This window comes from Panthera tigris, chromosome A1 (genome assembly GCF_018350195.1).
Source record: "Panthera tigris isolate Pti1 chromosome A1, P.tigris_Pti1_mat1.1, whole genome shotgun sequence".
Taxonomy (NCBI): Eukaryota; Metazoa; Chordata; class Mammalia; order Carnivora; family Felidae; genus Panthera; species Panthera tigris.
Window position 1 is genome coordinate 158,789,558 of NC_056660.1, and position 72,089 is coordinate 158,861,646.

The following is a 72,089-nucleotide window of genomic DNA, read 5'->3' on the forward strand; positions in this document are numbered from 1 at the left end:
TGGCATTTCCTATGGTTCTTCATAGGAAGAATATATACTCACCAGGTTAAGAAGTTGAATCTTAAGGAACTCCACAGAATTTTAATACTGGGTTGTGCATAAAGGAAGGAACCTTTTCTTGGGTCCATCAAATAGTAAGCCGATATATGGTTTTAAAGTGTTGCAGGAAGTCCTCTTTATTTCTCTTTATTGTCTTAATTACCTAATTAATTGCTTTCTTAGCAGTAAGCCCTAAGGCAAGCAATCACCTCTGACTCTTAGGAGAGCAGTAACTTGTAGCCTTAATTCCTCCTGAGCCCAAGTATCAAAAATAGCAGGTCAAAGACAATAAAGAATTGTTAAAAAAGATTAAATATTTCGATTAACAGACTATTAATAACATAAAAATAGTTTTAGTAGGGTGATATTAGAATTAAATCCTTAAGGTTTTAGTGGTTAAAATTTGTATAAATGACTAATATCATTGGCTGGGCTAAGTATGAACTCCACATAGTAATTTCAAATACTGCTGTCATACATTTTGGATATTTTTCTCCTCCAAATCAGTAAAATGACTGTTACCACCCTTGGTGAATGCTTCTAGTCAGGATGGAATAATGGTGAGGTTTGGTTCAGTCACACTTCTATTTCAGTCTTGCTCTAAAACCCAGGAGCCTACTTGTCAAGGATGGCCTCCCTGGCAGGAACAAGCCACTGTGCCATCTCTCCGGTGAAGGGGAAGCCATGCTCCTCAAATCAGACTTTTATAAAGTAGTTAAGGAAGAATTTAATATTGGGAAATTCAGACAACTTTAAGAGACAATTGAAGGTGAGGATCCATCTCTTAATCTCCATCTAATCATATCACAAAACTGTTTGCTGGCTTTACTTCTCTAATGCTGGTCTTGTCTAGAGTATTAAGACAAAAATGGTAAAAGAGTAGGGTGGTGGAAGTCATCCATCAATACAAGCTTTGCTTTCTATGAATCTAGGGTATAGGGCTGTGACATTCTGTTATATCTCTGGTTCCAGCAGCTGTGGAAGTGCAGGTGTATGTCTTCTTGATACTGAGAAGTAGATATGTTGTTAAATCAATTTCTTCTCTAGGGGTTTCTTCCATTGAAGCTTCCTGTGACACATGTAGGAGATTTATGGCAGGAAACAGTTTAGAATTGGGCCCGGTGTGAATACTTTTATTAGACCCAACATGCACTGAAGTAAAGTCCTACTGCTTCTGGGACAGTTTGCAAACACTCTTACTTATGAGTGTGTTTCTAATTCCCAAGAGCCCATCTCATTCCTGCACACAAAGCTGCCTGGGAAGAAGTCAGCTGGATTATGTAAGTAAACCGTGATTCTATTTTATTGTGCCTGCCCAGTGGATTAAGAGGTAGATTCATTATGTACTAAAGATGAAGGTATTTACCCCCTCCCTCAGTGCTCTGACATCTAAAGCACTAACACAGGTTTTTAAATAATATATGAGCAAGTACTGGACCTTTTCCTCTCCCAGGACTCTCCTCAAAATCAGATCCTTGATATTAGAGCATGTGGAATTCCCCATTGACTAAGTCCCTGGACAGCATACAGGAGTGAATACCACCAAAATCACTTTCCTCTGCAGCTGCAAAATAATGACCACAAAATAGTTTCTCAAAACAAAGAAAACATGGACTTACAAAAGAGCACTTGAAGGAAAAAAAAATTATCCTCACCATGTCTAAACTTTTAATTAAAGAAAAATATTTAGAAAATTAGTGATGTATAGATTTCCTATCCTCAAATGTCAATTCGTTCATTCTTCTGTGTTGATATTTTATCAGGACTCCATATAGCATGGCAACTTAACAGTATAAATACTTCTGCTGTTTACTTTTTTACCATGTGCCTGAAAAATGCTGAGTAATTGAGGTCAGAAAGTGTCAGTTCTTAATTCATTTACTAATTGTGATATTATTTGGGAGAACTTAGATTGTACCTAATTTTTTTTGTTGTTGTTAGATACTAGAGTTCTGGAAGGAGAAGTGGGAAGGGCATTGCTTATAAACACTGTTTTTGTTGTAGGAAATACCTTCCTAAATCTTCTTATTTCTTGCTAATAATTGGTAGATAGATAATAGGTAGGTAGGTAGGTAGGTAGGTAGATAGGATTATAACTATCTGGGACACCTTGGCATATGGAGAAAATGTAGGCAGCACCAAAGTTTTGGGTGAGACTTTATCTAGAATTAGTGGATGAAAATAACCATGTTTCTCATATAATTTTCTGAGCTATCAATTTAGAAATAATTTCTTTGGATTAAAACACAGGCTGCTTCAGTCAGAGGAGAATATAATTAGAAAATGTTTAATGCTAATAGAAGCAAGGTAATGAATTTGAAAACCTGTCTATTATCTTACAAAATCTGCATATAGCATGTGGTTATTTGCACATAAAACAAAGCTATATAATCAGTATGATGAAAGATCCACAATCACAGAAGCAGAAAAGGCTTAGTAAAATATTGTCCTACTGATGAGAATAGTAATTATGTGCCATAAAGAATTATGTAAAACCTACAAGGCCAGCTATGGAAATTCATGTTATCCCCAAAGTATAAGTCACATAATGATTATTGTAATGTTCTAGCCAAGAATTTTGGGAATAAAACACTTAACAAAGCATGGAAATCTTCTCAGAGCATATTCAAGGCAATTTTTCCATTCTGAACTTTGGAAGACTGAGAAATATAACTAGAAGAAAAGACAGAGATAAAAGCAGGGAGGTCTCTCAGGACAAATGATGAGTTTGTTTTTGTATAATGCAAAATAGAGGCAGGAAAAAAAATCTACTCTCAGAACATTAAGTATTTAATCTTAAAACAGGAGTCCTGTGATGTACCATACAAAGACAAAAAAGTTAAAACACATTCATTTACAATATCTATTGTACTATTAATTATAGTCAGTCATATTTTGTATTCAAGTTCCTTTATTGGTAATATTGTTTTAAATCATATCAAAGTAAAACATAGTTTAAATTGGTCCTGATGGGGCATCTGGATGGCTCAGTCAGTTAAGCATCTGACTTTGGCTCAGGTCATGGTCTCCTGGTTTGTGAGTTTGAGCCCAGCATCAGGCTCTGTACTGACAGCCCAGAGACTGGAGCCTGCTTCAGATTCTGTGGCTCCCTCCCTCTCTGTTCCTCCCCGACTCGTGCTCTCTCTCCCTCTCTCTTAAAAATAAGTAAACATTAAAAAAAATTGGGTTTGAAAAGATAAAAGTAAATATTTTGTCACTTTGTGATTCATTCTGTATAATTATAGTGGTATCACACTTTAAGAAGTACCATCTTAATATGTAAAAAACACATTTGACACATACTTTTGCTTCTTGTCTTTTTTTTTTTTTTGCATCAAGAAAACTTTGTTTTAGAATTGAGAGAATACCCTAATTTCAATATCTGTCTGTAAATCACTTAGTCATACTTTTTGTTCATATGTTTGTTTGTTGTTGTTTTTGTTTTGTTTTTTACTGCCATGTAACAGGAGAGATATTCAGGTTGTTGAAAAAAGTGTGAACTTATCACCTCTGGTAGAACTTCCTTACCAAGTCCTTACTTGAATCTAGTATACACTCAACCTTGTTCCTGAATTATTCCATAATTCTCAAAATTACATTAAGTAGATCCATGAAGGAAATTAAAAAAAAAATGCTGTCAGCTTATTGGTGAATTCATTCCTGAATTATTATCTTATTTTAATGATAGTTTTCCCCCAAATTCAATAATCACAGAGTATTTATAAAAAAAAAAAAAGCAGCTGCCAACTCAGTACCACCATTCAGTGAAAAATTGCCCTTACGAGAGCAGGTCTCTCAAAAGAGTGGCTCTGTGCTTATTTGAGAAACCCTAAATTATGTTGAAATTACTGCAGATGTATGTGAAAACCATAGGAATATCAGACAAGTTCATTGTAAATAGTGCTATTGTTTTCTTAGTTTTCTGAATTACATTTATTAATTCTTAACTCTAAAACAGCAACAGAGAGATGATTTGATTCTAAGTGTGACTTCAGCCCACATTTGAGCTTTGCTGTCTGTGATGTGATGTTTCTGTAACCAACATTTTGTTTCATAAGGGATCAGAACCAATTGTGCAGCATTCAATGCCATAATCATTGTTCACTTATAGTCCTTCCTTTGTTTTTTTTTTTTAATTTTTTTTTTAACGTTTATTTATTTTTGGGACAGAGAGAGACAGAGCACGAACGGGGGAGGGGCAGAGAGAGAGGGAGACACAGAATTGGAAGCAGGCTCCAGGCTCTGAGCCATCAGCCCAGAGCCTGACGCGGGGCTTGAACTCACAGACCGCGAGATCGTGACCCGAGCTGAAGTCGGACGCTTAACCGACTGAGCCACCCAGGCGCCCCAGTCCTTCCTTTGTTTTAAATAAAGAGGCTCACAGATTTGCACTGTGCAGTTAAATTTGAATAAACACATACCCAAAGATTTCATGATTTGATATTTAAATTGTTTGCCTTAGGTAATTAGAAACAGTGTCATCATATTCCTTGAAATATTTAAACACTATATATTTTTAAAATAATTTCCCTGAACATTGTTTGGATATGTCTTAATGGGAAAAAGTCAGATGTCAGATATGGTAGAAAGACACTTTTTACTGTGACTTTTAACTGTGAAGTCTGTATATGTGAAAAGGCTCAAATTAGAAAGAACAAAGTTGCTATAAGATGCACCTCATTTTAAATCTGGATACATGCTTTATTCTTTTTCTTTAAAGGAAGGCTCCATTTGCAGTCTATGTTTACTGTGAGAAACACTGATCAGTACATTTTACAGATTCCTTGATGGGGTACATCAGTTTTTCTCTGCCCCGTTTTTCAGAGCTATGTTAACTTGATCTAGATACATAAACCGAACACTGAAAGAGTTTGTACCATTGACTCATGGATTCAGGTTCTAGAAACAGTCACATACTCATTCAATAGCTATTTATTGAGTATCTGCAATGGACCAGACACATTCTAGGTACTGTAACACAACAGTAAACAAAATAGACAAAAACCGCTGCCTGCCTTCATGGAGTTTGCATTCCACTATTAGAGACAGATAATAAATAAAGAAAAAAATAAATATTTAGTACATTAGATGTAAAATTTTTAAGAAGGAAGAAAAGCATAAGAACAGAAAAGGAAAATATATGTTGTGCGTGTGTGTGTGTGTGTGTGTGTGTGATTTTACACACATTGGCAAAGGAAAACTGACTCCAAATAATTCAAGAAATGCATTGAGCTAATTTCAGTATATGCCCTGAGAGAAATAAACCATTTTATTGAAGAATCAAAATGGATGACTTTTCTTTCAATGAATCCTCATGAAACTGTTACAAGAAGCATTCTATTCAAGAAGTACATTAAACATAGTATAATGCAGAATATATTTTTTATTATAATATGTATTGATAAATATAGGTTAGTTTGATCTGTCTTCCCCATGATCTTTTACAAAACTGGAAGGTTCTGAGAAACAACAAGTAAGTTGTTTCACCTAAGTTGGAGGTCTAGAATTGCAAATGAATTAACAGTAAGGGATAAAAAATATTTTGGCTTCAAACTTAAGTCCACGTGTGTTAAGAGTGGATTATAAAACACACAAGAACAAGTGATCTTTCATACCGCTTGGCAAACTAAATGTAAGCATCTTAATATAGGAACTGTAAAATAATATTGCACATTTTTGTTGCTCCAACAAGTACCTTGCATTATTTTAAATAAAATTTTGACTGAAGAAAAATGATTACATCAATGCCTCAAAGCCTACTAAAGAAAGGGGGAATATATTTCACAGAGAGACACTGGAAGTACTTGTTCCTGCTTTTGAAGAGACATCTGTATGTCATGGTGAAGTCATCTAGGTTTTAGGAAGAGATAAGACAGCTTATAGTTCCTGTAAGATATATCATATTCCTCTACTATTTCCACAATAGAAGAATTTATAAATCTCTTTAATCCATGTTCAAACCACTTTACCCCATACAGTCTTTAAGACATCTGCTTACCTCTAGTAACAAATGAAGAGAAGGACCCCTTGTGAGCATAAATCAGGACTCTCATCATTGGGGATTATATGAGGAACTAAAAGAAAAGATTTTGACATGGGTACTGGATGCATTTATGGAGGAGTCCGAGATTGGAGCAACCAGCCCCTTGCCAACAGTCCCCTTCCTGAATGGTCCCTGTCCCGAGATCCTTTGGGATGAAAGTCCTCATGGGGTCAAAAACTGCTTTCTTGTATGCAGTACTTGGACATGTTTTCAGCACAAGCCACCATTCCCCTGACATGCTATCTTTCAGATTCTGGTCTTAGCTAAACCACCCCTGGCAAGGAGTGATCTGTATGTGAGATAAAATGAAGTCCTCTGAACAACTGGCTTCTAAAACCCCGGTCCTGCTGGGTGCAGTTGAGTTTTTTTAGCAAGACATTAAGTCTCTGATTTTGCAATTTTAAGAGCATCACTGTAAGTTGTTTACAGAATTACTTGCTGTTTTTCAAAGAGTCAAGGACCAAAAGTTGAATGCTTCAGAAGTGTTTTATCTTTCAGACATGATGATTCCTGCTCAGCGTACCCACTTCCCTCTCTAAAATCAAAGGAAATATTACCCGTGGGTGTAGTGTGCCTCTGCCAATTTCATTTTTCATTAGAGCCAATCAAAAAAATATTATGGCATCTTTTCTTTTGAGCAGAGTTCTCTCTTCTTGAACATGGGTCTACTTAGCCAATTATTGTGAACATACAGATCTTTACTGGATATGATTTAATATCAACAATGACAACCTATCCCTGAGAAGCTGACTCATGTAAAAGAAATTCTTTTAGATTTGTATTTTTAAGAAAGGTAGCAAAGACATCCTTCTATAGGGAAAAATCCCCTTTAAATGGCCTACACAGAAGTTGTGTTTTCTAATTGTGTGGGAGACATACCCAGCAGTGCCTGACACCTGTGTCAGTGGGGAGGGCCCATTAGTGTTGTAGTGGTGACCAGGGTCAATTGACCACGTGAGAAATACCAGGTGTACATGCCCCAGGCCAGTCTCACAGGCAGGCTCTGTTCTCCCAAATAAAGCTGAGAACAGAATGTCAGTGATGTACAACCTTGAGGGAGCTAGTTCTAACAGTGTTGTGTATCCAACTGTGTTGGAAATTACCCAGGGAAGCCTGTTTCAACAGGACTTCTAGCTGCAGTTGTAGGTCCAAAAGGTTCAAGGGAGTCTTTGAACTTGAGGATGCCTATCATTCCCAGGTTTTGAAAGCTTCTAAGAACTGCTACCTGCCAGTTGCCAGGAAACTGAGAAAGGAAGTTAATAAGCTAACTCACTTCAGGTATAATTTATTGCAGTTCATGTTTTTCCCTGTCTTTTTTGCACATTTGGAATGCAGTGTTACCTCAGAAAGATCTATTCCCCAGAATGTATTTTGAATCTCTTTTCTAATTCTTGCTTCACAGAGTTCCACAATCTCTGAAAACTATGTGCCTTTAGTTATTCTTGTTTTTAAAATTTGTTTGGGATCTAGCCATAATCCAGCTCATAGTAACACCTATGGAGTAATAGATATGTAGTCTAATAGGTTCACCTTACTGCCTACTGACTATTCTAGTGGTGTGCCTAGATGGTTGTCCAGTATGACAAGTGAAGAAATTGAGTACAAGAATCAGAAACTGGAATGTGAGGCTGCACTCCACAATTACTACTGTAGGAATTTTCTCAACCTCTCTAAGCTCCCATTTTACGTCTAAAAAATGGACATGATAAAGTATGCCCTATATCTCCAGAAGCTGGCATATGAATCGAAGAACAAGTTATTTAAAAGTACTTTGTTAGAGGCAACATATTACAAAAGTGAACATTTTTTGAAGGTATTGATAATTCTGGGGCTTTTTCAAATTTAGGAGTCTCCCATTAAAGATCTTATCTCTTGGGCCTCTTGTATCTACATGATTATATAATTTTCTTCTCTAGATGATTGTTATATACATAGGAAGGAAGGCACTTGACATAGGGAAATAGCAAAATGAGAATATTTGCCTCCCTAATTCTTGCTCCCCTGGGGAGTGCACTGCCCAGGTGACAGGCCAGATAAGAAACATATAGTAAAAATTGCAAAAAAAATTGTTTCATGATTTTGAGCCTCTATTCTGAAAAAAAAAGTTATTACACTATGAGAAACATGTTATCTTGAAGAAAAAATCCATTACTTAAAAGGATCCATTAAATAAAATAGAAATGGAATAACTTCTAGTGGGGGTAAGGCCCTAAGAGGTAGAGAGATGTTTTCAAAGCCTCTGATGTTCTACATTCCGTGAAACATACGCAAGTCATAGAAAACATGATTCTTGCCCTCAAGGGGTGTACAGTTCAGTGTACTGAATACCTTTGATCTAACTTAACCACAAATTGGCCAATGAAATGATTGCTAATAAAGCAAATGAATATTAGCTATGTTTTATGTTATTACTGCATATTACTTATGAGTTAATTATGGATGAAAAGGAAAAGTATATGACTGCTGAGTTGACCAATGTGGTTTTAAAATACTACTGATTTTCTGCTTTCATTTTTGTATCACCCTAAAGTTATCGTATACAGTTTTCTTCTTCATTTGAATGATCTAAATAATTTAATCATAATTGGAAATTATTTCTATTATATTTCTTGCCTTTTATTTGAGTCCCAAAATGTCAGTTTCTTTACTAAAATTATTTGAAGAATCTAAGATACTTCCTTTTCCCAGGTAGGCCTCCAACTTAAGAGTAATCTCTCCTAGCTCATAACTATTTCCTTTTTGCTATTCAAGGTTACTTTTTTTTCATTTTTGGCTATTTCTGCATTTTTTAGTCTTTCAAGAGTACTCAGTTGTAACTACAACTTACCGTGAAGATAATTTATTCTTTTTCTGTTTCAAAAACTGATAGACCCAAAGAAAGAACATTGTGAATTCTTAATTTAAAAAAAGCATCCAGAGGAATAAATATTATTTACAAAGTAAAATATTCCCTGAAAATAACACAAAAACTGAAGCTTGCAAAAAACAGATAGAATTTTTTTTCTAAAGTGAACATAAATCTAAATTCAATGCACTAATGGAGAAAAGGAAACTTTTTAAAAAGTAACTAAAGGTAAGGGGCACCTCGGTGGCTTAGTTGGCTAGGTGTCAGACTTCGACCTTATGGACTTTCCAGGACTTGACCTGTCTTTCCAGGATTTAGCACAAAAGGAGCAAGCAAAAAACACCAATCACCGAATTTCTCCCTGGAAGGATTCTAACTCCATGATCTTCCAGCTGCTCTCTGAATGTCCAGCTTCCAATCATCCTATATCAAGGTGCTGATTATAATCCTCCCCATTGGGACACTAACAGATCTTGGCACAGCCTCAACTACCGGGAGCCACTAAGAACAAAGAGTGGCTTTGATGAACATGGATCATCAAAAGGTTTGAGAAACAACCAAGACCTCGGCCTGGGCTGAGTGATAAAGTTAATCTCCTGTATGAGACCACTCTATCAAGACTAAGAAAGGTGACTTTTAATCTTAGGACCAGAAATCACACAGATTAAAAAAGGAGAAGGAGAAGGAGAAGGAGAAGGAGAAGGAGAAGGAGAAGGAGAAGGAGAAGGAGAAGGAGAAGGAGAAGGAGAAGGAGAAGGAGAAGGAGAAGGAGAAGGAGAAGGAGAAGGAGAGAAAGGAGAAGGAGAGAAAGAAGGAGAAGAAAGAGAAAGAGAGGAAGAAGAAGAAGAAGAAGAAGAAGAAGAAGAAGAAGAAGAAGAAGAAGAAGAAGGAGGAGGAGGAGGAGGAGGAGGAGGAGGAGGAGGAGGAGGGGGAGGAGAAGGAGAAGAAAAGAGAAAAAAAGAAAAAGAAGAATATCCAAAAAAAGAACAAAATAAAACTCCAGAAGCAGACCTTATTGAAAAGGACAGAAGTGATTTATCTCATAAAGAGTTTGAAATAATGGTCATAAAGATGCTCACTAAGGTCTGGAGAGCAACACATGAACAGAGTGAGAATTTCAACAAAGAGAAAATAAACAAAAATGCCAAAACAAATTACATGGCTGAAGAATACAATAACTGCACTGAACTAGTCAATAGAGGGGTTCAAAAACAGACCAGAGCAAGTGGAAAAAGGGATCAGTTAACTCAAATACAGGGAAATGGAATTCACCCAATCAGAGGAGCAAAAAGAAAAAAAAGAATGAAATAGAGGCAACAAAAGCAAAAATAAACAAGTTGGACTATATTAAAATAAAAATCTTCTGTACAGCAAGGAAAACCATCAACAAAATGAGGCAACCTTGTGGAATGCGAGAAAATATTTGCAAAACACATATCTTAAATACATAAAGAACCCACACAGTTTAATAGAAAAAAAAAGAAACAAGATGCCTGGGTGATGGAGTCCATTAAATGTCTGGCTCTTGAGTTTGGCTCACAGGTTCGAGGCCTGCATAGGGATTCCATTTGGAATTCTCTCTCCTTCTCTCTCTGCACCCCACCCAAAATAAATAAATAGACATTTAGAAAAAATCAATCTGATTAAAAATGGGCAGAAGAACTCAATAGACATTTTTCCAAAGAAGACATACAAGTGGTCAATAGATACATGAAGAGGTGCTCAACATCACTAATCATCAGGGAAATGCAAATCAAAACCACAATGAAATGTTACCTCACACCTCTTAGAATGGCTATCCTCAAAAAGACAAGAGATAACAAGTGTTGTCAATGATGTGGAGAAAAGGAAATACAAATTGGTGCAGCCACTGTGGAAAACCATATAGAGTTTCCTTAAAAAATGTTTAAAGTAAAAGTATCATATGATCAAGTAATCTCAGCTCTGGGCATATATCCCAAGAAAATGAAATCAGCATCTTGGACAGATAGCTGCACTGTTGTATTCATTGCAGTATTATTCACAATAGCCAACATATGGAAACAACCTGTGTCCATCTTGGATAAATGGATAAAAAAGATGGTGTGTGTGTGTGTGTGTGTGTGTGTGTGTGTGTGTGTGTGTGTGTGTGTGTGAAATCTAAAAATAAAAACATAAAAAAAGTCAAACTTATAGAAACAGAATAGGAAAGTGATTGCTAGGACAAGGACATTGGGAAATGAGAGTTTGAGAAAAGGGTATAAACTTTCAGCTATAAGATAAATTAATTCTGGGAATCTAATGAATATCATGGTGACTATAGTTGATAATGCTGTATTATATAATTGAAATCACTAAGAAAAGAGAAATTAAAGTTTCTCATATAATATATACACATACATAAATATTTGAAGTGATGAATATGCTAAGTAATTGGATGAGGGGAATCTTTTCACAATGTACATCAAATCATCACAATGTGCATGTTAAATATATTATGATTTTATCAGTTATACTTCAGTAAAGTTGAAACAAGTGAGATGCATAGCTCAGATAAATGAAACCAAAAGGATCAGATAAATTATAAACATATTCAAATGGGATTAGCAAAAAGTAAGAATTTTAATGACAGTCTAAAGAGTTCAGTGCATTTCAGAGTTAATTTAGTAGGTATGATGAAGACTCAAATTTGTTTAAAGATATATTAAATAAGGTACAAAACTTTTCATATATATATGAAGCTAGCATCTTCATGTGTACATTCATTTCAATATCTGAACATAGAGAAACAATATTAATGTGAATGGATAATTATGTAAAATTGCAGCATCTAACTAATGCAACATTTTGAAAATGAGTGTTTTGGAATTCCATGGTCTTAAAACCAAAAGACAATTTCTAGTCTTTCTTTCTTTCTTTCTTTCAAATCCAAGTTAGTTAACGTATAGCATAATCATGGTTTCAGGAGTAGAGTTTAGTGATGAATCACTTATATATAACATCCATTGGTCATCCCAACAAGGTCCCTCTTCAATGCCCATTATGCATTTATCCCATCCCTCTATCCAACATCCCTCCAGAGACATTTTGTTTTCTTAAAATTAGGTGCTTTTGGAAACTAATAATAGCTTCACATATAGACGTAGTCAAGGTATAAAGAATAGTATTTTTCAAACATCTCTACACATTGGAATCATATGTGGAATTTTTGAAAACACTAATGCCTAGAACACACATCTAGAAACTCAGATTTAATTTGTATGGAGATAAGGATTTTTTGAAATTCCCTCAGTGATAACAATGTACAATCACATTTGAGAACTAGTGATGCAGAAAGAATAGGAAAATCAGTTGATACTTGTTTACATGACTACAATAAGCTAGCTTAGTACAATCACTTTCTCAATGCACTCTCAATTTATTTTCCAGCTGGGACTGAAATTATTGGCCAGAGAGTGTTTATGCAACTAGTAACAGTCATTCCAATTAAACATTAGCAATGATTTTCTTTCTATAGGGTTACACAGTAGTGTCTGATATTCTGAACAGGTGCCTGCATTAATGTGAATTTGCAGTGACAAATATCAACAGAGCTGCTGATTAAATATGCCAATGCTACTTACTTACGATGGTTGCCAGGTCTGTCCTTCAGGACTGACTATCAGCCACCAAAAACAATTAATAATGAAAATCTGCTACTCAAATTTGCTACATTAAGATTTTCAAAACGATTTTAATATTCCTAATGATAACAATACTCTTTTCATCAAACAGAAAACATACTTAGGCAAACATTAACTTTAAACTAATGAATAGTAGTTGAGAATTTTATAAAATCTGCAAGATATGCCTCAGAGATCATATAATACACTATAACTCTTTCACTGATGAAGAGTCCCAAGAGATGACAAAATTTCCGTATTGGCACATACCCAAATGAGGAGAAAAAGTCTCACCTGATATGAACACCTCTCTATTCTTTCTGTAATAGAACACCTACTCTTGGAGATTTTCAAATACTACAAGTAAAAAGTCATTAGTTGCTGGAATTAAACATTTCTATAAACCTAAAGATCGTTTAACAGCCTTAATGAAAACATAAGTTAATTTCTTAGAGCTCTTAGTTTTCTCATAGCTGAACTTTAGATCAATCCAAGTTAACTACTAAAATTAAGTGACTAACATTTGAATTTCTCGAAAGCTTGCATCAAATTTCCCCAGATATAGTTCCATTAATTGAATGCGTTCCTTTAAAATTGTTGACTGGGCATATTAATTTCCATTTCTTAAGGAAGATATTTTTTAAGTATACCTCCACTTTGGATCAAGAGTTCCAATATTCCATCTATCTAATGGGAGGCGGGGGAGCCAGTCCAAGCCCCAATTTCCATTTATGGAACAGGGTTCATGAAGCATGGCTTTCATCCATGGAACAGCTTACACAGCACTATTGTAGGGCTGTTCTTTATTGTAGTTTGGAGTGTTCTCAAGGTCTCACCAATACTCAGGCCAGTGTGGTTAGCCTCTAAACTTCTATTTTAGTTACTAGTGTCTCCCTTTTGCCCCCATGTACCATTATTTTTGGCCTTAGTTAATGCTTCTTGACAAATATTACTATATTCACAGCTTCATATTGAAACAAAATTCTAGTCAATGCAGCTGCCTTTACAAGTCTTTATTTGACCTTTCCTGTGACTATCTTTCACTGGTAGAATTACGGAACAGCAAAGGACCTTATTTCTATGTGAACCTCCAAAATTTCAAAACCAGAATAGGGGATTCCTCTATACATTTTAATGTAGTAAATTGTATGGTCTCCCATAATCAGGCATTGCTATCTGTTGTGATATTTCTAAATATATGACTCCATATTTCTCTAGTATCCTGTCCTTGCTGTTCATTGATTTTTTTCAAGTATTTTAGAAAATAAGACCAATTATAAAAATGAAATTCCTATACAACATTGAAGACTCAAGGTTTTGTTTATTTTATTTTGTTTTCCGGAACAGTCAGCCTCTAAGTCTTTTTCTTATTTGCTGTTTTAGTTATTGGTGGCTTGTTTGACCCATTATGTCATTCTTGCCTCAATTTGATTTTCCTGGCACCCAAGACCTGAGTTTGAATTTCAGCACGCCATTTCCTAGCTGTGTGATTCTCAGAAATATATTTATTTAAACTCATAATTCCAGGGTTCCTATTAATACAAATGAAACTAATAATAGTACCAGTCCCAATGAATTATTGTTAGGGTTAAATGTAAAGCCCACAGCATGATGTCTGGTGCAAAGTAGAATTTTTAAATGTTCGTTATTTTTATTGTTTGTACATTTGGAGATAATTGTAACAGTGAAGAATGGGCCACTACAGAGGAAAAAAGGGGCCAAACTGAGGTCAAACTCCAATTTTGACTTCTATGACCAGTGAAAACCTTATGTCCTGTTCCAGGGGAAAGAAGGATTCTAAGATTTTTAGTTGTCTCCCGTCACTATAACAAGAAAAAAAAAATTAGTCATTGGAATCAAAAAGGTCAGTGCTACTCTGGGTTTAATGTCCATGGACTCCACACTACTGTGCTAGCTACATGTTGTTAAAGCAATGAGAAGTTAGCACAAAAAAGCAGCAAAGGGTAATATGGTCTCAGTAGCTCTCAGTTTGTGTTTTGTTTTGCTTTGCTTTGTTTTGGTTTGTTTTGTTTAGGAAACTCATGTATTTCATTCATAGTTTTCAGTTGTTTTTGCTAAAGAACATTTTCTAGCTGTCTGATGTTTTTAGGGTGTGTTCTCTTTTCTGTTCAAAATGTTTAATTGATATATACAGAGCCTGCTGTATTATAATAGTATAAAGACCAAAAACCAAAAAAATCTAGGTTATCCTTTTCTAGCAAAAAAAAAGAAAAAAAATCAAATAGTATACTGATGGCTTTGTTTCTTCCATATTATAACCTCAAGTATAATAGGAGACTTCCATATACTTTTCATATTTTTAAGGTTATATAATGTTTTACCAAAAATTTATATTATCTATGAAAGACAATGCGAAGTAAATCACAAGTCCACTGTACTACCCTTTGTTTTGCACATTTGTGTAACTATACAACGTGACACATTCCTTTTTAGAGGGTATTGAAATTGCAGGTATCTTCATCATGATTTCAATTCTAACACAAATATATCTACATCTTTTCTTTTAAAGGATAATTTAAATAGACAATACAAAAACTTGATATGTTTATAAGTTTTTTTATACTCTTCATAAATAAAAAAGCCTCAGGTAAGAAGACAAAGTGAAAACCAGAAAATTAATAAGCCTGAAAACTAAATAATTCCTCAGGTAAATGAGATATGATACACCAACATTAAGGATTTACCTAAAATAAGAATTAAAAGAACATCTGAGAAATAGTGCAGAAAATCAAACTAGAGAGGAGTTAGTTAGGCCCCAAAGTGAAAGTAATAATCCTCCTCCATAAATCAATAAAGGAGGAGATTATAGTAGTTCCGAGAAGAGGTCAGAAATCCGAGAAATCCAAGAAAGATAAAAATAAGGATTTCGGTGTGATTCAGTTTAGCACCTAAACTGAGAGAAAAAAAACTATAGTCTTTCCTGATGGACATTCAGGTATCAAAAAAATAAATCATTTATTTGCACTGCAGGCCAGAAAAGTTGAGAGGTAATATGCAAAATTGACAGTTTGACAGGCTTACGTAGGTGTGGGAAACTTGGACTAAGAATTCGAGACTTCTTAATTGATGAATTTATAATTAATGAAAATGGGAGGAAATTCACAATGATTGATGGCTTTACTGTCAGAGTTAGGCTGAAATAGTTGCCAATATCAACAGGAGGTCAAATAATGAAAACACTACATATTTCTTTAAAGTTTCCCAGGTTATGAGAATTTTCTGATACTCTATTTGAGACTCTAAAGGATTCTAAAGCAGGTGTGACAGGCATTATTATTTCACCTTTACAGAGAATGAATTAAACCTCAGAGAAGGATTTTCCTAAGCTAACAGTCATAATTAGAACTCTAACTCAAGTTTTTGTTATTGTTTTAACTAAAAGTCTTACACTCTTTCCAATGTGCTATACTCGAAAAGAAGTGGGGGGAAGGGTATATAAATATGCATGTTGTAAATAGACAATTTTTAGGAATGTTACATTTGTGATTCAGTTTATTCCTCATTAACACCCCAACATTAATCAATAATAAAAACTACCATCTATTATGAGCCTATTATTCTATTATGCATCATATACATCTATTATCCCGAAGTGTTTACAATAGCACTGCAAGGTAATATTGGTATTTCTGTTATTAAGTTCAGAAAAGTGATTCTCAAGAAAGATTAGGTGACTAGTCCATGATCATTAATCCATCAAAGTATCTTTCCAAAACACGCATTTATCATATCACCTGGCACCTCTGTTAAACTCTCCAATGAATCTCTAATGATATTAAGATAATGATTTCCTATGTACAATCTTGACCTTCTTCCTTCTCCAACTTCATATTAACACATGATCCTTCTTGCTATCATTCCTGCCCCCTCTCTTTGCACATAACTCCAGCTTCCTTCATCCAATTAATTCATTTCCTCAGAGAAGCCTTCTTGACTAAGCCAGTTGCTACTATCACTTTCTCTCATTGTTTCTCTTATATAATCTCTTTTATAGCACTTATAATAGTTATGATTTTATATTTATGTGTAAAATTATTGGAGTATTGTTTCTTTTCACCCCCAACTATGAATTGGATGAGGACTAGGACTCTTTTTTTCTTATCATTTTATCCCTAGTTCCCAGTAAAGTGCTGACCACAAAAGTCTTTTTAAAATAAAGATTATTTATTCTTTTTTTCAACATACATTTGTAGAATATTACAATTTGATGTACCATAATAAAATGATAGAATGTACCAGTATAAAACAAACGGTATTTTGGATGAATCTGCTCTTTGATGAAGTAACTGTCATTCTTGATGTATATCTTCTTAGTTATTCTACCTTGTCTTATGTAGGTGAGGAATTTTTCAACATATTGGTAGAAAAGAGTTTTTCTAAGTTTTCTTGTATGTCTTTAATTTCCTTCATCCTTCAAATATCAATAAAAATGAGCATTATTTACAAAGATGATGATGATGATCATTCATTGCTTTCACCCAACTCAAAGGAATTATTGAATTGTACATACTTCTATGATAGCTTGGTTTTGCTAAAATATTTCTGTTTTAAAATATCACTCTTAAACATGAATCTCTTTAGCTAGTAAATTTAGATTCTCCATTGCAGAACCCATGTCAAATTCACCTTTCTGACTGCCATAGTTCTATAAGAGTGACATCCACATAGTCAGGACTCAAGAAATTCAGATTAACAGAAAGCTAATGATTACAGAGTCATCGTGGTGAGAAGGATTGTCGTTATTTATTTCTATTTCCCAATAGAATTTCATATTTTGTGATGTGTGCATTCCAACCTCAATTCTCCAACACCAACTTGATGTCCAACAGTTAAATTCAACTCTGATACTTACAACCAGGGTTAGCATCAGACTCCACCGGTTTAAGAACTTAAGGAGCATCTGGGTGGCTCAATGGATTAAGCATCCAACTTCAGCTCAGATCATGATCTCACAGGTTCATGGGTTCAAACCCTGCATCAGGCTTTGTGCTCCCAGCTCAGACCCTGGAGCCTGCTTCAGATTCTGTGTCTCCCTCTCTCTCAGCCCTTTCCCTGCTCACACTCTGTCTCTGTCTGTCTCTCAAAACTGAATAAACTTTAACATAAAAAAAAAAAAGAACCTAATACCACAAGCCTGCCCTCACTTCAGATGACAGGGATCACCTCTACTTCTAACTGATGGCTATAAATTTGGGGTTTCCATGACTGCCCTTCAGGTCTGATAAGTTACTAAGTCAACAAACAGAACTCTGAAAATCCTCTATTTATGATTACAGTTTCTTACAAAGGATACTAGTCGGGAACAACCAAATGGAAGAGATGCTTAGGGCAGAGTTGTAGGGGTTAGAGCTTCCATACCCTCTCCAGGCATTCACTTTCCCAACACATCTATATATTCTCCATTCCAAAACTCCTGGAGCCTCATTGTTTCAGGAGTTTTATATGAACTTTCTGTACATGTAATGACTGAATAAATTATTGACCACGTGACTGAACTCGGTCTCCAATCCCTCTCTCCTCCCCAAAGGTCCATCATGAGTTGAGACTAAAAGTACCAAATTCTTAATCATGTGGTAGACTTGTTATGAGTTACAAAAGGCACTCCTATCAACCAGGAAATTCTGAGGTGTTTAGGACCTCTGTGACAAGAGCAGAGACAAAGACCAAAGGCATATGCCACATGCAGGAATTGGGAGAGAAAGTTGGTTAGAAGCCATAGTCCTGCTCCCACCCTTGCTGCTCATATCACATGTTGAGGAACTCTGGCAAAAATGAAATAGATTGTCCTCCAAATTTAAGAATGTGAGTTCAATAAAGTGATCTTTATTTCAAATTATTTTTAATAAACTGTAAAATGTCTTGAAAACAACATAAAAATATTCAAGTACTGATTTTAGGATCAAAAGTAGCATGTCAACAATTTTAAAATAATTCTCACTAATCATATATATTTTGGGAGATATAGAAAAGGTATAGCATTTATAAATGAGCTTTAATTCTGGAGAAATTCTCCTTCTTTCCTCAAAAAACACAACCATCAACTAAGGGCTACAGAAATACAAAGGTCAATTGTTCCATATCTCCATGTGGCAGGAACATTTTAAAATCCAGTTCAGACTTGACTGATTCTGGTACTTCCATTCTGCTATTTTCTATAGCAGAATTTCTAATTCTATATTTTTTGGAATTATTCTAAAATAATATTATATTATTATAATATTCTATAATATTCTATAATAATATTATTCCTATATTATTCCATAATAATATATTCTATATATATATATATTCTATATATATAGAATATATATTCATTATATATATTCTATAATAATATTATATAATAATCTATATTATTCTATAATATTCTAGAATATATTCTATAATATTCTATAATATATAATATTAATTATTCTATAATAATATTCTATTCTATAACAGAATATTATTCTATATATTCTATAATATTTTATAATAATAACATTCTATATTGATATTCTATATTAATAGAAAATATTCTATAATATTCTATAACCTATATTCTATATAATATATTATTCTATAATATTCTATAATATATTCTATAATAATATTCTATAATAATATTCTATAATATTCTATATTCTAGAAAATATTCTAGAATAATAACAAGAATAGGCGGGAGAGAAAATAGGATCCTCAAAATATATATGCACGACCATGGCTCTGTGTGAGGGTGGGAGGAGGACACATACTATTAAATGAAAGAGTAGTTAAGGTCCAACTGCATCAAAGTAGGAGAGGGAAACATATATGACATTGTTGTATGACAAGAAAGCTACCAATTAGCTACACAAAGATTTCAAGTCTTGCAAAGCATATATACAAAGCCATCATGTCGCACTTAAAATATTGAATAAACTAAACAATATATTTGAATTGACTGTTTTATTTGACACACACACATACACACAACACTGCTCTTTTCTGGATGAGCTTATATGTACTAAGATGAAAGTTATATATAGCTTTTCCTCATTTCTTTGAAAAAAATATGGTATTAGGTGACTTCAAAGCTCGGTTGCCATCTAATTAGATGAAGTGAGTCTTTTTTTTTTTAAATATAATTTATTGTCAAATTGGCTTACATACAACACCTAGTGCTCATCCCAACAAGTGCCCTCCTCAATGCCCATCATCCACTTTCCCCTCTCCCCCACCCACCATCAATCTTCACTTTACTCTCTGTATTTAAGAGTCTCTTATGGTTTGCTTCTCTCCCTCTCTGTTTGAAACTATTTTTTCCTACTTCCTTTCCCCCATGGTCTTCTGTTAAGTTTCTCAAGATCCACATATGAGTGAAAACATATGATACCTGTCTTTCTCTGACTGATTTATTTCACTTAGCATAATATTCTCCAGTTCCACCCACGTTGCTGCAAATGGCATGATTTTATTCTTTCTCATTGCCAAGTAGTATTCCATTGTATATATAAACCACATCTTCTTTATCCATTCATCAGTTGATGGACATTTAGGCTCTTTCCATAATTTGGCTATTGTTGAAAGTGCTGGTATAAATATTGGGGTACATGTGTCCCCATGCATCAGGACTCCCTTGGGTAAATTCCTAGTAGTACTATTGCTGGATCGTAGGGTAGTTCTTTTTTTTAATTTTTTGAGGAACCTCCACACTGTTTTCCAGAGTGGCTGTACCAGTTTACATTCCCAGCAACAGTGCAAGAGGGTTCCCGTTTCTCTACATCCTCACCAGCATCTATAGTTTCCTGATTTGTTCATTTTAGCCATTCTTACCACCGTGAGGAGGTATCTCAGTGTGTCTTTGATTTGTATTTCCCTGATGATGAGTGATGTTGAGCATCTTTTCATGTGTCTTTTGGCCATCTGGATGTCTTCTTTGGAAAAGTGTCTATTCATGTCTTCTGCCCATTTCTTCACTGAATTATTTTGCTTACTTTTAAAGTAAGTCTTATCTCTTTACTTTTTAAGATTCTGATGAAAGTTATGAACTTCTCTAGAAAAATGTTTCATGTAAGTATAATTTTAGGTGGTTCACACACAACCCAGAGGCCTGGGTAAAATCCTCAGACAGAAGGGAAAAGAATACAGATTCTCAAAAGTACTCATCCTTGGGCAGACCACTTTCTGAAAATATGATAGGGGCAGCATACTTACTCTCCTTTCGCACTAGAAAAACCAGTGTGAAATGTCTGTTTCCCTTTGAGCCATACAGAAATATCTAATTTATCAATAGGAGAGTTCACTTTATCACATTTTAGGTTATATTATGAGATTATATTTCCACTTCAAATCCTTAAAGCTTTTGGTTTAGTAATACCAAGAGAAAAAGGAATATAAAAAGGTATGTACATCAAGTTAACACCTTTATCCCTAATTTCATCAGGCTCTTAATTTCCATTACAAAGAAAAAACAGAAAATTCTATATGTATAAATAATTGTTTCCTTTATGATAAAACTCATGCCTTCCATTTAACCAGTAAGAAATATAAAAAGAGTCACTTTTAATGATCCTCATATATTCATCTATTTAGCACGTGGTGAATTCCCAATTTAAGGTAGATTCACACCGTAACTTTTAAGTAAATAAGGACTGGTGATATTTATCTTTAACAAACATCCCAGGTGATGGATTGATTAGTCACAAACCATACATTTCTTCAACGAATTAGAATGAATTATAATTAGAATTCTAATTGAATTAGAATGAAACCCTTGGTTCATCTATATTGGTTAAATACAGTATCTCCATTTACCTCAGGGGCTTACTGAAAAATGCAAATTGCAAATAGCTTCAGAGATCCCCTGAATAAGACTCTAAGGTATGAGGTCTGGAATCAGCATTTTTAGGACACTCCCAATGTTATTCTAATTCACACGAAAGTTTGAGACCTCCTTCACTGGAGATTCCTTCCAGCCCTATGATTTTATGATTCTGGTTTGTGACTAATCAGCCTAAATTTTAGTCGGTAGACCACACAACTCCCTGCCAAACTTCCTCCACCAAATATAGCAGAGTTGACAGATGCCCAACCAGCAGTGGTCTTTGTGTGTGCCCATCCTAAAAGCAGCTGGGTCTTGTGGCCTTAGCCCCAGCTGTCTGGAACTAGGCAGCAGGTGTTGAGATGGCCAGCTGTTCTCACAAGGCAAGCCTGGCAGCTTGGCTTGCCCAGGTCTTGAATTTTCCCTTGGGTGGCCTTCCTTTTGTGGGTGGTCTGGCTCAATTCTAATTCCAGTGAGTGTGCATTCCAAGGCTGAAATACCCGGGCCAGAGCCTACAGAGAGCACATGTGTGTTTTATGTTTATAAATATGTATTCACATATTGAATTGGATGATCACTTAACGTCCCTTTCAGCCTTAAATTCTATGTGTGTTTGTGTGTGTGTATTTATGTATAATTATCGTGCAAAATGTTCTCATACGTGATTTTTAATTGCAGATGAAGATGGGCATGGTCCAATGGTCTCTACTCTTTCTCAGCCTTCTTCAATTTTCAAAATTAAGTCTGTTTTAAGAATAACACTAAAAAAGTAAAGCTTAAATACCACCAAAATACTACCAGAGTAAAATAACTGTAACTAAGCAATCTCAGAGAAAAGGAAATTTTGAGACAATACACTGTCCATGTGCAAAAGACATAAAAATTCATGAAAATGTAAAGGGATAAAGAAAATGCATCTTTTTTTCAAGAGTGTAAGGTAATATTATGGCTTTAAATTACTATTCTCACATTTATTCCTTTTAAACATATGTTGCAAAATGATTTATATTACAACAATATAATAGTATATCAAATTTGTAAAATTACCACAAAATTGAGTTTAAACTTAAAAGTTATATTTTGAGTACATTGTATTTATATATTCTTTACATTTGAATTATTTTCATAGCTCTTATCTTCTTGTTATAGTAATAAACATGAGAAACTCCACAATTTGATACTGTCAGATAAACTTTTGCTGAGTAGATTTACCACCATTTCAATTGATGACTGTCTGATGACTTTATATAATGAATCAGAGATAATGGTTTCTGAGTAAAGTATACAATTTTTAATACTCTGAGTCAATACAGTTTTTTTTTTTGATACATTATCTTATTTTATTCAAATACCAGTCTGATCACATATTGTCCAAAAACACTCAAATAACAAACCAAATACAGACAGACAGACGTTAAAGATTGGTCTTCAAACATCATAGCCAATGATGCCACGCTTGCCTATGATCTCGCCGACATAAAACCACATCCACACCTCAGTGGCCACCAAACCATTCAGCAGAGCTTCCTTAACTATAAGCTGTTTGAAGCTACCAGTTTGAGCGCTCTTGACTATTTTTTTCAAGCTCTGAATAGCTGTAGGGATCTCAGCAGGGGTTGGAGGAACCAGCTCAACCTTGGCATAGTGCCAAAATGTGACCAATCGAGGCTTCGAGTAAGTCACAGCAGCGTTTACCAGCGCCGGGGCCTTCTCCGCGAGGTTACGGACAAACTGGGCCATGGTTAGAGGATGGAGAGTCCCGTCAATACAGTTTTAATCTGCTTCACCTACATGTTGAAGACATGATTGAATAGGTTGAAAAACTTTATCTTGTAAAGTACTTGGTTATTTTTCCTTTTAAACTTCTTATGCTAGATGGCATTTAAAAATATTATCACAAATCTTTCAAGAAACAATAACTTTGTTAAACAATAATTTCTAGGAGTACATGTAATATTGAAATACTTAATTATTCTTTTGGAGGAAAATATGAGATCTCTCCACTAGCCTATGTGAACAAAAGTATTTAGAACAATAGACTCCATGTTGCAGTAGAATGATCAAAGCTTTATCTGGAAGAGGAAAAACTGTACTTTACATTATTTACTGTCAAAAGGAAATGAGGTTTAACATATACATTTATATATGCATATAAATTATACAATTATTCAAACTGCTAGTGAATGTCATTATTTTAACCAAATACCTTCCTTCAAATGTCTATAAACCAGTTAGCATAGCTGAAAGAGGCATACACAGATGGCCTGTAAACAGAAGTTATAAAATGAAGAGGAAATTTGATGGTTGGTTATTTAATTTGATCAGTAAGACATGCAAAGTGATGGGAATAAATTGATGTGTAATCCTGAACTGCCCATGGTGTCTACACTGATCCACTTAAGCGGCAAGCCCATGAACTTCATTCCATTTTGTGGGAATTAGGACAGAACTCTTGCTAGGCAAAATGTGGCAAAAGCAGCAGTGATTTGCAGGGCCTCCTCTTGGATGTCCTAGTTCTTACCTTTTATTCTGTTTAGGGCAAGCTTCCTAAGTCCCTAAAGGTTCTTTGTTATTTTATGCTCTCCCTTTCTTTTTTTTTTTTTTTTTTTTTTTTTAATTTTTTTTTTCAACGTTTTTTATTTATTTTTGGGACAGAGAGAGACAGAGCATGAACGGGGGAGGGGCAGAGAGAGAGGGAGACACAGAATCGGAAACAGGCTCCAGGCTCCGAGCCATCAGCCCAGAGCCTGACGCGGGGCTCGAACTCAGCCCAGAGCCTGACGCGGGGCTCGAACTCACGGACCGCGAGATCGTGACCTGGCTGAAGTCGGACGCTCAACCGACTGCGCCACCCAGGCGCCCCTATGCTCTCCCTTTCTACTCCATAAATGTTTTCTTGTTCTACAGAAATTATCTAAAATGTAGCCACCAAAATGTGAACATAAATTAATATATTTTTATTTTGATAAAAAATATATGACATATGAGGTCTCTCCTAACAATTTTTTTGTGTATAGTACAGATTATTGAACTATAGGCACAACTTGTACAGAAGATCTCTAGAATTTTCCATCTTGCATGACTGAAAATCTAAACCCAGGGAACAGTAATTCTCCCTTTTTCCTCTTCCAAACCTTTGGCAACCACTCTTCTACTTTCTGTTTTTAGAAGTTTGACTAATTTAGGTACCTCGTATAAGTGAAATCATGCAGTGTTTATCCTTATGTTCCTGACTTGTAACACTTAGCATAATGTCCTCAAGTTTCATTCACATGGTACAATATGACAGAATTTCCTTCCTTTTTATGGCTGAATAATATTCCATTGTATGTATATACATACACTGTATGTACCACATTTTCTTTATCCATTCTTCTGTTGACAGATGATTTCTTTATCCATTTACCTGCTGAAGTAGCCACCCCCTACTTTGCTTTATTTTCAGTGGTCCCCGGGTATCCAAACTATTATGGTTCTGTGAGCACATTAAGTAAGTCCAGACAGAAACTATGTCCTTGGACAGTCCTCTGAATAGCTAGAATTTTGGAAGTAGCTCCATTCTTTGCTTTCATCCTAAGGATATGTTGTGGGCTGGGTATTCTTTTTGGTACCAAACTGTAGGCTTAGAAAAGGAACTGATGTAGGTTAAATGAAATTGCTTTTGTTATCCATTTAAATGTGGCTATTCCTAGCTCTGTGCTCACCTACAGTACGGTGACTTCTTAACCAGATACTCTAATCCTTATAAAGATATTTTGGTCCATATGACATTGTTAAACCAGCATTTATATTGGAGGAAAATACTGGGACTTCCTATTCCGCCATCTGGCTGATGTCACTGCTCCCAAATGAATGAATTTTTAGAACGTTATCGTTATTAAATGTGTTTAAATAATTAACCTTTGATAATCTTATGAAATTCTGAATAAAAGCATTGATTACAAGATTTCATTCAATAATTGAGGGAATGGGACTCTGGGAGAACTTGCTGGGGAGAAGGCCCTTATAGATGTCTCTACATGTACAATTAATGGTCCATCTCTGCATAAAGCCAGTCTTAGCACACCCATGGCTTTGGTGATGTATTTTATAAAATCCTGCCACTCTAAGAATAACTAAGGACTTAGACTTCTTTTGCGAGAGCTTATGCAACAAAGAGTCTAAGAGCAAAGGCCCTGGAGCCTGCTAGCAAGGTTCATGCCCTAGTTTTGCTACTTTCTAATCATGTATGTTCAGGCATTCAAGGAAGGCATCAACTACACTATGCCTCACTTTTCTCATTTCGCATGACATTGATAACATCCTAGAAGTTGGACCTCATTTGGCTTAAATGAGTTTTAAAAGTTTCAATATTTTTAAAGCATTCAGAATATTGCCTGGTACATGGTGTTATATAGGTATAAGCTATTACTTTTATAAAAATAGTTGCTAAAAAAACATACTGCAACACAAAAATTAAATGTATATTTGTTAAAGATGACATAAGTTTAGAACAGAGAAAATATTTGTAACATAGGTAACAGATAAGTCATAATAAATTATACATAACATATAGCATACTAATACATAACAATTATATAAGAAATAACAATAATAGCTTTACAAATTAAAACAAAAATGAAATTCAGTTTTACGATGATATTGGCATAAACAAAAAAGATTAATGACATCCAGCATTAGCAAGAAATCCGTTCTCAAATACCGAGTATAAATGGAATCACCAGGAACATTTTTTAATTTTTTTAAGTTAATTATTTATTTTGAGAGAGAGAGAGAGAGAGAGAGAGAGAGAGAGGGAACATGCATGAAAGCATGAGCAGAAAAGGGGCAGAGAGAGAGGGAGAAAGAGAAAACCCCAAGCAGGCTCTGTGTTCTCAGAGCAGAGCACTATGGGAGCCTCCATCTCACAACTGTGAGATCATGACTTGAGCCAAAACCAAGAGTCAGATACTTAACTGACTGAGCCACCCAGGGTATCCCAAAATTCCCAGGAAAGTTTAGAAAAAAATCATTAAAACACAAAAGTATTCATCAAAACATAAAATATCCTTATCTATTAAACAAGAAATCCCATCCTAAAATTCCTGTAGAAATCCTTAAAGGACCATTTAAGTTTGTAAAACATATGCCTATGCATATTGAAACATGCTTTTAATAGGTAACATCTGAAAATAAACTGACATTTGGTTATCAGTTGAAGTTAATAAATTATACTCCAGTTACCCTATGGAATATTAAGCAGCTATTTTATATATCACCCATTACAACCCTTAAATGCATAAGAGAAAATTCACCACTGTGTATCAGACTATTAACTCTGGTTACCCTGGTTACCTCTAGGGAAAGGAAATATTTGGAAGACTTTGACACATTTTGTATTTTATACTCTAATTTTATACCGGATATATTTTAATTTTAAAAAGGCATATTCTTGGGGCGCCTGGGTGGCTTAGTCAGTTGAGCGTCTGACTTTGACTCAGGTCATGATCTCGTGGTCTGTGAGTTCGAGCCCTGCATTGGGCTCTGTGCTGACAGCTCAGAGCCTGGAGCCTGCTTTGGATTCTAGGTCTCCCTCTCTCTCTGCCCCTCCCCCGCTCATGCTCTGTCTCTCTGTCAAAAATAAATAAACATTAAAAAATAAATAGATAAAAAGGCATATTCCAAAGCAAAAATGAATTATTTTCTATTGCTAATCAATCAATAGCGAGGTATAAAAGACTATATGTAGTAACATTCCAAAGAGAAAATAAGATTAGTAAAAAACACAACAAATGTTGGTATTTATCAACTCTAGATAGTGGGATAACAGGTGACTTTTATTTCCTCTTACATTATACTTTTGTAAAGTTTCCTAATTAACTTGTATTATATTTATATTATAGTCAGGGGAAAAAATAAGCTTATGTTCTTTAAAAAACTTTAATGTCCTCAAACCCCATGATTGAAGAATTTATTGGAATAGAGAACATATGACCAATTAAGTCTAGAGTGAAAATCAAACTTCCTCTCACCATTTTGTCCACTTGTAGGACCTGAATTTCTGTTATACATATCCTTGTCCTCCTTGATTTAATGAACCAAAGCACAGATTATAAGCAGCAACATAGCAACCTATATGAATTATTCAGCCTGAATACTCCTAACAACATATTGAAATAAATCTATCAATCATTAGGTGGGAGCTATGATTTAGAAAATGTGTTACAGTAAAGTCTCTATAAACATAATATAAGAAACCTGCTGAAAATCATTCATTAAAATTTATATTAAATAATTTGGTGTATAATGTTTCAGCCAATGTATATGTCTTCTTAAATGACTATAGAACTATTGTTCACTTAAAAATATTAGCCTCTAAAATTATGTAGCTTTTTTTACTTTTCAATTTTCTTTTAGATTTTCTTTTTCTATTGCACTTGGCCAAAAACCTCTGAAATTATGTCAGAATTGTAGCTTTTGGAGGTAAAATCTCAAATGACCAAATGGATCAAATCAAATTTAATATGATGTGATTTTAAAGAGGCCAAGATACTATATTTTGAAAATTGATGTTTATTCTGGAAATATTAACTAAATATTTTGAAAAAATTACCAAGGAAGCAACCTTTTTTTCCTTGTACAGCTCTGTTACATTTGGCAGTCATTTCTAAAATCATTTTCTATAACCATATTCAATTTAATGACTATCCAAGAATTGTACCGTAGTGACATGGGTGGGAATAGGGCTGCTTATTAAAATTCACAATTCACAAATGGGCTACTCTCAATTATCCACATAGCATGAAATTTGAAATTCAGAAAAAGAAGCCTCATTTTAAACAATAGTTTGGAGCCTTTAAATTTTTTCCTAAGCTTAAAACAAGCAGTCCAATTTACTGATTAAAGTTTTATCTCATTTTCCCGGAGCCCACACATGAAGGGGAAAAAAAAGAGGAAGAAAGAGAGAAGGAAACTATATAACTCATAGTTTAAAAAAGGAAAATTGTCAGCACTATAGTCCTCAAGGACTCCCAGTAAAGTCAGCAATGAAGAAAAAATCTCTATAAAAATAAATTAAACAAAATGAGACTGTATGTTCTTGACATCAAGGGCGTTAATTATTGTGAGAGTCCAAATCTCCTTAGCAAAAAAAGAAAAATGAATCTGTTCTGCCTGGAAGACAGGGAATCTCATAGCTTAGAGTCTGAGGCAGTAATGATGTGGCTGTCTTGAATACAAGGTATATTGGAAGAGATGAACCCTTTTTCCCACTCCCCAAAAGATTGACCAGCTTTCCCAAAAAATCTATGGCTTGTTGTGATGAGCACCGGGTGTTGTATGTAAGTGATGAATCACCAAATCCTACACCTGAAAATGATATTACACTGTATGTTAACTAACTGGAATTTAAATACAAAATTGAAAGAAAAAAAAAAATTAAGCCGAATCACAAAATGGGTGTGATACAGAGAAAGAGAGAAATTCAAAGTCCTAAGGCATAAATTATTTCCTAAAGTGCTAGTTATTTTAAAATACATTTATTTAGGGGTGCCTGGGTGGCTGAGTCGGTTAGGCGTCCGACTTCAGCTCAGGTCATGATCTCATGGTTTGCGAGTTCCAGCCTGGCGATGGGCTCTGTGCTGACTGCTCGGAGCCTGGAACCTGCTTCCGATTCTGTTTCCATCTCTCGCTGTCCCTTCCCCACTCATGCTCTGTCTCTCTCTCTCAAATATCAATAAAACATTTTAAAAATTTAAAAAAAAATACAGTTATTTATACTATTATGCCCTACAGCAGTTTTTCTCAAATTTATGCCTAAGTATCATTTGATTACTTTAGTAAAATACAGATTCTCATTCTGATCCCAGGTGATGCTAATGTTACTGGCCCAAGCACCACACTTTGAAAAGCAATGCCTACCATATACTTGATAATTACAAAGAAATGGACTGTCTTGTGAAAAAGAAATAAAAACAATCCTATTTATAATAGTATCAAAAACAATAAAATGCTTAGGGATAAATTTAACCAATGAGGTGAAAGATCTCTATACTGAAAACTACAACTTTGATTAAAGAAGATGAGAGATATTCTGTGTTAAGGAATCAGGAGAAATTATATTTTTTAAATGTTCATATTACTTAAAGTCATATATATATATTTTTTTTCAGTCCAATCCCTAACAGAATACCATGGCATTTTTATAGCAATAGAAAAAAATTCCAAAAATGTGTATGGAACCACAAAAAAACAGCCAATAGCCAAAGTAATCCTGAGAAGGAAGAATAAACCTAGAGGCAACATACTTCCTGATTTCAAACTACATTACAAAGCTATCATAATCAACATATTATGTTACTGGCATAAAAATACACTTGATCTTAGCCAAAAGGCCGAGAAGCGATTGCTGGCATAAAAATAGACACATAGCCCAATGGAACAGAATCAGAAGTGCAGAGATAAACCCTCACATTTACAGTAAACTAACATTTGACAAGGGAGCCCAGAGTACTCAGCGGGGAAAAGATAGTCTCCATAAATGCTGTTGGGGAAATTTGATGATCACATGCATAAGGAAATTGGACTCCTCTCTGACACCACTCATGAAAATTAACTCAAGTAGATTAAAGACTTAAACATAAGACCTGAAGCAATAAAAACTCTAGAAGAAAACATAGGAAAAAAAACTTCTTGACAATGATCTTGTCAATGCTTTTCTTAGATATGTCAAAATTACAAGCAGAAATAAATAAGTGGGACTGCATCAGACAACAAAAAAAGGCTGTATACAGCAATAGAAACAATCAAAAGTGAAATTCAGCCTATGAAATGGGAGAAAATATTTGCAAACCACATATTTGCTAGGGGTTAATATCTAAAATATATAAGGAGTTCATGTAGCTCAATAGCAATATATATGTGTGTGTATATATATATATATATATACACACACACACACACACATACATACATATATACATATAGTATACATATACATACATGCATATATATACATATGTGTATGTGTGTGTGTGTGTGTGTGTGTATTGCTTAAAGGACCTGAGTAGACATTTTTCCAAAGAAGATGTACAAATTGCCAACAGGCACATGAAAAGACGTTCAACATTACTAACCATTAGGAAATGCGCATGTGAAAAACCACAATGAGATATCACCTCATACCTGTTAGAATAGATATTATAAAAAAGACAAGAGATAGTTGGCAAGGATGTGGGAAAAAAGGGAGCCCTGTGTATCTTGGTTGAAAATGTTAATCAGTATAGCCACTATGGGAAACAGTATGGTGGTTCCTAAAAAAGTTAACATTAGAACTAACATGTGATCCAACAACCCCAATTCTGGGTATAGATCCAGAGGAAATGAAATCAGTATTTTGAAGGGATATCTGCACTCTTGTGTTCATTGCAGCATTATTCAGTTATTCACAATAACCAAGATATGGAAACAACCTAAGTGTCTGGCTTATTTTTAAGTGTTTATTTATTGTTGAGAGAGAGAGAGCGTGAACTGGGGAGGGGCAGAGAAAGAAAGGGAGACCCAGAATGTGAAGCAGCCTTCATAATCTGAGCTGTCAGCACAGAGCCCAACGTGGGGCTCAAACTTGGACCAGTGAGATCATGACCTAAACAGAAGTCAGATGCTTAACCGATAAGGCACCCAGGCATCCTTCTAAGTGTCTGTTAATTATTGAATGGATAAAGAAGTTGTGAGATATATGTGTGTGTGTGTGTGTGTGTGTGTGTGTGTGTATATATATATATATATATATATATATATATATATATATATATATATGTAAGTCTTCAGGATAGCATGAAAGGGCCAACACGCTTGAAGTGAGACAACTTAACTAAAATTCTGACTTTGCTCAACCAACTCTTCACCAGATAGAATCTCGCTCCTCTTAGAAATGAGAATAATAAAATAATCCAGAATCTCGAAAGGCAATTTGTAGACTACCCAACTTGAGGGGACCTAATGTGATAAAAAAAATATATTACCCAGTTTAAACCGAAGGAATTAATTTATATTTTGTTCAAAACATTTTTTCAAGGCATAGTAATATTCAATGAACTATCTTGCAAAACTTAAGAAACATTCCCAGCTTACCCATTTGCTAATCTTCAGTAGAAAAAAAAAAACTTTAAAAATTCAGTGAAATATAATTTCAAGAAAAAAAACTCACTGATTAAATATTGTTTGGTCAAATATGAAAACATATCATCATAAATCATTCATGATTTTCAAAGTATTAGATATTATTTTATTTCTCATAAACTCAAATTTCTATCCTGGTTTTTATGAACTAATATTTAAAACAGAATAGACTTTTAAAAACTGAGAACAAACTAAGGGTTGATGGGGGGTGGGAGGGAGGGGAGGGTGGGTGATGGGTATTGAGGAGGGCACCTTTTGGGATGAGCACTGGGTGTTGTATGGAAACCAATTTGACAATAAATTTCATATATTGAAAAAAAATAAAATAAAACCGAATAGACTTGAGAATTTTTAGAGTGTGAAATAATAAAATATTATAATAATATTTTCTTTCTTCTAAAAATTATGTCACACTGTATTAAAAGTTTTTAACAGTTTATTTTTTTGTGATTGATTTGAAAATGGAGTTATCTTCTTATTCGGGAAGAATAATACAATATTCTGGCATGTATGGCAGAAACAGACATTTCTATTTGAAAGAATTTGATTATTCAGTATAATTACTTTTAAACATGTTACAACTTTCCACATTAGTCAAACAGCAACAAAAATAAAAAAAAGAAATTAAAAATCATTAATGAAAGAAATTTGAACAAAGAATTAATTCTAATCAGATATAACTCCTATTTTAAATTTTAAACTAGGTATTGTTTAAATCCTACTATATAGATCTTATACAAAATAAAGCAACAAGTAAACTTCATTTTTTCTTCTATATATTTATACTGTATACCCCTTATGATTCCCAAAACTGTTTTAGTGTTGCTAATTCAAAGACACACATACACGCATGAACATACATACACACAAAATAAATTCAGAAAAAAAAATAGAGATAATAACTATATCAAAAAGTAGACTAATGACATAGCCTAGACTGAAGAATAAATATGAACTTTCTTGAAGTAATGCATAGGTGAGGATTTAATAGTCTTCAATATCATTGAATAGTCTTCATTGAATAGTTGAATATCTTCAACTATTGAATAGTCTTCAATATCACTTTTATTTAATACACAGAGATGTAAGTTAACCAAGCCTGAAGTAAGAGATTTAACGTGAAAATTTGTTAAGGATTAAGAACATAGAGATAACTAGGGACACCTAAGTGGCTGAGTCAGTTAAGTGTCTGACTCTTGTTCTCAGTTCAGGTCCCCATCTCATGTTTCATGAGTTCAAGCCTCACCTGGTTGGGAAAGTACATTTTAGGGTAGCACTGGCTCCAGAAGTCCCCACCAAGAAGAGTTAACTGAAATGAGTTTTCTCCGGTAATTGAATGAATTGGTTTTCCAAGTTGGTTTATTTAGTGTCATTGATTTGGATATTTGAGAACATCTGCCACAAACTGATGTTGGTGTTAGCATAAGTAATATTAAACTATTCTTTATGTATATATTTGAACAACAGTATGTTTTGCTTTGTGAAGCTATTTCTGACTGCCAGTGGTAAAATTATGTCATTGAAAAGGATAGTTGTTTCCTATTGGTTCTGGCAGAAGGGAAATTACTTAAATACAAGTCAAAAAATTAAGTAAAAACTAGAGGACCCTACACAGTTTTATTTTACACAATTTGGGCATGAAATTTGATCCTGATATCATGAAAATAGTTATGTTTAATCTGATTCTCACTGAATTTTAATCCAAAGCACTGGCATCATGGGTTAAGGTAAAAACAAAACAAGAAACAACAACAACAAAAATAATCCAAAAAACAAAAATAAAAACAAAAACAAAAAACTTGAAATTAAAGGAAGGAAGAAAACTATGTAGAGAAGATTGATAATTAAAATCTCCTTGAGAGCAGAACTTTTTGATTCACTCCTTTGGAGAAGCTGAGTGCAGACTACATGAGTACTGAGTGCTTTTTTTAAGGCTTTGTTTATAAATTGAAAATTATTTCAAATTAAATATATATTTATTTTTTGTCCTTTTTTTATTCCTTCTCATTTTAGATTACATTGCATCCTTTCCACTCATAATTAATGATAACATAAAGTGATGAGTCAGAATTGAAGTGTTAAAGTAATGTCAAAATTTTACTTCACAAAATGCTGTAGGAATGTTTCTGCCCTTTTTTATTAAAATCAAATGTAATTATGTGTTTCTAGCAAAACCCAGCAACTAGTTTGATTCTAGTCTCTTGCCAAGCCTGAGATGTTAAATAGCTTTGATCTTGGCAATCAAAGTGTATGCAAATACCATCAAGAGGAAGTGCCTATGTAATAAACTTGCATCTGTGTCTATCAAAAGTCTGCCTTGCAGTGGCCTGGGATTTTTTTTTCTTTAACTGTTATTTTTCTCCTTTAAATAAACATGTTATCATTAAACATATTGGCAGGCTCTTACTGGTGGGCCAGATTAATTAGCACAATGTCATGGAAAAATTACGTTTTCTAAATTAGGCTTCTTATGCATTCAAAGCATTTGAGGTATTTTAAAAATTATTTATTTACTTATTGAGAGAGAGAGAGAGAGAGCGAGGAAGGGAGGGGACAAAGGAGGAGAGGGGCAGAGAGAGAAGAGAGAGAATCCTAAGTAGGCTCCACGTTGTTAGCAAGGAGCCTGAGTCAGATGCTTCATCAACTGAGCCACTCAGACACCCCTGAGGTATTTTGATGTTTAATACCATTAATCATTTAACAACATTTATATTAAATAAAATTGAAGTCATTGAAGCAGATTCTAACCTTTATATTTAACTTTTCTGTCTTCATGGATATTACAGCAAAACCTACTAACATATTCATAAATATCTTGAAAGTTTTTATATTTTAGGTACAATGACAAATTACTTTTTCCAAACGCATCACTGGAGTATACTGACTAATGTGCAGAACAGAATCCAACTATTATTTTATATATATATCTATATAGATAGATATCTATCTATATAGATATATATATATATCTAAACAAAAATTTTTGTCCTGTATTTTTTGATAATATTTCTAAAACTACAAATTTTTAAGTGTTATTTTTTAATGTGTAAATGCCTTCAAGTCAATTAATATAACAGACAATTCACATATGGAGAAAATGGATTTTAATATGAAAGAAGGTAAATAGAAAACATTTTCATGAATTACACATCATAGTATTTCGTAGTTTTTCAAGTGTGGAAAGTGAATCTTCTTTGATATAGGAAAATACTAGCTACATTTACAATAAAATCTTTGCATTTAAAAAGTTAACATTTGGTTTTTTGATAATTTGAATTAAACTTAAAGATCAATGTTGTGTCTTAAGTTGTAATTTTGCTAAAGCACAGACTTGAATCTCAGACAGTTGTAGGCTATTTAGGTGGAACAAATCACTGAGCCTGTAGTGAACCTACTTGGCTAAGATCAACGGTCTTAACTGTTATTTTGTTCAGACTTCTATTATTGGTTAAAAATAACTCCCTACATATATCCAAGTGATATTGTTTATCAAAGAGAACAAAACATGAAAAGGTCCAAAACAGTTATCTTTAAAATAGGCATTTAAGTAAGATACAGCAATGTGTCTTTAAAAGATTGTTAACACCTGATTTTCATTTAAAGGAGAATTATGCAGTAAAGTAATATTTTTGATGGGGAGGTTGCAAAGGTTGAAATGTACTTGCAAAAATCTAGTAATAGCTTATGACTTTAATCCATTTTATTTTCACTCCTGTTCTTTCTTTGTGTTGGAGTGTTTCATTTCCTATTAAAATATAAATTTCTTGATAAATATATATTTTGGATGGCTATTTAGCTGGTCTTAAGTCTTGAGGAAGCTATAAAGACTTCCAAATAAATAAGTCATTCTTCAGGGAAAACTGTCTGATTAAAATATTTACAATATGCCCCCTATAAATGCCATGTGAGTAATCCAAAAATAGAACCAAATTGAAACCAAAAAGTATGTGTCTGACTGTTCACTCCATGAAAATAGAAATATTCTTGTGGTATAGAAATTATGACATCTAGGCATCTCAAAAACCACATTAAACAAGAAGAGTACATTATGGGAATAAGATCTTGGCCCTGGATTTCTTTGCCCCACAGGATAAATATCTGAAACTTTTTCATGGTGGCTTACCTAAATGTCTACTGACTTGTTGGGAAACAAACCATACAGGGCAAGAACTAAGCCATACACTTTACTAAGTCTACAGGTAAATTTGTATGCCCTTCAATACGAGATAATTTTAGCCCTGATTCTCCATCCCCCATTTGTCCCCTTCAACAAATAGGCACCCTGATGAAACAACTATATTATGTATATTCATTTTTGCATCATCACATGGAACGTAACCACAAGATATTGAAATGCACTCTACCCAAAGTCAGCCTGGTTTTAATCTTGTGGTAGGAGACACAACGTAAGAGGCAATGAACATTGACATTCTAGTCAGTTATAAGATCTTGGCTATAATTGCACTAATAGGGTTCAGTATCAATTGTTTTGACCTCCCAAGGAAAAGCTGTTCATATTTCACATATTTATGTACCAAATATATAAAGTTTTAAAAATCTTGAATAGAGAAAAGAACCTTTTTCAGTGTAATTTATGTCTGCTATGATGATATCTTTTCTACTCTCTCTTTTGATGTTTTAGGATACCAAATAAGAAAGCAGACAAGTTTCTGCCAAATGCTGCTTATTTACTTTTACCTAAGATTTTATTTTTTATAAGATCCATATGATTTCATACTAGTTTTTGCTTTTCATACAGTGTTTATATGTTTCACAAAAAGATCACTCTGAACCATTTTTCAAGTTAATCAATCCCTAAATAATGATGTCACAGAATAAACATATTACATGTTTACCTTGTAACATTCAGAGTACATTATCTACAACTATAGTCTACTATACTTGCCTATGGAAATCCTAGCGAAAATGATTACTTGTGCATCAGTGGGTCTTAAAAATGTAGTTGTAGGAGGACTACTATTAGTCCACAAAGTTTTCCCCAGGTGATCCACAGGTTGGTCTCTTGAGGGCTTAGTTTTATTATATGACAATGTCTAAATGCCCTACTCTGTTATGAACTAACAACTGTGACATTTATTTAAAAATAAACATCACTTCACATTACCATAGTAAAATAGCAATAATATTGCTAATGTTGATGTTTGAGTTGTGCTCTCAGTTGGAGTGAGTGAGATACTTGGTGTGTCATATATTTTCCTAGAGTCACCCTTGACCTGAAAAATGTAGAATAATAGTAGTTCAAATGCTGACAAATTATTGTGTTTGTTCATATGTTTTTTCTCTGAATGGCTGTTTTTTCACAACAATCATCTTTAGTCAGTAGCAATTCTTCTGATCTGAGCCTTTTTGAAAAACATTTCTATAACTAGGGTCAAAGTCTCTTGGTTTAATATTTGTTATTCTGGGATATGCTTGAGTAAAATTAGTAATTATTTATAATTTCTTGATTATTAGCCTGTCTAGTTCCGCTTCAGTCAATATATACCCCCAAATGCAAAGTAAAATGGAAATACTATAGATTTCAAGCCACATAACTTGAGTTCAAATCATTTTTTGCATTTATTAACTATGCAAATCTCAGTATATTGATACCTTGCACAGCCTGTATCTACATTTAAAAATACCTATCCCTAAAAAAAAGAGGTTAGAGTGGGAGAGAGCCAAAGCATAAGAGATTCTTAAAAACTAGGAACAAACTGAGGGTTGATGGGGGGGGTGGGAGGGAGGGGAGGGTAGGTGATGGGTATTGAGGATGGCACCTTTTGGGATGAGCGCTTGGTGTTGTATGGAAACAATATTGACAATAAATTTCATATATTGAAAATAAATAAATAAATAAACAAAAATAAAAATAAAAATACCTACCCTCAGGGCAAGTGGGTGGGTCAGTCGGCTGAGTGTCCGACTTTGGCTCAGGTCATGATCTCACAATTTGTGAGTTTGAGCCCCACATCGGGCTCTCTGCTGACAGCTTAGAGCATGGAGCCTGACAGCTCAGAACAGGGAGACACAGATTCTGTGTCTCCCTCTCTCTCTGTTCTTCCCCTGATCACATGCTGTCTCTCTCTCAAAAATAAAGATTTAAAAAAAAATTTTTTTAAATACCTATCTCTCAGTGTTCATATGAAGATTAATAAGGCAGCATGGTGGTCTTAATAATCACGTGGTAAGCATATAGTGTCATTGACCGTCTCTCTCCCTCCTCCACCTCACATGAGGTATATTAAATTGATATAGTCACCATGAAGGGCAATATGATGGTACATATTAAAAATGGAAATGTGTGACACTTATGTCTTAGGATGCTATGACCATCAATTCTACTTATATTTGTCTCCCTTTAAGAAAAGATGCTCACATGTACCAAGAAACATCATTGCAGTGTTGTTTATAAAAGATAGTCAATATAGCACAGTGACTCAACCCAGACGCTCAATGTAGAATCTAGATCTGAATCTCAACTCTCCCTATCACTAGCTGGATAACCCTGTACAAGTCATTTTGCACAGATTTTTCCTCATTTGTAAAATGGAAATAGTAATGGTACCTTCCTTGTGTTGTTGGGATTAAATAAATTAATATAGGTAAAACATATAGAACAGCATCTGCCAATAAACACTAAGTAAATATGAGTATTTCTTTAATACAGCAAAATGTGGCAATATGAAATCTGAAAATATATAAGCATGTGTGGAAACTTAAATGGCATTTCAGTAGGAATCAGCTGATTTTTTTATTAAATGGTATATAATTGGCTCTTGATCCAGAAGAGTGAAGTTCCAATTGCTAGTTCATGCTGTTTACAAATTTAAGTTTCAGATGCATTAAATATTTAAATCAAATAATAAAGCCATTAAAGATATATTACAAGGAAATTAAGAAGGATATTTGTGTAAATTTGCTTGGCATTCTTCCTTCAAGGAACTGTAGTCATTTATCAACATGGCCCTACCTTAGCCCATGACATTGCTAAAACCTGCTCTATCTGCAGTATACTGTACTTTTGCTTATATGTGTCAAGGAACTTTTGGTATATTAGGGACATTCAGCCATACATATTAATTTTTTTCCACCTAAAAGATTTAATTTCCAATCTTTCTCTTTTATCTGTATAATTGACCATAATTTTTATGATATAGTCAAATTATGAATTTTTCTTTGTTACTAGTTTTCAGGTCTTGTCTGGAAAGGCCTCTTCCAGTCTCTCTCTCTCTCTCTCTCTCTCTCTCTCTCTCTCTATATATATATATATATATATATATATTTTTTTTTTTTTAATGTTTATTTATTTTTGAGAGAGAGACAGACCATGAGCAGGAGAGGGTCAGAAAGAGAGGGAGACACAGAATCTAAGGCAGGCTCCACACTCTGAGCTGTCAGCACAGAGCCTGACCCAGGGCTTGAACTCATGAACTGTGAGATCATGACCTGAGCTGAAGTCAGAGGTTTACCTGACTGAGCCACCCAGGCACCCCCATCCAAAATATTTAAAAAATCACCCATAGTTTTTCTTGATTAATTTTGTGTATGTGAATCTTTAGTTCATATGAAATTAATTTTCCTAAAAAAATTTGAAAATTCAATTTTATTAAAAATATCTGAAAGATTTTATCCATGTTATTAAATAATCCAGTTCTCCCTAAGTGATTTAAATTGCCCTCTCTATCTTTTTATCTTACACAAAACTTGATATGTATTTTGTTGCTAATACTTATCCTGATCCATTGATTTGGTGCCAAGTCTTATACATCAGTATTTTAATTTCTGTGGTTTATTATTTTCAATTTATATCTTCTATACCCAATTTTACCTCATTAAGCTTCTTTTAAAAGTATTTTTCTGGCTATGCCCTCTCATGACTATAAATCTAAGTGTTGCTTAAAAACATTGGTCTGATACCACCACCACTCACTTCTACACCTGCATAGTCCTCTCCATCCCTAGATGACCTGAGCATTACCTTGAATTCATATAGCCTTTCTGTATACAAATGGAGTATTGATCCATTTATTCAAGCCTTCCTTTATATTCTTCAGTTAACTTTAAAATTTTTTTTCGATATCTTTTGAAGATTTTGTTACATATGTTTTGCTGGTATTGTGTTTATTGCACTTTCTACCATTTATATCATACTTTGTAATTAAAATAAGTGGGCAAATTAAAAATCCATTGACTTTTATATATTAATTTTATAAAAAGCTACTATACTGAGCTGTCTTCTAGTTTTTATGACTGAGTACAACTGAATCCTCCTTTCCAATGTTTATACTTTTTTTTTTGAAAGAGAGAGAGAGAGCACGTGTGAACAGGGGAGGGTCAGAGGGAGAGTGAGAGAGAGAATCTGAAGTAGCCTCCACACTCATCACAGAGCCCAACACAGGGCTTAATCCCACAACCCTGGGATTATGACCTGAGCCGAAATCAAGAGTTGGATGCTTAACTAATTGAACCACCCAGGTATCCCCCCAATATTTATACTTCTTATTTAATGGCCCTATCTAGTGTCAGTCAGTTGCATTTCTAGAAAAAAAACAATAAAGTTAAAAAACACTAGTGTTAGAGGGGCATCTGGGTGGCTCAGTCGGTTAAGCGTCCGACTTCAGCTCAGGTCGTGATCTCGTGGTTAGTGAGTTCAAGCCCCACGTTGGGCTCTGTGCTGACAGCTCAGAGCCTGGAGTCTGCTTCGGATTCTGTGTCTCCCTCTCTCTCTGCCCCTCCCCTGTTCATGCTCTGTCTCTCTCTGTCTCAAAAATAAGTAAAACATTAAAAAAATAAAATAAATAAAAACACTAGTGTCAGAAACCCAAGATTTATTTTGGGTAAGTTAGAGTTTTTAATATAGATTTTATTAAGAATAAGTGTTAAATTTTATCAAATGTACTTTGACATCAGCTGAAATACTAAATTATTTTTCTGTTTTAGACTCTTACATAATTTTTGTTATAGATGTACTATTATTAAATCTTCTGGAAATATTGTATTAAGTTTTCACCCAGATATTAGCATCAGACTCAAATTCTAGCTATGTTACTTTATACTCTCTGGTTTTCCTTTTCCTCTATCTGTAAATGGAGATAATGATAGAACTGAACTTATGTTTTATGAACAGTAAGTTGAATTAATGTTTTTAAACCACTAAGAACAAATTCTTGAAAAAAGCTTATGCTCAAGAAACGTAAGCAGTTACTAATGGGGTTGATTTCAGATGTTGTCTCTGTCAGATTTAGGAAAGTGTTATGCCGCTTATGTACAAAATCTTAGGAAATATAACTGCCCATCCATGAAATCATATAACACTTTAAAAACAGCTTTTTAATTTCTTCCTTTAATATTGATTTAGTTGGGTTTCCTATCTCTTTTTGTAGCTAATTTGGGTATTTAATAATTTATATTAAAATGTCCGTTTTAGCTGGCTTTCTAAGTAAAGGATTCTCTTTAATTTTAATTAATTTTTAGTGTATATTTTCCCTTTCTAATGGCAAATTTTGTGTATGTATATATTTTTGTTGTTGTTCAGTTCAGCTAGTGCTTCATTTATTTGATTGCCCCTTCTCACAAAAACAAAACAAAACAGCACCTGCACACCACTCAGTGAGAGTTTCTATTTGTGTGTTTGTCATCTAATTCATTATTTGTTTCTCTGTCTTTATGTAAAAATTCCTTTCTGTCCATTCTTTTATCACCTTTATTTATTTTTATACCCACTCCGTCTTACTTTACCAGCTTGAGAACAGAATGAGGTCACTTTCCATTTAATAATTCAAATCAATTGTGCAGAATCCTCATCCTGCTCATCTTGAGAGAAGCTTTGTATTTTCTACTGGAGATTCTCAATTCTGTGAGAATGTTCTGTACCTAAAGTTTCAGTCCTATTTACTATTTCTTTCAGGAATAAAAATATCTGTAAAATCTATTCAGATGCATAGAAGCCTTGTGCTCTTCCAGTGTTACTGCCATTGCTCCCTCAGGCACTCTTGATGGGTAGTCCTGGTCCTCTGCCCTGTCTAAAGCAAGCACTACCATCACTGGTCTGTAGTAGTTACCCAGGGGAGGTAAAGGTAAGTGCTAGAGAGAGGGGAGAAGAAATCTGTCTTCTCCAGTACTTTGTTCAATCCTGGTTGATCACACACTATTTCTTTTTTTTTTTCCTTTGTTTTAAAAGATTGAATTCCAAGTTAGTTAATATACAGTGTAATAATGGTTTCAGGAGTAGAATTTAGTGATTCATCACTTACATTAACACCCCATGCTCACCCCGACAAGTGCCCATCACCCATTTAGCCCATCACCCCTCCAGCAACCCTCAGTTTGTTCTGTATTTAAGAGTCTCTTATGGTTTGCCTTCCTCTCTTTTTCTATCTTATTTTTCCTTCCCTTCCCCTATGTCACACTATTTCTTTATAGGAATTTATTTCTCTCCAGTAATACACACAAATATATGCACAAGCATATAAATACCTGCATATAGATGCCTAGTGGTCACTAGCCTACCATGCCTTGGTGAAGTGTTACAATAATTCCAGCAAAATCTTATGATAGGCTCTACTGCAGGTGTAGCAGAAATCAGGGCAAAGGGCTAGACATATGAAATTATTTGTAGTAGGATTATATTTGGAAAGTGAAAGAAAGGGAATAATGCTAGGTTTCTGGCCTGAATAAGTAATTGGAAGAGTGGTAATGTACTTTGTTGATATGGGTTAAGGCACAAAAGGAAGATTTTCTGAGCAAACAATTAAAACTTTTTTTTTTCTTTTTTGGAATGTTAAGGTTGAGCTTACCTGTGAATCTAAGTGAAAAAGAGCAGAGTCCTGGGTCCTTTCTTTGAGAATCTCAGGAGGGTAGCATTTGATTAGACTATAAAAACCAGAAAAGGAGATGAGAAACAGCAGATTAAAGAATAAAAGGAATAACAGAAATAAATGGAAACCAAGAGAGAATGTTTCAGGAAGGAGGGCAGAAATATTTGTTTTTGTTGGGCTAGACAGTACCCTGGGCCAGTGCACACCTCTGAGCTCTAGGCCAAAAGACAGGGCACAGTAGATTAACATTAACTACCTTTGTGTCTTGTGCTATTGATTCCTTTGTTAATATAAAGGCGTGTTAGGATTACCAAGTCCTGCCGGGGAGTCACACATCCCATCTGTAGTGTCTATCTCTAGAAAGAAAGTACTATAATTAATACAACTTCCTAAATTAAAAAACAACAAATTTACAAACAAAATAAACAAAATCCAAGAACCATTATGTAAAGACTATCCCTCATTAACAGATTTCTGTGAAAAATTCTGGAATGTGGCTCCTTATTACCTTCCTCTTGCCTTCCAATGTTAACTTCGGTATACTCCCTTTCCTGAGTTAAACAGTTTCTTAAGTATATAGTCAGGTGGGTGCCAGTGAGATTAGGGTCTTTTGGTTAGGGCCTTGGTGAGAGATTTGGTGTAAGGATTTCTCTCACATAAGCAGAAGAACCCTAGAGTTTCCAGTTAGTGTCAAATTCTGGGAAAAGCTTAGACTTCAGAGAACCCTGTTTTTCTGGGAGATCATTAGCTTCCCATGAGTGTGCTCATTCTTCCCGGGCCCCAGGAGACTGAGAAGAAGCCAAATAGATAGAACCATCCTAGCTTCTAAAGCTTGGAGATAATGGGCAACTTTTCCCTCATGCCTCAGCAAGGGACTGGAAACCTACACTTTTTGAAGCTCTTAATTATCTTTTGCACTCTCCCCTTCTCACCCCTTTATGTTCCCCACCCTTCTCTCCCTCTCCCCCCAACTTGAAACATTTGCTTGCTGCATTGTATCCAATAGCCCATGCTGCTGATGAGATATCTGATGCCATGCTCATGCTTATTCCCGGGCAGTTAACATCTTTCTTTCTCCTTGAAATCTTACAGAATTTTCTCTTTGTATTTATGGTTCTGTCATTACATTAGATAAAGCTTGTATTAGCCTTTCCATTTGAAAACTTGTTTTTAGCCCAGGCAGATGTGTGGTGTTAGATCTTTAATGGTCTCCACCATTTTGGTATCGCTGTTTTCTTGAAGTTCACATTGGGTAAAATTTTACGTTTCTGGATTCATTCTCCAGATGACTTTATTTTTTTTAGTTCTTGTTCTCTGTCTTTTTGTCTGTCTTCTATGTGAGTAGCTATTGCTATAACAAACCACCCCAAAATCAGTGGCTTACAACAGTAATTATTTAGTATTGCTCACAAGTCTGTGTGTCAGCTACGCAGTGCTTCTGGTCTTGGCTATATTCATAGATATTTCTGTGGCTGTTTCTAAGATTGAAGCAATAAATGTGCATTATGAGTATTTTAATGATTTTAATATATCAGCTGTCAAGGAAGTTATTAAATACTAGTAGGATGTTTAGAGGAGTCAGGAGGCAAGTTGAAGATACTCCTAACGGCCAAGATGAGATAATGTGAACATCAATAGTGGCAATAACTGCAATGTATCAAAGTACAATTAATGTGTTAAACTCATGAGTACATAATGATGCTAAGAAAGAAAAATGAAAAGCCTAATCAGTTACTTTTGAATGATATTAAGAAATTTAATTCCGAAAACTAAAAGTAAGGAATCAAGAATTTATCATATCTCTCCTGTACAAACTACATCTCTAGGTAACAAAATAATAGATAAAGTGACATTTTTCTTCATATAGGCATTCCAATAAAGAAGTCAAGAAGAAATGGTCAAATTAAACATCACAGTTGTGCAACTCCTAATGGATTAATGATTGAAGCAATGCACATCAGTGTCTGCTAACATTACAAAAAAGACAGCAAACCAGAATGTGCAATATTCTCATTAAAAACACAAGCCTCTAAATCCAAGTCAATTTACAGAAAATGTAGAAGGACATTTTAAACTATACCATGTGAACACAAGCAACCAAGTTCAGACTTGGAAACTCTATAAGACCAATTCTCCAGTTTCTCCAACAAGTAAATTACAAGGGATAAAATAAAATGATAAAGAGGGCAAACTCAATTATGATATTTAGGGATGCACACCTGATGATAAAATCATAAAGAAAATCAGATAAGTGTTTACCATAGAATTTATCATAGTGGCTACTTTTGGAGGGAAAGAGGGATTGTGCTTTGAAGGGAGCACATAGCGGTCACAAAAATCATTCCTACTTGGGGAGTTGGTTAAATGATGGTCAAATTTCAGTAATTGAGTAAGCTGCATATACATTTAAATATTTTATTTTTATGTATTTGTACTAAGTTTAAAAGTATTTTTAACTGAATGAAAAAGCAAAGCTTGTGGGATGAAGTTAAGCAGTACCACGGAGCTTACCAGACTTACTTATCTTAACCATAAAAAAGACCAATAGATCAATGCAATCCAGAGCTATACCCTGACAATCTGAACAAATTAGACCTCTCTGCCAGGGACCAACGCTTCCAAAGAGCTAATGGCCTGGCAAATGTCCTAACAGTTTCCCAGTCTTGCTGGGAAAGCTCTACGGAGTCCTGATCTTTTCCAGGATACAAAGCAAATATGTAATGATACATTTAGATTTAATGGGGAGAATTTTTTTGCTTATATAGGATATTTAAGAAAGAGCTGCTGTAGGAAGCAAATGAGTAAGACATATTTCTCGATCCTTTCGCATAATTTCCAAACACAAGATATGTGCCAATTAGAATCTGAAATCTTTCATATTAACCTACCTTTATTCCATATTACATAATGTTTGTCAATCCAAGAACAATGAGATAATAATTTTCATTTAGAATGAAAAAAAAATATTACTCTGAGCAATCATTGTTTTTTTTCTGTTCTTGTAAAAGCTTTTATTTAAATTCCAGTTAGTTAGCATACAGTATAATATTAGTTTCAGGTGTACAATATACTGATTCAAAACTTCTGTACAACACCCAGTGCTCATCACAACAAATTCACTCCTGTTTAACCCATTCCCATACGCCCCTTTCTTCTCATAACCATCAGTTTGTTTTCTATAATTAGAGTCTCTTTTTTGTTTTGCCTCTCTTTTTTCCTTTTGCTCATTTGTTTTGTTTCTTAAACATATGAGTGAAATTAAATGGTATTTGTCTTTCTCTGACTGACTTATTTCATTAGCATTATACTCTCTAGCTCTATCCATGTCATTGCAAATGGCAGGATTTCAATCTTTTTTATAACTGAGTAATACTCCAATGTATATTTATACCACATCTTCTTTTTTTTTCAATGTATGAAATTTATTGTCAAATTGGTTTCCATACAACACCCAGTGCTCATCCCAAAAGGTGCCCTCCTCAGTACCCATCCCCCACCCTCCCCTCCCTCCCACCCCCATCAACCCTCAGTTTGTTCTCAGTTTTTAAGAGTCTCTTATACTTTGGCTCTCTCCCACTCTAACCTCTTTTTTTTTTTCCCTTCCCCTCCCCCATGGGTTTCTGTTAAGTTTCTCAGGATCCACATAAGAGTGAAACCATATGGTATCTGTCTTTCTCTGTATGGCTTGTTTCACTTAGCATCACACTCTCCAGTTCCATCCATGTTGCTACAAAGGGCCATATTTCATTCTTTCTCATTGCCACGTAGTACTTACTCCATTGTGTCTATAAACCACACTTTCTTTATCCATTCATCAGTTGATGGACATTTAGGCTCTTTCCATAATTTGGCTATTGTTGAGAGTGATGCTATAAACATTGGGGTACAAGTGCCCCTATGCATCAGTACTCCTGTATCCCTTGGGTAAATTCCTAGCAGTGCTATTGCTGGGTCATAGGGTAGGTCTATTTTTAATTTTTTGAGGAACCTCCACACTGTTTTCCAGAGCAGCTGCACCAATTTGCATTCCCACCAACAATGCAAGAGGGTTCCTGTTTCACCCCATCCTTTCTAGCATCTATAGTCTCCTGATTGTTCATTTTGCCCACTCTGACTGGCGTGAGGTGATATCTGAGTGTGGTTTTGATTTGTATTTCCCTGATGAGGAGCGACGTTGAGCATCTTTTCATGTGCCTGTTGGCCATCCGGATGTCTTCTTTAGAGAAGTGTCTATTCATGTTTTCTGCCCATTTCTTCACTGGGTTATATGTTTTTCGGGTGTGGAGTTTGGTGAGCTCTTTATAGATTTTGGATACTAGCCCTTTGTCCGATATGTCATCTGCAAATATGTTTTCCCATTCTGTTGTTTGCCTTTTAGTTTTGTTGGTTGTTTCCTTTGCTGTGCAGAAGCTTTTTATCTTCATGAGGTCCCAGTAGTTCATTTTTGCTTTTAATTTCCTTGCCTTTGGGGATGTGTCAAGTAAGAAATTGCTGCGGCTGAGGTCAGAGAGGTCTTTTCCTGCTTTCTCCTTCAGGGTTTTGATGGTTTCCTGTCTCACATTCAGGTCCTTTATCCATTTTGAGTTTATTTTTGTGAATGGTGTGAGAAAGTGGTCTAGTTTCAATCTTCTGCATGTTGCTGTCCAATTCTCCCAGCACCATTTGTTAAAGAGACTGTCTTTTTTCCATTGGATGCTCTTTCCTGCTTTGTCAAAGATGAGTTGGCCATACGTTTGTGGGTCTAGTTCTGGGGTTTCTATTCTATTCCATTGATCTATGTGTCTGTTTTTGTGCCAATACCATGCTGTCTTGATGATGACAGCTTTGTAGTAGAGGCTAAAGTCTGGGATTGTGATGCCTCCCGCTTTTGTCTTCTTCTTCAAAATTACTTTGGCTATTCGGGGCCTTTTGTGGTTCCATATGAATTTTAGGATTGCTTGTTCTAGTTTCGAGAAGAATGCTGGTGCAATTTTGATTGGGATTGCATTGAATGTGTAGATAGCTTTGGGTAGTGTTGACATTTTGACAATATTTATTCTTCCAATCCATGAGCAGGGAATGTCTTTCCATTTCTTTATATCTTCTTCAATTTCCTTCATAAGCTTTCTATAGTTTTCAGCATACAGCTCTTTTACATCTTTGGTTAGATTTATCCCTAGGTATTTTATGCTTCTTGGTGCAATTGTGAATGGGATCAGTTTCTTTATTTGTCTTTCTGTTGCTTCATTATTAGTGTATAAGAATGCAACTGATTTCTGTACATTGATTTTGTATCCTGCAACATTGCTAAATTCATGTATCAGTTCTAGCAAACTTCTGGTGGAGTCTATCGGATTTTCCACGTATAATATCATGTCATCTGCAAAAAGTGAAAGCTTGACTTCATCTTTGCCAATTTTAATGCCTTCGATTTCCTTTTGTTGTCTGACTGCTGATGCTAGAACTTCCAACACTATGTTAAACAACAGCGGTGAGAGTGGGCATCCCTGTCGTGTTCCTGATCTCAGGGGGAAAGCTCTCATTTTTTCCCCATTGAGGATGATGTTAGCTGTAGGCTTTTCATAAATGGCTTTTATGATCTTTAAGTATGTTCCTTCTATCCCGACTTTCTCAAGGGTTTTTATTAAGAAAGGATGCTGAATTTTGTCAAATGCCTTTTCTGCATCGATCGACAGGATCAAATGGTTCATATCTTTTCTTTTATTAATGTGATGTATCACATTGATTTGTGAATGTGGAACCAGCCCTGCATCCCAGGAATGAATCCCACTTGATCATGGTGAATAATTCTTTTTATATGCCGTTGAATTTGATTTGCTAGTATCTTATTGAGAATTTTTGCATCCATATTCATCAGGGATATTGGCCTGTAGTTCTCTTTTTTTAATGGGTCTCTGTCTGGTTTAGGAATCAAAGTAATGCTGGCTTCATAGAATGAGTCTGGAAGTTTTCCTTCCCTTTCTATTTCTTGGAATAGCTTGAGAAGGCTAGGTATTATCTCTGCTTTAAATGTCTGGTAGAACTCCCCTGGGAAGCCATCTGGTCCTGGACTCTTATTTGTTGGGGGATTTTTGGTGACTGATTAAATTTCTTTGCTGGTTATGGGTCTGTTCAAGCTTTCTATTTCCTCCTGATTGAGTTTTAGAAGCATGTGGGTGTTTAGAAATTTGTCCAATTCTTCCAGGTTGTCCAATTTGTTGGCATATAATTTTTCATAGTATTCCCTGATAATTGCTTGTATCTCTGAGGGATTGGTTGTAATAATTCCATTTTCATTCATGATTTTATCTATTTGGGTCATCTCCCTTTTCTTTTTGAGAAGCCTGGCTAGAGGTTTCTCAATTTTGTTTATTTTTTCAAAAAACCAACTCTTGGTTTCGTTGATCTGCTCTACAGTTTTTTTTAGATTCTATATTGTTTATTTCTGCTCTGATCTTTATTATTTCTCTTCTTCTGCTGGGTTTAAGCTGTCTTTGCTGTTCTGCTTCTATTTCCTTTAGGTATGCTGTTATATTTTGTATTTGGGATTTTTCTTGTTTCTTGAGATAGGCCTGGATTGCAATGTATTTTCCTCTCAGGACTGCCTTCGCTGCATCCCAAAGCATTTGGATTGTTGTATTTTCATTTTCGTTTGTTTCCATATATTTTTTAATTTCTTCTCTAATTGCCTGGCTGACCCACTCATTCGTTAGTAGGGTGTTCCTTAACCTCCATGCTTTTGGAGGTTTTCCAGACTTTTTCCTGTGGTTGATTTCAAGCTTCATAGCATTGTGGTCTGAAAGTATGCATGGTATGATCTCAATTCTTGTATACTTATGAAGGGCTGTTTTGTGACCCAGTATGTGATCTATCTTGGAGAATGTTCCTTGTGCACTCAAGAAGAAAGTATATTCTGTTGCTTTGGGATGCAGGGTTCTAAATATATCTGTCAAGTCCATCTGATCCAATGTATCATTCAGGGCCCTTGTTTCTTTATTGACTGTGTGTCTAGATGATCTATCCATTTCTGTAAGTGCGGTGTTAAAGTCCCCTGCAATTACCACATTCTTATCAACTGCTTATGTTTGTGAGTAATTGTTTTATATATTGGGGGGCTCCTGTATTCGGCACATAGACATTTATAATTGTTAACTCTTCCTGATGGATAGACCCTGTAATTATTATATAATGCCCTTCTTCATCTCTTGTTACAGCCTTTAATTTAAAGTCTAGTTTGTCTGATATAAGTATGGCTACTCCAGCTTTCTTTTCACTTCCAGTGGCATGATAAATAGTTCTCCATCCCCTCACTCTCAATCTGAAGGTGTCCTCAGGTCTAAAATGAGTCTCTTGTAGACAGCAAATAGATCCGTCTTGTTTTTTTTTATCCATTCTGATACCCTATATCTTTTGGTTGGCACATTTAGTCCATTTACATTCAGTGTTATTATAGAAAGATATGGGTTTAGAGTCATTGTGATGTCTGTAGGTTTCATGCTTGTAGTGATGTCTCTGGTACTTTGTCTAACAGGATCCTCCTTAGGATCTCTTGTAGGGCTGGTTTAGTGGTGACAAATTCCTTCAGTTTTTGTTTGTTTGGGAAGACCTTTATCTCTCCTTCTATTCTAAATGACAGATGTGCTGGATAAAGGATTCTCGGCTGCATATTTTTTTCTGTTCATCACATTGAAGATCTCCTGCCATTCCTTTCCGGCCTGCCAAGTTTCAGTAGAGAGGTCGGTCACGAGTCTTATAGGTCTCCCTTTATATGTTAGAGCACGTTTATCCCTAACTGCTTTCAGAATTTTCTCTTTATCCTTGTATTTTGCCAGTTTCACTATGATATGTCGTGCAGAAGATCGATTCAAGTTACGTCTGAAGGGAGTTCTCTGTGCCTCTTGGATTTCAATGCCTTTTTCCTTCCCCAGATCCAGGAAGTTCTCAGCTATTATTTCTGCAAGTACACCTTCAGGACCTTTCCCCCTCTCTTCCTCCTCTGGAATACCAATTATGTGTAGATTATTTCTCCTTAGTGCATCACTTCGTTCTCTAATTTTCCCCTCATACTCCTGGATTTTTTTACCTCTCTTTTTCTCAGCTTCTTCTTTTTCCATAATTTTATCTTCTAGTTTACCTATTCTCTACTCTGCCTCTTCAATCTGAGCTGTGGTTGTCTCCATTTTATTTTGCAGCTCATTAATAGCATTTTTTAGCTCCTCCTGGCTGTTCCTTAGTCCCTTGATCGCTGTAGCAATAGATTCTCTGCTGTCCTTTATACTGTTTTCAAGCCCAGCGATTAATTTTATGACTATTACTCTAAATTCACTTTCTGTTATATTGTTTAAATCGTTTTTGATCAGTTCGTTAGCTGTCATTATTTCCTGGACGTTTTTTGAGGGGAATTCTTCTGCTTCATCATTTTGGATAGTCCCTTGAGTGGTGCGGAACTACAGGGCACTTCCCCTGTGCTGTCTTGAATAACTTGCATTGGTGGGTGGGGCCACAGTCAGACCTGACATCTGCCCCCAGCCCACCACTGGGGCCACAGTCAGACTGGTGGGTACTTTCTCTTCCCTTCTCCTAGGCATGGGATTCACTGTGGGGTGGCATGGCCTGTCTGGGCTACTTGCACACTGCCAGGCTTGTGGTGCTGGGGATCTGGCTTATTAGCTGGGGTGGATCAGCAAGGTGCACAAGGGCAGGAGAGGCAGGCTCAGCTCACTTTTCCTTCGGAGATCTGCTTCGGGAAGGGCCCTGCGGCACTGGGAGGGAGTCAGACCCGCTGGAGGGATGGATCCGCAGAAGCTCAGCTTTGGGTGTTTGCAGAGTGCAAGCCAGTTCCCTGGCAGGAACTGGTTCCCTTTGGGATTTTGGCTGGGGGATGGACGAGGGAGATGGTGCTGGCAAGCGCCTTTGTTCCCGGCCAAGCTGCGCTTTGTCGTCTGGGGCTCAACAACTCTCCCTCCTGTTGTCCTCCAGCCCTCCTGCTCTGAGTGTAACTGTTAACTTATAACCCTCCAGATGTTAAGTCCTGCTTGCTGTCCGAACACACTCCGTCAGGCCCCTCTGCTTTTGCAAGCCATACTTGGGGGCTCTGCTTTGCCGGTGGGCTGCCCCTCTGCCCAGGCTCCCTCCCGTCAGTCCGTGTAGTGCACACAGCCTCTCTGCCCTTCCTACCCTCTTCCGTGGACCTCTCATCTATGCTTGTCTCAGGAGAATCTGTTCTGCTAATCTTCTGGCGATTTTCTGGGTTATTTAGGCAGGTGTGGGTGGAATCTAAGTGAGCCGCAGGACACGGTGAGCTCAGCGTCCTCCTACGTCGCCATCTGATTTGTCCTTGGGTGAAACTTTTTTCCTCCTAGATTGCAGAGTAGAGAGGAAACTGGCTCTCACTTTATAGTTCACCTCTATTTCTTCTCAAAAGACATTTTGGTATGGGATATTATGCCAATTACAACCACATTAAAACCGGGTATGTGCACACCACGACGCCAGCGTGCTGTGTTCAGGCCCTGGTGGCTGCCCAGCCTGGTGGCTGCCCTGGGGCTGCATTCGGGCCCTGGTGCCTGCAGCTGCCAGCCGGACCCGCCGAGACTGCTGTTTCCTAGACAGCCGTGCTGCCGCTCCGCAGCCCCACATGTTCTTTATCCATTCATCAGTTGATGGACACTTGGGCTATTTCCATAGTTTGGCTATTATAGATATGGTGCCATAAATACTGGGGTGCATGTATCCCTTTGAATTAGTATTTTGTATTCTTTGAGTAAATACCTAGTAGTGCAATTACTGGATCATAAGGCAGTTTTATTTTTAACTTTTTGAGGAACCTCCATACTGTTTTCCAGAGCTGTACCAGTTTCTATTCCTACCAACAGTGTAAGATGGTTCCCTTTCCTCCACATCCTTGCCAACATCTGATGTTTCCTCTGCTGTTGATTTTAGCCATTCTGACAGGTGTGAGGTGATCTCTCATTGCAGTTTTGATTTGCATTTCCCTGATGGTAAGTGATGTTGAGCATCTTTTTATGTGTCTGTTGGCCATATGTATGTCTTCTTTGGAAAAATATCTGTTCGTGGTTTTTGCCCATTTTTTAATCAGATTATTCGTGTTTGGAGTCTTGAGTTTTATAAATTCTTTATATATTTATCTAGTGCAGGCTTAAAACTTCACATAGTTCATAAGCCCTACTATTTCTTTGTAGGAATATGCTATATGGAAGCCAGAAATAACTGTGTAGGCAATCATAGAGGATGACAATATTTTTATTCTTAAATGTGTATTTAATCTGAACTGAGCACTCTGGAACGAACATTTTCTTTTCCTGAATGAGGTCTGTCATCAATGAAACCTAATCATCAGAATATTAATCTCACAATATTATTTGTCATTATGCCATTATCAAGTCTACTTAGTAACCTTTAGCAGAAATAATTCAATCCTTATTACTCTCTAATATGCTCGAACATTAGCTCTATTTTGAATGTGGAATGAGCATTGGGGTAGAGAGGATTATGAAAAGAGCCAACAGCAAATGAAGAAGGGATTCTCAGAGGCTAACACCATTAAAAAATGCCTTGATAGTTGCAAACTTAAAAGATGCAAATTGAATGGGTTTTACATGTAAAATCCCAAAAAGTAGACAAATATCAGACAGAAAAGTCAGCTGCCTCCTCATGGCACTCCCATTGAACTTATTGAAGATGACTTGATTTCTAATTTCAGCACTAACAGGAAGAGAAATAAATTTAATCCTACATAATTATAATAATTTAATTTTTCTGCCATCTGGATGTAAAATTTGGAATTATTGGGGTGGTTTTAATTAAACCAAAAATACAATTTAACATGACTAATAACAACTCCCTTATTGTAGGTTGGCTTATAAAACAAACTCAACCTACCTGTATATGTACAAAAGGTACATTTAAAGTTAAAAGAAAAGTGGGAAATAAAATTCTGTGTAAATACATAACAGGAAAAAAAATAGATGAATCATGTTAATACCAGAAAAAATGGTATTCAAAGCCAAGAGTAAAAATGAAGGCAAAACATTATCATTTTTTTTAAGTTTATTTATTTTGAAAACGAGAACGAGAACACAAATGGGAGAGGGGCAGAGAGAAGGAGAGAGAGAATCCCAAGCTGGCTCCACATCATCAGCACAGAATCTGATGTGGGGCTCAAACTCCTAAACCATGAGATCATGACCTGAGCCAAGATCAAGAGTTGGACACTTAACTGACTGAGCCATCAAGGTGCCCCAAGACAAAACATCTTTAAAATAGAATCATTCTGCTGAACCTGAGTGGCTCAGTCAGTTAAGCAAGCCAACTTGGGTTCAGGTCATTATCTCACAGTTCCTGGGTTCCAGCCCCGCATTGGGCTCAGTGCTGATAACTTGGAGCCTGGAGCCTACTTTTGTCTCCCTCTCTCTCTGTCCCTTCCCTGCTCATGCTCTGTCTCTCTCTCTCTCAAAAATAAATAAACCTAAATAAATAAATAAATAAATAAATAAATAAATAAATAAGAATCTCTCCAAAAGCAATATACAAATTTAATGTAATTCTCATTAGAAACCAAATATTGCTATAGTTTCTGTTACCTCTATTAAAATATTTAAAAAAATTTTTTTTACATGTTATTTATTTTTGATAGACAGAGCACAAGTGGGGAGAGGCAGAGAGAGACAGAGACATAGAATCCAAAGCAGGCTCCAGGCTCCGAGCTGTCAGCACAGAGCCCGACGTGGGGCTGGAACTCACAAACCAGATCATGACCTGAGCTGAAGTCAGACGCCTAACTGACTGAGCTACCCAGACACCCCTAAATAACTGTATTTTAAAATAACTAGCGCTTAAAAAAATAAAAAAATAAAAAAAATAAATAAATAAATAAATAAAATAACTAGTGCTTAACTGAGCCACCCGGGTATATCTCTATTAAAATATTTTTAAATTAATATGGATGACTGAATGACTAATAATTACCAGATATATTTTTGGTGAAAAAAAAAATAATAATATAAGGTAACTGACAATACAAGATAACTGAAACCATTTTAATGTTATCATAATAAATATACAAACAGAATGTTGTGTTTTACTAAAGAGATCAATAAAATAAAAACAGGGTTCAGAAATAGATGTCCTAGATATGGAAAGCATATGAGAGAAGTGTCAATTTAATTCAGAGGGAAATGGATCTTTCCCTTAATAAATAATACAGGCATAATTAGTTAATCATCTGAAAATACAAAAACTTATACACTCTTTTTTCATACTATATAAAAATAATTCATATAGAGATAGATATCTAAATATAAAATAATAATAAACATGTTAAAATAAACGTAAAGAGAATATTTGTAAACCTTTAGATGGAAAGATCCTTCAGCAAGACACTAAATCTGAGATCTGGGAAGAAAGAGAAATAGATTTGAATACTAAAATATTTGTAATTATAGCACCATAAACAAAGTTGAGAGGAAAAAAGAGAAAAATAATTTTTGAAAAATATAGGATTAATTTTCTAAATACCTACAAAATATAAAAGTAATAGTGTTTGATGGAAAAATAGATAAGAGGAAATGAAAATTACCAAAAACTTAAGAAAGCATACTCAATCTCATTAGTAGTCAATAAAATGCAAGTAAAATAACAAAGGGACACCACTTTATATTCCTTTGTTGGAAAAAAATAGTTTTTTTTAAAAGCTAATATCCAGTATTTTTGAACTTGTACAGAAATGACTGGTTTATGAAATTGAAATCTTCATAAATAACAAGAAATAATATAGGAATTGTTAAAAATTGAAGAGGAACATAACTAAATTCAGAACATGATCCTACACTGAATCTTTTTTCTATAAAGGACATTAATGTGACATCTAGCAAAACTTCATACAAGATTAAATAGTATTATGAATCAGCATTGATTTCTTGATATGGATAGTTGTAATTTGGTGATGTTGGAAAATGACCTCCTTTGTAGGAAATGCAAGCTAAAAGATTTGGGGATAGAGGAACATCATTTCAGCAACTTACCCTACATCCTTTGTTTTGTAGTTGCAAATTTTCTTTAAGTTTCAAATTGTTTTATACTCAATACTCCTTAACACAGAAAACAAACTTTTAGAAATCTATTCTGTAAAAATATAAAGGCAGAAAGGACAAGATTATTTCTAATGGAAATTAGAAAAAAAATCTATCCTTCTATTAATTAAATTATCATATACCCACGATATGTAAAACTTTGTAGCCATATGAATGAATTAATAAAGCTTTGTGCTTAATTTGCACATCTGACCATGCATGGACTTACAGAGGACCAATGTGAGGAAAGGCCTCTGCTGAGTGTCATTGTGGTCCTGTTGGTTTTCTTGGTTGGCCTGTAGGGTGACTATGCAGATGAACAGAAAAATGCTAACAACCTATGCACCTAGACACAAAAACCCATCAAGAGAAAACTCATGTTTTTCATTTCAATAAATCATTTGAAGGCTTTTTTTTACTTTTTTTTTTGGTAGTAACAAACTAAACCCATTCAACATAATGTAATTTTCCTTCTTACATTGAAAATTTTCAGGCCACCACAACATAATGATGTGTTCCCATTCTTCAGATCCATACATTCCCATAAAATCAGGAACCAATGTCCTAACACTGTTGATCCTAGGCTTTTACTTATTTTATTAAAGTTATGATCTCCACAAGACAAATGGGAATGATGAACTGAAGTTAATGCTAAGTATAATTCTAAGTAGAAAGATGAAGCAGAAATACCAAAAAACAAAAAACAAAAAAGTTTATTGTCCTTGAAAGAGTTACAATTACCTTTTTTATAATGAGCTACTATTCTTTAAGAAAGCTTCAGGTTAAATATTTGTTGATTTCAAAATTTAGTTTGTTGATGTTGGTGTCATTGAAATGCAGATGATAAGGGAAAGAGACACTGCTCCCCAAGGGTGGAGAGAACAGAATCAGCACTCTAGGGTCAGAAAATAATTCACAAAAATTTGATCTAAACAAATTTAAAAATCACTTTCTAAATACTTAAGTTAATAAGACATTTCATCCCCTCCTTTTTACATTTCTCTACCAAACATCAGTTTGGAGCTTCTACTCACTTGAGTGCCTTTGGGAATTTGAATTAGAGCCTGAGGAATGTTGGTCTCAGTAGGGCATGCCAAAGCCCTAAGGGCCACTTGAGCTTTATTTACGCTGACTCTAGATTGATCATAGCCTCATATTCAAGTTTTTGCTTTAGTATACGCTCTTGACAATGGCTTATTTTGCCTCTTTGAAAAATAGTATTGCCATTCATTTCAAGCTAAGTCTGTTCTTTGATTCAGAGGCCTGAGAAAATTTTCTTCCACTATGAGAAGGAACAATACAGAAAAATTACCAGGGTGGGCACTGGATTTCTCCACCCTAATTTGGTGTAATTCATTTTAATATGGTTATGTTGAGCATTTACTATTAACCATGTTGTATCCAGCAAAAGGAAATATGTGACAAAGTTCTCACTCTCAAAGGACACATAGGGAAGTCTTTCCAGATCACTCCCTAACCCTGAACTGCTCTAGGTATTTGAAGTACCTAAGTTCTAAGATGAAGTACAAAATATTTGAGACTTTCTGCTAAAAATAATTTTTATGGGTAAGGTTGTAATTTTATTGTTTTCCTCTTCAAATTACATTGTAAGTTCCTCAAAAATAAGAATTATCCAGTATCATATTCTTTTCTATCCCACTGCTATGTCCTACTCACAGCACATATACATGCACACACATATTCCTCAAAAGCTCCTCTTCAGATGAATTGCTCACTACAAAGGTAAAATGATTTTTCATTAACTTAGCCTTCAAGAGTATACTCTTTTTTGATTGCTGATTTCCTTTATTTGAGAAGTCAGATCAGATATCATTTTTTTCAGTGTACCAATTTTCCCTCTAAAATATAGGTTTAACAAATATAAACATTCTTAATTAGTAATTACTGCAAGAGATAAAGCAGCTTCTCTTCCTCCTTGAAGAGGAGCTCTAACACTTACAATAACTCTTAGCTTTATAAAGGGAAGGATCTTCCTTTGTGCTCTCCTCATCCTTCATACTACATCCCCTAACCCCAGCCAGCAATGGAAAATGGCCAGTAATTATATGCATATGGTTAGGATGGCGTAAGGGCTGTGTTCTACGCTTATGCAGTCTTCATCATACAAGTAGTTGATACAATTAAACATAGAAATATTTATTATATACCTTAGGTATTAGTTTTCTAGAACTGCCATTACAAAATACCACAGACTGAATGGCTTACGCAAGAGAAATTTACTTTCTCATCGTCTGGAATCTAGAAGTCTTAAGATTAAGGTGCTGGAAGGGTTGGTTTCCTCTGAGGTCTCTCTCCTTGGCTTGCAGACGACAACCCTCTGGCTGCCTCATGACATTCCTTCTGTACGCACACATTCCTGGTGTTTCTCTGTGTCCCCTGATCTCCTTTTCTTATAAGAACCGCAGTCATGTAGAATCAGAGCCCACCCTAAGAAACTCATTTTAACTTAATTACCTTTTTAAAAGATCTGCTTCCAAATACAATCACATTCTGAGGTACTGGGGAGTAGATGTTTCAACATATGAATTTTGGAGGTCACAGTTCAGTCCATAATACCTTATTAGCAGCTATTCAATGGATATAAAAGTGGCACAGTCCCTGGTTTTAATAAGTGGAACATATACTCTATTAGGGAGATAAATCGATAAACAAATAATAATAGTAGGTATAATGTAAGTACAACAAAATTCAGCCTGCAAAATGTTAAGTTTGAAAAGGAAGTGATTATACTAATTTGGAAGGATCAGGGAAGAGGTCAGGGAGCAAGTGACATTTGAGCATAAGACTTGAGGAATCCTTTGGATAGAAAATAAAGATCGGACATTAATTAAATGCCTTCTGAGGTTTTAATCTTCAACACACTCTTTAGGTTGATAGTTCTCATTTTTAAAGAGGAACATCAATATTTAGATGATTTTGGTAAGTTATAACATCAAGCAGCTTTCAAATAAAATGTCAGGATCTGTCTTACTCTACTTTCCCTGAGATGATGAATTGACAAAGGAAGATTTTAAAAGAAAAGAATATTTTAAAAAATGCAAAATGAGTCTATCAAAGTATTATAACAGTTTTTAACATGAAAAAAATCTATAAATATAACCCATTTCATAATATGTTAAAAGAGAAAATCACATGATCACTATAAATAGATACACACAAAATTACTTAATTATTCAACATTTTTATTAAGAAAAACATTCTTAGTAAAAACAGAAAATTTCTTTATCTAATAAAAGAAATATATGAAAAATCTATAGCTAGCATTATTCTGAATAATGAAACTTTGGAAGAAGTCTCTTTAAAATCTAGAAAGAAAATTTAAAAGAAAAGAAAGGAAATCTAGAAAAAAACATAGTTTTTTGTTGTTTTTTTTTAACTTTTTAGTGCACATACTGGCCATAGCAGTGAGTCAAGAACAAGAAATAGGAGACAAATTTCAGGAAAAAAGTTATGAGTGATATGGTTATTGTTAAAAAAAAATCATAATACATGTTCCTAGAGGAGAATAGAGATATGGAATAGGGAAGGAGCCCAGAGATGGATACAGCTGTTGGGATTTTCTTTGTAGGTTGACTGATGAGGTTTGGGATTTTGTTTTGTACGTTTGCATCATAGCCTACATATACACTGAATTCATTTTATGTATTAAATATTATAAAATGGTAATTGTAAAATCTGCAAAATATGAGCTTTCATTCTAATAACAAACTAATGTTTAAAAAGTTTCTCCAAAGTGACCTCCATGCAATATCCATGGTTTGGGCTTACACATGCAAGCCACTTTTATTAAATTCAGTGATATTTTTTCCCAAACTTAGTTCTCTTGAAAACAATCACACAATTGCTAAGTAAATATAAGCTACTGGAATAACTTATTTATATAAACAATATTTTGTGCATTTTATACATAATGCAATGTCTGTACTCCTACACTTTTTTAAATGAATCATACTGTCTCTCCCAACCTATTTTTCCCCTCTTCTCATGTTGATCTAGAATTTCTAAACAGGTTACCTATTAGCACCATGTAAGATGCCGTTAGAAAGAAAGCACCATAGCAACAATGTTTTCTATGTTTTTTCTACCCAAATAAGTATGTTCTGTGTGCTTGAATGATACAGGAACCATGGAAACTAAGCCTTCCTTTATTATTTAAGAAGACACAGTCACCAGTTCTACAGAGGAAGGAAAGGGACACAAGTAACAACCCATCCTGATTGTTTTCTTAAGTCATACATCATTTGTAGATGCTGCTTTTTAGAACTTGTGCTTATTAAGAACTCTATTTTCCAGGCACTGATCTGGTATACACTACTAAATAATGTATCATGTCTAGAAGGACAAGCAAAAAAACAGAAATTACACATTAGACTAAATGCTGGGGTAGAGATGCTAAGGGAGCACAAAGAAGAGGCACCTTTCTTGAGAGTGTTAGAGGAAGAGTATTTAGAATACTACTAAAATGTGTACTGTATGGGCACCTGGGTGGCTCAGTCAGTTGGGTATCTGACTTTGGCTCAGGTCATGATCTGACCATTCGTGAGTTCGAGCCCGGTGTCGGGCTCTGTGCTGACAGCTCAGAGCCTGGAGCCTGCTTCAGATTCTGTGTCTCCCTCTCTCTCTCTCTGCCCCCCTCTCTCTCTCTCTCTCTCTCTCTCTCTCTCTCAAAAATAAATAAACATTAAAAAAATTGTTTTAAAATGTTTACTGTAGGGATTTTGTATATGCTGTAGTCAGCAGAATGTCCCCCAAATCTGCCCATGCCCTATTTCCAGGTCCCTATGAATAAGTTATGTTACATGGCAAGGGAAAATTAACGTTGCAGATTTAATTAGCGTTGCTAATCAACTGATCTTAATAATAATGAGATTATTCTAAATTAACCAGGTCAGCCAAGTGTGATCACAAAAGTCCTTTAAATATGGAAGAGGAAGGCAAAAGTCATATCAAAATGAAGCAACATGAGACATAATTGGCTATTGATAGCTTTGAAGATGGAAGGGGGCTATCAGCAAAGGACTGTAGGCAGCCTGTGGAAGCTCGGTACAAAAATTGGATTCTCCTCCAGGGCTTAGCCTTGATTTTAGCCTGGTGATAAACATTTTGGACTTCTAAATTACCAGAACAGTAAACTAATATAAATACATTGTTTCAAGCCACTAACTTTGTAATATTTTCTGACAACAATCACAGAATACTATAATGCCTTTTATCAATTTAAGGAAGTGTGGTTGATTCCTAGCTTTCTAAGAAATTTTAATCATGAAAGAATGTTGAACTATGTAAAATGCATTTCTGTATCTACTAATATGGTTGTTTTTAACCTTTATATGGTGAATTATACTGATTGAGTTTTTAATATTGAACTAACCTTGCATTCCTGCTATAAATGACACTTGGTCATAATGTATTATTCCTTTTATATACTGCTATATTTGATTTACTAATATTTTGTTGTAAGACATTTGTATCTATGTTTATGGGAGCTATTCGTATGTAGTTTCTTTCCTTGTAAGGGATTTTATTTTAATATCAGGAGAATGAGATGGAATAAGAAATGTAAAAAATTCTATAGAATTGGTAGAAATTTTCCCCTAGACACTCCTGAGTCCTCAGATAGTTGCTTTTTGCATTGTCTCTGTTGATTTTAGTTGTGACTAGTGTAACTAATGTAGCTTTCCCATAGTGGTCTCACTCAATATTTGCTGACAGTAGAAGGTGTGTGTAGTATTTGGTTTGGTTTCTGTTTGATGCATTGTGCTTCTAATATCTGGGCACTTGTATCTTCTATTATTTATGGAAAATTTTCAGTCATTTTTTTCTTCAAATATTACCCTCCTCCTTTCATTTTATCATCCCTTACTGGGTTTCCATCTAGACGTATATTAGAACTTTTTTTGCTCTGTCTTTGTCTCTTAACTATTCTTTCAATTTCCATTTCCTTGTATATCTGCATAATTTCTTCAGACATATTTTCCACTATAATAATTTTCCATTTAATTCTGCCCATTTTGCTGCTCACTTCTTCACCAGTTTTTAAAATTTCAATAATTTGTACTTTTTTCCTTTTAAAAGTTTATTTTATTTGTTGTGATATTTAATTTTACATATCAAACTTGGCTAGGCTATAGCAACCAGTTGTTTCATCAAAATTAAGTCTAGGTGTTGCTATGAAAATATTTTGCACATGTAATTAACATTTGCAATCAGTTAACTATATGTAAAACAGATTATTCTTGATAATGTGGCTAGGCCTCACTTTATCAATTGAAGGTCCTTTTTTATTTTTTTTAATTATTTTTTAATGTTTATTTATTTTTTGAGAGAAAGTGAGAGACAGAGTGCAGGCAGGGGAGGAGCAGAGAGGGAGACAGAGAATCCAAAGCAGGCTCCAGGCTCGAGCTGTCAGCACAGAGCCTGATGCAGGGCTCGAGCTCACAGACCATGAGATCATGACTTGAGCTGAAGTTGGACGCTCAACCGACTAAGCCACCTAGCTGCCCCTAATCAATTGAAGGTTTTAGGCATAAAACCAGATTTTTTGAAGAAGGGATTCTGTATTAAGAATATATCGTAGAAATCCTGCCTAACTTATGGTCTGCTACCTTGCCCTATAATTTATAAACTTGTAGTCCTCCACAAGCACATAAGCCAATTCTTTAAAATAAATTTAGATAGCTAGAGCATTCAACTAATAGATAAATGATAGGGGCACCTGGGTGGCTCAGTAGGTTGAGTGTCCGACTTCAGCTCATGTCATGATCTCATGTTTCCTGAGTTTGAGCCCCATGTTGGACTCCGTGCTGACAGCTTGGAGCCTGGAGCCTGGAGCCTGCTTCAGATTCTGTGTCTCCCTCTCTCTCTGCCCCTCCCCTGCTCATACTCACTCTCTCTCTCTCTCCCAAAAATAAAATAAACACTAAAAAAATATTTTAAAAAAATAGGTGACAGTAGATAGAATAATATCTATCATAATATCCATTATTAAATATAAGATATGTAATATGTATAGATTTATATATAGATATATATAAGACATATATAGATTTATATATATCTAGATAGATAGGTATATAAGATATGTGTGTGGGGGGAGATAGATGGATAGATAGATAGATAGATCCTATTAGTTCTGTTTCTCTAAGAACCCTAAATGATACAGTGATACCAAATGATTTCTTAACTTTTCTGTAGTTTCTTATTAATTTATATTTTTATTATCTCATTTTTATTTTGGTAAACATTTCCACCTTAGGGATTTAAAAGTTTATGTCTGATTTTTACAGTTTTTTAACCCTTAGGGAATCTAAATTTATTGCTTATTGTTTTGATGGCTATTTCATAGTGATTTGGTTCTGTGTGTATCTGGTGATCTTTAGTTGTAAGCTTATATGTGATGAGTTTTATTATATGAATAATACACTGACAAAAATTGAGATTGTTTCCTTCTTGACAGGATTTTCATTTGCTTCTGCTGGGAGCCAGGCAGTGTTACCACACTGGGTCACTTCTGCCCCTTTTATGTTTTCAAGTTCCCTTAGAGTCTCATATCAGCTCTACCTATTGTATGTTATTGGTCTCAAACCAAATTTTGGGACCATTCAGCTGATATTGACACCTGATCTCAGATAACCATATTTTTTGTTGGCTTTTTTTTAATTGTTGGCTGCATAAGAAGTATCTTACTCCCTGTTGAGTGTTCATGAACATAGATACATGAATACACACTTTATGTAATATCTAATCATTTTGTGCCAGGAACATCCTTTCTTAATATTTGGTCTGACATTCCCCACAGCATATTGCCAGTCCTGAGGATTTTCTTAACTAATTCTACAGGTGGTTAACAGATAACTGGGTAGTTGTAGAAATAAAATATTATTTTATTTGAAACCTACAGAATTTGCTTAAAAGAGTGCTTTCAATACACTAAATTATTTTTGTATAATGCTTTGAACTTTGTTTCTAATAGCATATCAGAGAATTCTGGCCTTGGATATAAAATAGGGGGTGGCTGAACAAAACATATCTCTAGAATTGTATAAATTCAACTTTCGGTGATTTACCATCTCAAACAGCAATGTTGAGTGTAATATTTATCACTTGGAGCCTTACAGAGTCAAAAAGTCTGCTTGAAACATTTTTATACTTAGAGGAATCTTATTTTTGGTGGCAAGAGGGAAACAGGGATTGGAAAGACCATCAGTCAGGAGCTAAAACAATTTCTCTTATGTATGAATCACAGACTCATGGAAACTAAAGTTGAAAATGACGCAGTAAGTCATCTATTCCATCTCTTTGTCAAAAAAGAATTACTTCCTCAACATTTTAAAATATATAGTTTTGTTCCATTCATTTTTTTAAACCTCCTTTCAGACCTGTCTTTTTTTTCCTTTTAAACTATCCTGGTTATATTAAGATTTGCTTGATATAACATTGTTTTAAAAATGCCATAGTTAGAACGGTAATATTCTGAAAAAATGTTTGGAATGACAGGGGCGCCTGGGTGGCTCAGTCGGTTAAGCATCCAACTTTGGCTCAGGTAATGATCTCACACTCTGTGAGTTCGAGCCCTGCAGCGGGTCAGCACAGAGCCTGGAGCCTGCTTCAGATTCTATGTCTCCCTGTCTCTGACCCTCCCCCATTCATGCTCTGTCTCTCTCTTGTCTCAAAAATAAATAAAAAAAATTTTTTTAATGTTTGGAATGACTGATAAATCAAGAGTAAATGTTATTATATGAAAATTAGAAATTTTGTGTCAGCTAATATTATGAAACATCCTAAGTCCTAAATAAAATAACAAATGTTCTAAATAGATACTGTTTTAGATAATAAATAAGTCAAATTCTGCCTAAGCATAAAGACATATTTGAAATTTACAATATACATTATAGCTTAACGTCAGAGCAACCACAAGTGAGTGTAAATGCTGTCAGTCCAGGTCATAGTCAAAAGTAGTCATAGTAGTTCAGTAACTCATTTTTGCTATGATTTAACTGGATTGCTTGCTTCTGCCCACCCACTATTCATATTTAGTGCTTACGTGTCTCTCTAAATCTTAGATCTGATCTTGTCACATGACAGTTCAAAAACTTCTGATGCCTCCACTTTACTACTGGATAAAATTGAAATAATTCAGCCTAGAATTGGTTTTCTGCCTAACTTTCCGGTTTCATTTCCCACACATCAGTGTCCCGTCTCCCTTCTAAGTTCCCTATAGTTTGTTGATAGCAGTCCACCTGCTATTTCCTAAACGCATCTTTCATTCTCTGGAGTGTTTGTCTTTGCTTGAATGTTTGCCAGTTGCTTCTCCCCAGCAGCCCCACCAACTCTATAATCACCTGCTGGGGCTTTAAATATTCCCTAAACCTCATTTCAGCTCAAATCTTATCTGAAAATCATTGCAGACTCCTCTAGTTAAAATTAATCTCTCCTCTGTAACCTTTGCTAATGTTATTATCTTCTATTATAGCACTTAGCATAGCACTGCATTTAAATGATAGACATAAAAGTGTTTACTACTAACTTATATGCTCTTGAGTTGTAAGTGTTCCATAGTAGCCATCTTTTGTTTCTTCTGTAGAACTTTCATTGGGTAAGTTCACTGAGCATCATCTTATTGCTGCAGTGAGTTAACTAACTGTTCATGTAAGTGGACACACATAAAAATACAGTGTTTGAGTTATACATACAGTTTCTGGAGTCAGAAATATGCAGATGAGAACCTTTGTTTAGCTGCAACATAACTAGCCTTAGACAATTTAACCTGTCTTTGTATTAGTTTCCTCATCAATAAGATGAATTTAGAGTTCTAATTCAAGGTTTTTGTGAGGATTAAATGGTATAATGTCATGTAGTGAATAGTGCCTGACATAGTAAGTACTCAATAAATATTAGCTATTATTGTGATTATCATTTTAATACTTTCACGTGATTGCTATTTGAAATAAATCACTGTAAAACAAAGAATAAATATCAGATATCAAATCAAATATAAATATCTCAACTATCTGAGTTTGGAGACACTTAAAGGTGCATAGACACCCAAATCTATGTCATGAAACACAGAATTTTAGGCACTAAATTTATGCTGATGGAAGCTCTATGTGGCAACCAAAGAATGTCCTACAATAAAGTAGGAATAAATAATTGACATAGAGTCCATGTCCCCCTATTCCAGCCCTATGTTCATTGGCAAGCATTCCTTGTGTTCCCCTTTGCACAACTGTATTTAAATAAATATAACTCAGGCAACCAAGCAGTAGGATTCAGTTTCAGAGCTCAAGAACTAATTTATTTCGGAGGACCAGTATTCATGTATACAGCTCTCTCCTACATTCTCCAGGGAAATATTGCTTCGTTATGTAAATGCTTGATAAAATTTTACAATATATGCAAGTTTAAATTTATTATCTTGAGCTTACAAGGAGCTAAGCCCTGTTTTGGAATTTGCCTTACAAGGTCTCTCAAAACAAAAGTCCATGACATTTTGTTCACCAACTATTATCCAACAGAAATCCCAGCCTAGTGTGCAGGGTCCTGCCCAAATACCTCTGTACAATAAATTTTTCTAGGACTTTCCTATTATTCCCAGAATAAGAAGTTGTTCCCTCCTATGGAGTTTTCCTGGTACAAAGTAACAAAAGGAAACTAGGACTACAACAGAAAAAAGAACTAATCGATCTTCAGAAATTTACCTCACCTAATAATTGTGAGCTCCTCATGGCATGAACAGCATGTTTTTCAGTCTTTCCCCCACTTGATACCTAGCTAGTCACTGACTCATAGGAGGTCCTCTCTATATATTTGCTCAAGTAACAAATGTTCACAACTTTGGAATCAAAGAAGCATTTGTGAGAGAAAATTCTCATTAGGAAGAACTCAGGGAAAGAAAAGATTTAAAATTTGACTTTAGTTACCTCCCCCTCCCTTGGTATCTCTCCATCCTTTGCTCTCCCTTCCCTCCCATGTTAGCCTGCTCACACATCCTCTCTCACATGCTTGTCCACATGTACACCCATACACTTAACTAGATTTTTCCAGGCTTTTCCAGCTATCTTAGTAAGTGACTTTACTATCCCTTTAGTGGGGTTGTCATTGAAAAAACAATGCACCAAGCTTTAACTCTAAAATGCATAAGCACAAGCCTCTTATATAAAGGTACTACTCTTTTTCAAATATGTGTAAATTTAAGTAAAAGGAGATCTTATGCTCAGAACAGACTCTCCACTTAAGGTTTTCTGGCCTACACATGAATCAGTCCTTTTCCTCCTGGTTCACCTAAGACTGAATTGGAATTTTTCAAAAGAAACATTTCTAGGTAGCTAAGGGTGTAGCAAGATTCTCACGCAGAGAGTCATGACACCGAGACTTTTTTTTTTTCCAGGAAACAACTTCATTTGTTCTGGCGCTTCTCACTTGGGTTCGTAGGGACTAACTGAACCCTGAACGCCACGTGGTGTACTTTTGTATTCTTTTTCTTTTTCTTTTACTTTTTCTTTTTTTCTTTATCTTTTTCTTTTACTTTTTCTTTTTCTTTTTTTTCTTTTTCTTTTTCTTTTTCCCTTTCTTTTCTTTCTTTCTTTCTTTCTTTCTTTCTTTCTTTCTTTCTTTCTTTCTTTCTTTCTTTCTTTCTTTCTTTCTTTCTTTCTCTCATCTCCCATATGTGGTAACACACAAACATGTAGTCTGATTAAGTGGTCTTGTGTTACACGGCCTTGAGGGATGTTGTCACTTAATCATATAGCCAGGTTGCCTTGAGATTTTTTTTTTTTTCCTTCCTTAGGGAGGGCTCCCTACCACAATGGTACCACAAGCACAGTGGTAGCAGGAGCAAACACAAAAGAAAATTTAAAAATGGAAGTTTTATAATATGCAGAAGTTCAAATGTATTAACCAACTAATCTGCCCTTAGCCCCTGTTGGTTTTGCCTTACAGTGCCTCCCAAAATAAAATCTATGACACTTTGTCTTACTCTTAACTAATTGAAAATTCCAGCTCTAGAGCTTCATAATTTCAATCCAGAGGTATTTGGAATATAAAAAGTATGTTTCTGCCTTGGTACCAGTCCATACACTATAAAAGGCATGAAAGAAGCTCCCCACCAACAAGCAAACCAAATTAGAAAATCAGGAGGGTGGTGTGCTAACATCAGTAACAAAAAAATGATGAAACGCGCATGGTATAGGAAAAAATGTGTCATCCAGCTTCAAAGATGTAAATTAGTTCTTTTGAAGAAGAACAGATATTTGAGGCTGTAAATTACCATGTCAAATTAGATAGAAATCTTCAATATAGCTCAGTCACAAAACGATGCAGGACTCTTTTGTACTCAATACTGAAAGAGATTGTATCACTTGTGTCATAAAACTGAGAGACGTGATGTGATAGCATTTTCCATATGAATGATGGGTCCACACCTGGAATAAAGCATTCAGCTTTGTGCTGGTAGGTGCCCAAAAAATGTAGATAAATTGAAAGGAGTTCAGAGGATACGGAGAAAAAATGATAAGTGGAATGAAAGATTTGATGGATGGACTAAAAACAAAAAGTACTACATCTGAGATTTCTGAGATTTCTGAGGAAAAACCTCAAGGGAGAATTTGATTGGAGCAGTTCTACTGATAGCAGAAGGCTCTAACCTTTGGGTTGAGTGAAGAATAAGGATCTGGGGGATAAATCAGTCTATGGTATTTTAGACACATTCTAAAGTAATGAGGCAAAATTATGATGAAGCATATTATCAGTGAAAACTTTACAACTTCAAATTAATGACCACCAAAGCCCTTCAAAGTGTCGCCTAGGGAAAAGCAGCATCAGCATCCCCTACAAATGCAGAATTCCAGGTCCCCACCCAGAGCTCCTGAGCCTGGATGTGCATTTTAGCAAGATCTCCAGGTTATTTAAGGATGCACATTAAGACTTGAAAAGCACTGGTTAATACCAAAGAACAAGTTTTAGTGAGGGCTGAGTTTCAAATTTGATTTGCCACTTACCAGCTATGTGACCATGAACAAATCATTTAATCTCTGCATGCTTGAGATTCCTCACATGTACAATAGGTAATAGTAATAACACCTCAGACTGTTGAAGATTATTGAAATTACACATCTTAAACGTTTATTGGAGTTGTGAGGGACATAAAAATGGAAGCATACATAAATGGCACAATGGGTTGCTATCTCTAATGGAGGATAAATGGAAAGCTGGAGGAAAGAAAAAGGAAGAAGAAGGTAAAGGGAAGAATGAAGAAACAGTAAAAAATTATATTCTGAAGAGCAGTGAGAGGACTCTTCCATCTTTGTCTCATGAATTTCAGTCTCCACAACTCCCGGTGAAGTTTTGCTTCATCATCAACCCTTTCAGGCTCTTTCCTTGACATAAATATTCTTTTGCTCTTATTCTGTGATTCAAACACTTTCCCAATGTGTCACACCTCTGGGACTTCCCCCAAAGGAGTGGTAGGAGACCTGCTCAAACCACTGGAGTGAGAAAGTTGGGAAATCACTGCATCCATTGCCCTCCTCCACATTCTTATTAACCATAGCTCTGAATACATTGAAAACACATGCAGTATTGGTGTTTCTACATCACTCTCCAAACTCCAAAGGAAAGGTGCACAATAGTGGTGAGAAGATGTTTGCTCCCTGGAAATTCTATAAGGTGAAATTTCCAGTTCCATTTGACTTCTTTTGCTGGGACCAGAATTAGACTGAATTGTTGATGATGCGGATACTAAGAAAAAAATTTTCTGACATTGGTTAAAGAGGAAAGGAAAAATTTACTTAGAACTATTGTGATAGGTGTCAAGACTATTGCAATAGAGAGAGACTGGCCTAACTTCAAATATAGCAAAGATAGCTGGGGAATTATAGTCCTTGAGCAGAATGGGGGGGTGGGGGCAGACAATGGATGAAAAATTCCTAAGAAGAGGCATCGAGGTGAGGAGGGTTCTTGCTAAAGAGATTTAATAAGATTCTTGTTGAATGCAGGCCAGAGTGGTCAGATATCACACACGGGGAATGAGAAATTTGACCAGATAATAAGAGTGAGGGATTCTCTTAAAACTGACTAAGGGGGATTCTTGCTAAAATTGACCCGTGGAGGTGAAGGCCAGCAGAATATGCCACACCAAAGTATGCCTGTGTCTCATAAAATCATTTTGAACTGAAGGCAATTGAAAAGAAGTAGATACAAGAAAAGCTCTCTGCTCTTCCACTGTTTGGCTGAAAGCAGGACATACATTTATAAAGGTGTCCTCCTTCCCTTCTCCACCACAAAGGACAGAAGTTAATTCCTAGACACAACTCTAGAACGTTATCAGCCCAGGTGTGACACCAGAGGAATGCACATAGCAGAATTCACTAACCAGCCCTTATCTTTTATTAGTTCCTCCGTATATTTATCTTCCCACGATTTGCCACCTTAGGAGCTCAAAGTTCTTTTCCTTTCTCTTGCCATTTCTCTAAAAAATTATTATTCTCTGCTAAGATGCTATATCAACTCAAGTTCAAAGCATCCCTTTGAGCTACTCATCATTGAGTACTCCCCTGTGTATTTGCAACATATGTGTTAATAAATTTTTGTTGAAATCAAGACCCAAAGATAAGGTCTAGTCAAAAAGAAGACTCAGAGGAGGCTGACTAAAGTTTAGTAAAGGAGAAAGATTTTGTCAGGGGTCAGAGTCCAAAGTGTTCACACACACAGACACACACACAAATATACACGTGCTTGCACATACACACACACACACACACACACACACACACACACACACACAGCCTGTATGGAAATTCAGCTCCCTAATCTGCCCTGCCATCAGGCAAACTCTGTTTTCTAGGGGCATCTTTGCTGTAAATATAAGTGAATAAGAAGAAAAGCCTTTAAGACTTTCCTTTTGTTGAGGAAGCTGAAAGAGTGAGGCAAACAACATGCAGAATAATTTCAAGATGAAGAGAATGACTTGTTACTGATGTTATTAAGCACAATAAAACAGAACAAAATAAACAAACAAAACATCATTATGACCTAGAGGCTGGTCATGTTGGGAGGAGCAGTACTGGTATGTGTGACTGTGTGTGAGAGAGTCAGAGAGATTGAAGAGTTCTTACAAAATTTAAAATTAGGACAATATATTTTTGCTAGTTAACTCCTTCAGGGTTATCAAGTTAAAAAAAAAATTGAGACGACTAAAAAACTCCCTGATTTGCTGTCCTATTGAAGTACATTTCACCTAATATGAAAGAAATGAGTTAATGTGATATTAAGCTTAATTTTGTTACTGTTTTTACGGGTACTTGAACCTCCAATGACAGCGTCTCTAGTTAGGGCAATGGCTATTACCACAAGTCAGAGTACTGTAAATTTCTTATCAAAAACTATAAATCTTAATATCACTTAGGAAACATCCTTTTATGGATAAAAATACCCCTTTGCTAGTAAAATAGCAAAATGTGTTCCAAAGCACATTTTTTTTTTACATTTTAATTTCATTTCCACTAGAGGCATCTTCATAAGGACTATCTCTGAGAAAAGCACACACTCTATCAACTATTAAGAGCTCATCAGTTTCATTTACCTGCCCCTTGGCTGGTGGTCACATATGCTGATGACTTCCTAAAGAGACCACAAAAATACCTTGTTCATGGAACAATGCCAGGTTTATTTACTGCAGTCAGAGAGACCACTGTCTTGATAGTCTTAGGTGAATCTTTGGAGAAAAGGACAAAATCGGGAAATCAGTAGATTTAGAGGAGCTATTTAAAGGTTTTTCAATGCCGAGGGCCTGATAGGAGCTAAGTTAAGGTTGTGATATGGTAGTTTAAGATTAGTAAACACGGAAATATGAGAGTTTGAAAAGAAACTTTAAGAGTTAAAAGCAGTTTGATGATTCCAGTTTAACAAACTATTGAAGAATAATTTATTGTTCAGATAGATGGATTTTCAGGAATTATGTGAAATAAACAATATGGTATTTACAATGTTATCTTTCTGAGCAAAAATTTCCTGGAACAATAAAGTCATGTTATTATAGACAGTAAGCTGATGACTATAGATGGCTTCAGTTCTTACGGTCTTATGGGACTTAAGAGGCTGATAGTCTTGTTATTAAGGATAGGACTCTAGGATCTTTGATTTGTTGTGCATCCATATTGTTCTTATCTTCACAATCTTCCAGAAGTGATTCCTAGGGCTCACCAATGTTAATAGCATTTGACAAAGAGTAGAATGTATACTGCTTCTTTGATCCTGATCGTGAGTTCTGGGAAAGAGAATTCAAAATAAGTATCCAGAAATTATCCTTCACTGATGCCTCCTCTTTCAACACACTGTAACCCCAACTCACTATTGTGCAAGATTGGAAGTACAAAGCATATATTTAAAGTTTTATGTTGCCTGGTGGAGGTGACACTTTTTATTAATACCGTAGGTCAATCTGACTTTGGGAAAGGAGTTTGGCACACAAGAACCACCAATAGCTTTAAGCAAAGAATATTCTTTGACAAAATGATAATTTGCAAAATCAGGAGGCTATCTAAAGGAGGGAATCAAGAAAAAAAAGAAGGCAAGTTACATTTTTCACTTTATTATATTTATTTTCATTAATTAATACATATATATTTGCACACGAAAACAAACATAAATAGTGC

General features: G+C 35.1%; 1 protein-coding gene across 1 annotated transcript; it reads right to left on the bottom strand.

The window, feature by feature from the left end:
* Positions 1 to 22,684: 22,684 nt before the first annotated feature.
* Positions 22,685 to 23,148, bottom strand: LOC102968055 (ATP synthase subunit g, mitochondrial). The gene has a single exon (XM_007078891.3). It carries the CDS (start codon positions 23,109 to 23,111, stop codon positions 22,800 to 22,802), a length of 312 nt encoding a protein of 103 aa, XP_007078953.2. The 5' UTR covers positions 23,112 to 23,148; the 3' UTR covers positions 22,685 to 22,799.
* Between the last annotated feature and the right edge of the window lie 48,941 nt (positions 23,149 to 72,089).

Excerpts from the sequence above, each read along its gene's own strand:
- LOC102968055 (XM_007078891.3), bottom strand. The coding sequence starts at position 23,111 with ATGGCCCAGTTTGTCCGTAACCTCGCGGAGAAGGCCCCGGCGCTGGTA.